The following is a 61,368-nucleotide window of genomic DNA, read 5'->3' as shown; positions in this document are numbered from 1 at the left end:
TTAGAATTTCGATACTGTGATACTTAAGGTATCCGCTAGAAAGAGAGTTCACGTAGACACCAAGTGGGTCGAGTAATGATGACCTCGCTTACTCGACGCTGACTCGACCTGGTGCTGTCGAGTTCATGTATACAGAGCTATTGTGAAGTCAACAGTGCTCTTTATGCTTCAGAGTCCTTCAATCCCTCTCCTGGAATAAAACTGCAGGCTGTTTACAATGCTCATACTAAATGCCTGAGTAGCCAGCTTTATTCGCATCTTTTCTGTGGTACAGTCGAACCCGGTTATATCGAACCCGGATATATCGAATTTTGGTTATATCGAACTCACGGAATATCCCCTTGAAAATCCCATGTAAAAGTATAGGAAAGCCGCGTCATATATCGAACTCAATTTCACTGGTCGTTCGATATATCGAACTCCGCACCACGCACTGGAAAGTGTGCCTTCCCCAAAGACGATCGCATCACCCTTGGCCGTTTGCCGCGTGACGTTTTCAAGCCACGCGCGGAAGGAATGAGAGGGGACAGTTCTAGACAGCGCCGCGCCCATTCCCCAAAGGCGCGAGCATCTGCAGGTCTGCCCATTCTTTTGCCGAGCTATCTCTCTCCTTCAGCACGCGCTACGCATGCGCCAAGCCAGCTCAGCCCGTTTTCAGACAGACGTCGGACGCTTTCTCCAGCGTGTGTTGCGAACCCTCCGCCCGCGGCGGCTGATGTGGCTATGGCGCCTCCGAACGTTAAGAAGCGGCAGCTCTCTCTGTTCTTTTTTTTTTTTTTTGCGAGAACCATCTTTTCTTATCGTTGTGCTGTACGCGCGACGTAGCGTAAGATATGGCGGCTGCGGACGTTAAGAAGCGGCAGGCTTTTTTTTTTTTTTGGCGGGAGCCGTTTATCTTTGCATGTATGAATCAACGGAAGCACGCGGTCTGCTGTTGCGATCATAACGCCCGCTCCAAGCGCGGCGTGATATATAGAACCAGGCTTGTGCAATCAAGCCTTCACGGGCACTCTGCCAAGTTCGCTCCCCACCACCGGAGGAGCTATCAAAAGATAAACGCGCCCTGACGTTATCGCTGCGCAGCATCTTGGCACGCTGCCAAGAAATGAGCTGTGGATGAGACGACCGGAACGGAGTGACGCGCGCCATCCACATGCAAGCGAAAACGCTTGCGATTTCTGCCGCAGCGACACAGAAACCTTGTATTGAGCTGTCGTGGTGGCTCGAGCGGCAAGAGGGACGCAGTTCTAAGAAGTTTGAAATTTTTCGCTCTGTCGCTGCCGCTCGTCGCTGAGATCGCTCAATCGCTTGCATGTCAGCGAGCTGGTCTTAACGCATTTCTTTTTTTTTTCAAATTCTCGGGTGCAAAAGTGGAGGGTGGGTTCATTATGCGAGTGAGTTGATTACGCGACATATGCGGTATCGTTTTTTGGCATCGTAAGTGCCGTCACAAGCCGATTTTTGTATATCGAATTATCGATATATCGAACTATTTCGCGATCCCCTTCGAGTTGACTGTACATGGGTTCGAATGAGAAGATAACAGTTCTGGACATACTCCAAGTTGCCTCTGAACTTTTGCATCGGCAACAAAGGGCTTGTCATAATGTGACCACAACATCCGGCTCCCTTTAATGCAAAATATTTTGTGTTGCAACATGCAATTCACACACATTTGGTGAGCTGTGGTGCATTAAAAAAAAAACGAAAACATTGCGGTCATCACATGCAGGGTCCAAAACGCTATTTCTTGCACAGTCTAGAGCTCCTGTTACACCAAAGTGTTTTCATATTGACCGTTTGGTTGTAGCACCATCACATACAATTACATCAATAAGTGCACCGGCATCTTCAAGTAGAAGGATAGCTTTAATCATAAGTTGTGTCAATACTGTCCCTTTTGTTGGTCCATGGCTTGCAAAGATTGCAATAGGTTGGAAATAATTTTCACCAAAACAGTCGAACATGAGGCTAGTCCATGGTCTGACAATTGGTTGGGTAATTGTACCTCGTTTCGAAAGTCTGGGTGGCCAACGTAGATCATTGTTCTCACATTCAATCTCATTTCTTTGCGGTCATGGATTTTAGCAAAAAATCAGAGTTGCATGCGAACACGAGGCTAGTCCATGGTCTGACAATTGGTTGGGTAATTGTACCTCGTTTCCAAAGTCTGGGTGGCCAACGTAGATCATTGTTATCACATTAAATCTCATTTCTTTGCGGTCATGGATTTTAGCAAAAATCAGAGTTGCATGTTGCTTAAAACTCTCTTTTGTCACCAGCTTTGTTTTGAAGACAGCGAAAAAAAAGGGTGCCGAAACTGCATTTACCACGCACCACAGATAAATATTTTATAGTTGACATGCAATGAAGTGGCAAGATGTTATTATCTCTAGGGGGAGAGCATTTTTTAGCTTTCCAGAGTTTCTCATCTTTTGGTGCAGCAAGCAACGACACCTTCTCAGAGCATGTCTTATAACCAGAGTTACATCAAGAAATGAAGCACTTTCTCCTCATGCGGTCTGTTTTTCATTGCGCGACCATCGGTGGTAATCATTTCTCCATTTAATGATTCTCATGAAGAAGATGACAGCAACTGTGAACGCCAACCACCAAAAAGTGTTACATTCCGAGATGCTGTTGGCGTATGGACCCACAAACTCCAGGTATTGTTTGTGCTGCGAGCGCATCAGCCGACCCGCTGCGTCACATAGTGAAAGCCTCGTCAAGAACATGGTGCTCTTCTTAACAGAAAATGCACCTTGCTCGGACACTTTGTATGAAGGTCACGAAGACTGCCTGTTGCCTTCCGCTCTCCCAGCAATGGAACTCTGAGGTGACCCCGGCTCGGCCCCCTAAGGACACTCTTCCTGGAACTCATGGCTGGGTCAAGTGCCTGCAGTGTTCGAAATGCGGCCAGCAATGGTTAACGGGAGTCTTATTCCGGCAATGGAAGGAAAGAGCTGCTCGGGGAGCATCTTGAAGGTCTGCAGCCCTCTTTATTCTTTTGGGCCGTACAGCCAAAATAAAAATATATTTTAAACAACGTTCACTGAACCCACAGCCCATACCTCGCAACAACCGCTGGCTAGCTATTAACATGCGGAGATTTAGTGTGGTGGCTGCTCTCGGCTTGCTGGCAGGTTCATGCCAATGTTCTCAGCGGCGGCAGCACGGCAGAGGCGCGCTGTCACAGGGGCATTGCACTACCAGTCACGTGGTGGTGCGCGCCACAGGGGAAATGTGGGAAGCAGCTGTTATGACAGCGCATGGCGCATGCTAGCTTTCGCCTTCATATACACAGGCGGTCCTATGTTCTTCTGCTGAATTTCACTCTCTCTCTCTCTCTCTTTTCTTTTTCTTTTTTTTTTGCGTGTCAAATTTTGACCTTAATCACCTTACACGTGGGAGCTGCAGTGTTTGGACCCCAGTGCCACTCAGTATCCTACAGACTTTCCAATGGGTCCAATCCCTCCCCTGGCCTCCTGCTGTGCATGCCTTCTTGCCAGGAGGAAATAAGCAAGTGATCCCATCTTGCTCAGATGATAAACACTTTACAGCACGATGCTCTTTGGCAAAGCTGATTTTGCACCGTTAAAAGCAAGCCAGCGCCATCAGACCTCTGATGTAGCCTCTGTGCAAAAAAGGGAAATTTGCTAACTCCCTGACGTTAGCATTTTGCAGAGCGCATGTACAGTAAAACCTCGTTGATACGTAAACAAAAAAAAAAGTGCCGGAAAAGACGTGTTATCCAGGAAAACGTATGATCCGAACTGCCTAAAACTAAAAACATGAACGGAAGAATGAGGTACAAAGACATTTAGAATTGAGCCTTTCACTGCACGAAAATGTAGATTAGCATTTACAGACACGAAGTATGCACAACTCTTTTTTTTATCTTTCGCAGAATTCAGTTCGTATTTGCATTGTCTTAAGAGATGTAGCAACAGATCTGGTTTGCAGAAGGAATTACGAGCCAGGATTGCTTCCTTAATTGTGTCAGGATACTTTGCCCCCTTACAAGTTCACTTTAAATATGGCAAAAAAAAAAAAAAAAGAGAGAAAAGCTTTTGCCGCTTAATGATTTCGTTTTCTATTTGAAAACCCGTAGCGCTCGTCTGACGTCATATAGCCTTTCATGGGCAGTAGCTGGGATCGCGCCAACCAAAATACTTATCCGTTTTCCGAATTAACGGGGGTCGAATTATGCGCATTTAGTTGCAAGCTTCGGAGGTTGCGCGGAAGAGGAGAGCAGACAGCGGCCGCCGCCAACCCCAACCCTCCGGCGGCACCGCCGCCGCGCAGGTCATGGCACTATTTCGAATTAACGAGCTTTCACTGCAGTTCTAGTTATCAAATGGTTCATCCCTATACCGCTAAGGCACCGCAAAAGAAGCCACCACGTTCCTCCTCAAGAAGTCATGTTTTTGCGGGAACGGACGCCTTATATGCCGGCTCGTTGGCTTTATTTGATGCTTTGCCCCGTTGCATTTCGGCACTGCAGGAAAGCAACTGCAGCGGGTGATCACTGCTTATCACTTTTTCACGTCGCGAGTGCTCGTTAGCAAACGTCCGGTTGACTGCAAAACGTATGATGCGACCACATTTTGTCGAAATTTCGATCGTATTAACCAGGAAATCGTGTTATGCGGGAACATATTAAACGAAAGAGAAATAGTGTAACTCTATGGGAGATGTTTTACTGCTTGTGATTGTGAACATATGAAACTGGAAGTCGCACGAACCGGGAACTTATCAAGGAGGTTCTACTGTATAGGAGAAGTTGTGGGGATACACGTATATCCCACTGTCCTTTCTAACCAGCGACGAGCGCGGCTGAGTCACGAGACAATGCGCACCCGCCAGGAGAGGGTGGGGGAGAAGGCACTTAGCGTTTCCCTCGCTTCCCATACAATGCTGCGACACCACAGCATCGCGCTGGTAACCTAGGGAAAGGTAACATTCCAAAACGCGAGGAGGAACGACTTGCTTTTCTCATCTGGTGCCGAGAAGCAACCGATTACTTCTCGGTATGCAATACCGAGGGATAAAACCGCGGTGCCCGAGAGAGGAAAGCCTTCTTGCCTTGCCTGCACCCGGAGATCCTGGGCGGATAACCTTGACCCTCCCTACCGGTGGACGACTACGAAGACCTGGTGAGCCACCCGAACTCTTATGTTATCGGATAGAACATTCTTCCGCAGTGTGTGTTGTTGATTTACGTTAGGGTTAATAAACTGTTACCTAGCGTGCCCAGTTCATTGCCTATTTCGTTCGGACCTGCCGTGGCTGCGACTTTGCACCACGGGTTGGGGACACGTGTCGCGTACGAGTAATGCTTGCGTGCAGTTGGTACGGGAGCTTGCCTACCCCGCCGGCTGTGCGTAGTTGTGACCCCATAAAGTGCAGCGAAACTGTTTGACTGTGACAGCTTCAACTTTGCTATTAAAAGGAAAACGAGGACAAATGTGGTGTCTGTGGCTTAATGAACCCTAATGACAGAGATGCTAGCACTCTCAGCGAGAGGAGCTCTTAGAAGAAAGTTAAATTGATCATGGAGTCCCACCACTTCGCTTATGACAACGCCAGTATAAATAGAGTAGACGTAAAAAAGGCCCAATTTCTAAACTCAGTGCCCTCGGCAACAAATGTATTTTTGGTGCCTAACAAAGACCAACCGAGCCTGAAAAGGCCACTGAATAGATTTTAATATTGTTACGGACAAGCAAGGAAGAAGTGGGCAGTGGCGCAGGCAGGAGCGCTCGCGCTAGGCCCACTAACATTTTATTAAACGTCATCTTACGACCATCGAGCATCATCATCTCTGTTCTCTGTTCTCCTGTGTTCACTGGCTTGCCACGTTGTAACATTTGGTGGAGGTGTGGGGTACTTCATTATCACCCCCTAATTCTGGCCCGACGATTCGGTGCCCTGCGACTTCTTACGGCGTCGGCAAAAGTTAGGAGGTATCGCATGGCTGTTCCCCAGCCTGCCGTTCCTCCGCCCCGACCACAAGACACGACGAAGGAGGGACTGACCCGAGACGCCACACATGACCACAAGACACAAGGAGAGACCCGAACGACCATATGGGATCCCACTGACCAAATGTGCCGATCAAAGACCCCATGACCCAAGACACCGCTACACTTGAAGACAACCTCCCCTGCCTATGCCATGCGTGCGTGCCTTGGCCTCTGCAATCGAGTCGTGGCAATGTGTGGCCCGAGAGTGTGCTGGGTCAAGGTTCATCGGAAATAATCGTGCCGGCAAGCCGTTCTATGCTTCCTCCTTCCTCTTCAAGCATCCAGACTTGCCCATCATCATGCCATGGAATCATCAACATCGGTAAACTTCCACGTCCACGATCAGGACGATCACTCGGTGGCCCCGGGATGTTACAGACGAGCAAGGAAGAAGAAGCGGGCAGTGGCGCAGGCAGGAGCGCTCGCGCTAGGCCCACTAACATTTCATTAAACGCCATCTCATGACCATCGAGCATCATCTCTCTGTTCTCTGTTCTCACCAGCTTACCGCATCGTAACAATATGATACACGGATGTGTTGTTTTCAATGTCCCTTCACGACAGTCTTGGCAGAAATATTTTTAGTGAAAGCATTCTCAAAATAATGCCCAATAAACTAGTACTGCAGTGTGGCAAACCTTAGGTTAGGCAATGGTCAAAGGGGGCTTTTGAGGCAAGTACTGCTGTTTTGCAGTTTTCTGCAACCCCTTCCAATCGCACAGCTTGGACGAGTTCACTCTTTGTTGAACATAACAGATAAATACGCAAACCAGACATTTAGCACACTGTGCTGCAGTTGGTGAAAACAAATTTATGTCCACCGAGGCGTGATGGTTGTACAAAAAGAGCACTGTGGTAAAAACAAGTGCACCAGTAGGAAAGAACACACAGCTAAAATAACACCTCAAGGGAAAATATAAAGGCATACACAGAGTGCACCATAAAAAAGATAGTGGTACTCTCAACTACGGAATAAAAGTGGCAGCTACTGTCATTACATGTCTGAAACCAAACCACTGATCTAATCATAAATCAAAATGCAGCATGAAGTCAGAAGGCCATTACCAAGAGCTATGAAGGTAGAAATTAAAGCAATCTTAAGTGCCGTTATGATTCATCCAAGAAATGGGCATACTCATTGTTAAAAAATTTATACATATTCTTGTTTTGATAACAACGAAGTTGCTTGTGCTCCATTTTCGGATGCTAGCAATACCTTTGATTGTGGTCGACATTATCTATTCCTAAAAAAATTTAGCTGTGGTTTAGCATGGGGTTAAACCTGGAGTTAGGCAAGAGCAGTCTGCATGGCTACACTTAGGTTCGGCTTGAAAGTAAAGACATTGCCTTTGCACATAGTAGTTCCGTCTATGGCTTCAGCTTTATTTATGCCATAGGGGAACCACTTCACGTATGAGCACTCTTTGCTTCTCGTCGTTGACCATTCTCGTTCGGGTGTAGAAGACTTCTAGTGGTATGGCATCGTCTCTACGTCAAACTCAGGGGCACACTGCCGTCACGTTCGAACGAACCTCCTGTCCTAGCAACTCACTGTTGTCGTTCGCCTCTACCAACTCCCGAGTTACGTTTTTTTTTTTTCTTCCGACAGGCACAGCAAAATGGCGAGGCTATGGCCAATGTAGCTCTCACCACTAATAATATTTAAAGGACTGTTTAATGATTTAGAATACTTAACTAAGTGGGCTCAAGTAGCGCAAACAGGTGAACATTTGCGTTCTGATGCCTTGTTTTCTGCGGGTGTACCTTAGAGTTCAGTTTTGTCGCCTTTGCTTTTCAATTTTACTACCATATATGCGCTGTACAATGCTAAATTTTTATTGCCTTGCCAAGCTTCCAAGTTAATCACATTTTCTCATGGTGTTCTTAGTTATGGAGTCACTATTTAACCACAGCTCATTGACACAGTAGATGAAAGTAAGCTAAATCCTTAAGTATATATATATTTTGTTCAGTGGCTTAAGATTTAGATGTTCTGACAGACAGGAACATTTTCTTATGGCTGCCCACATTTGATGTGTTCTTTCTTCAAAATGTCATTTGCACTCGTTATTGGCAAAGCCAGTTTTTAGTAAATTGCATACCTTTGCTTCCTTTTCATCAAAATTCTCATTACATGTCCATTGCTGCTACATCCACCGTGGCAGTTTCTTTTAAGATCACTATGCAGCCTCAATGTTTAACTGATTAATGATGACATTTACAAAGTGGAAAAATAGCCAGTTAATGTGCTACTTAAGAGTTACTACGTGTTGCTTGAAATGCTTTTGTACTTGCTCGCTTTTCCAAAAAGCACATTTTTTTTCCTGTCACATTTGTTTGTAAACTCATGTTTACTAGCTTCATTGACCAACTGCCAGGTATGGCCCGGCAAAACCACACTTGGTATTTGCTCCCTTTATTAAAAGTACCATTATTAGAGACAGAAAAAAAAAAAAGAAAAAGAAAGGATTACTTAAAAAAAAGTGCACCTCCGCAGTGGTGAAATAAAATTGTACGCTGCAGGCTGCCTGTACAATCGTCCCATTCACACACACACCATACTCTTCACAGAGTCTTGCACTCCACAGTCGTGTCTGCATTGTTGACTATCCAGGGGTGAAGCAGGACCTCATCAAGGGAGATGCGGTCAGCAGGCCGCCTCCTCACGAGCTGTCGCAAGAAAGAGGATGAAAACGCTCAGTACAGCCACTCTCATATGCTCAAATAAATGTGATCCATTATTTACAAGAAAAAAAAAAGAAAAAAAAAAGCTTGCTGATAATGAAACTTTCAAAATCGTGCAAATTCCTGTCAACATGGCCATGCAGCTGAGAATTCACCTTTTCTCACATGTGGCGACCTCTCTGAGGTGGGAAAAAATTTAGTTCAGTGGAGTTTAATGGCACATAGGCTACTAAGGCCATCATGCACCAAGCGCGAGGTTTAGTTTGCTATGCGTGAGATGGGTCTGAAAAGTTGGTTAAAAAACCTATAACTCATTTAAAAACCTTGCTTCTTTTAGGAATGAAACAACACATGATGTATTTGCAAGTGAGTCATCTCCTAGAAGTAGGCGAGGATGGAAAGGAATGTGTTCGTTGAAGAATTGTGGGAAGTGTTTTTTTTTTCTCATCATGGGAGGGGGGGGGGGGGGGGGGGGGGCTAGTTTTTTACATGAGCATAAAATGTGTATTACTATTATCATCTCTCTTCCACATAGTCCACATGTCGGTCTTTCTGTTTTGTGAGAATAAAGCTGTGTGTAAGGTATGTGTGTCCGATGCGCAGGTGACATACGATGACTTCAATGAAATTTGCTATCGTGGGAACTGGCTCAAAGCGTGTGTAGGCACTACTGCGCATGCTGCTGCTGGCATAATCTATTTAAGCAAGGCAGCAACTGTATGCCCGCAGTGGCTGACGTGCACGTATGGCCATCGCTTGAGTCCGTCATCAAAATGCGTGCTGCAAGGTCACGGTTTGTTTTCAACCAGACTATGCACAGGAGAAAATTGGGGGACATTCAGGCTCTGCTTTTAAAATTACCACGCAGCAATGTTAATGACTACAGTCAGCGGCTCCTTATTCATGTACACTCAACCCCCTCTCTGGCATGCACTCATGCCTCGCTTTCCCCGAAGTGCCAGCGATAATTTAAGCTGTTGATTCAAATCTCCCGCCATTTAATATCTTTCTGCATGTTATAATATTTTTCTGCAGCACCCAAGCAATATGTAATGTTCTTGGTTCAAAATCACCTGAAATTAGTGTTGCGAGAGATGGAGTTTAATCCCTCGATTGTTGCCTCTTCAATTTCACACACAATTAGCATAATTTAAAGCAAAATGAATACCAATTATGAAACCACTTGCCACCATTTAGCTTCAAAAAGAAGATTCCCAATACCCATCCATCATTCAGCCATCAATCAATGCCAGCTGCACTGGCAGTATAATTCATTAACAATGTCAAACTATTATGTCAGTGGCTATTAAAATCAAATTGCCAAATTATGTGAAAAACCACTTAACGCATGTAAAAAAACATCGCTTTAACCAAACCATACAAAGAGATTAATTCCCATCTCACCTTCTATAAATTTCTCAGAGCAGCTACTTTACATTTCTATCCTGCTGCTCCACATGAGACATCAAACCCATTCTATCATTCTAGATTTTTTCGGTACGCTGCTGTCGCCAGGTTTCCAGCTGAAGAGAGCCTTAATTTTGGCACGTCAAAAGGAATGCATTTGCTTAATGGCCATGTGAAATAGCACAATTCCCTTTACGATTCCAGCTTCCACTGATGTCCAACAAAAAGTAAGGTAAATTTCTATCTGGGTGGCTGAACCAGTCATTATTACAGTAGAATCTCAATTATGTCAACACAGATGATACCAATTCATAATAAACTGGCCAGAGTCAATGTGCGCAGCATGCAGAATTTCGAATGCTCCAAGCATTGTCCCGTGCCACAAGGCTGATACCAGTGTGCCTGCCACGATCGCATACTTGATCACCGCGCTACCTGTACATCACTGCTGTAGGCATCACTAGCCACGCTGTACACAAGGAGCAGGGAGCAAAGATGTACGGCTCGCTCAATGCAGACTCCACAATCACTAGTAATGGTGCCCCCCGCATGGGATCAATGAACGGCAGCAAGTGTTCCGCACAGTGCCAAAGTTGTGCTGTACACAACTCCACAACTGTACACAAGAATACTTTCATTTTGGACGATATGGAATTGCGGATAACACAAATTTTTCTGCGAAGATGTTCATCGGAGAGATTCCGGTACTGTATTTTGCCAACAACAACGCGTTGGCTGTGCTGTCCGATAAACTCCACATAGCTACACTCCAGAAGGGAAAATGTTTGGGCGTGTTGGTTCATCGTCAATACAGCGAAGCGCTCAAAATCACAAAGGACGAGGAGCTATTGTCCTGTTCCCTCCCTGTCCTTTGTGATTTTGAGCGCTTCGCTGTATTAGCTACACTCGTTTCTTTGCCGGGCTCAACTTAAAGTATACTTGAGAGAGGGCACGAGGACTGCACTTTTGGTTACAAGAATGATGGTTGGTTGGTTTGTGGGGTTTAACGTCCCAAAGCAACTCAGGCTATGAGAGACGCCGTAGTGGAGGACCCCGGAAATTTCGACCACCTGGGGTTCTTTAACGTGCACTGACATCGCACAGCACACGGGCGCCTTGCTTTTCGCCTCCATCGAAAAGCGGCCGCCGAGGCCGGGATTCGATCCCGCGTCCTTGGGAACAGTAGTCGAGCGCCGTAACCACTGCGCCACCCCGTCGGGGCTGGTTACAAGAATGAAGTGAAATCTTTGCGTTGCTTTGGGCATTTCTGAGTGCGGGTCTACTTTTTGTTCCTGTAAACTGCTCATTCTCACCTGCTTTTTCAAACCCAAGGCATTGTGGTGCCATTATTTGTGGCTTGTCACAGAAAACAATAAAGTTAGTGTCATCCAAATGATTAGGTCAGGAGTTTGAAAGCAATTTTTCTGGCACTGTATTTTTTTTTAGGCAGATAGGCAGATTTTCCATTGGAAGAGGGTGCATGGGAAAAAAAAAATATTCGGCTATTGTAGCAAAAGCCACATTGGCCACAAGCTAGCGATTTCGCTGTGGCGGTGCTAGGATGCACAGAAAGACCTTGAGCCCTTGCCTAACAACCTACGTAGCTGGCGGATACCGTGCGGTCGCCATGGAGCCACCGCCGCCGCTTAGTATGATGTCACACCGCTTGCCTCATCGTTGCGCTCGCCTTCGCCAGCTGTGTTGCATGCCTGATAGCATGTCGGAGGATTGAAAAGGAGAGCTCAAATGCGCCACAACCACAGCTGTGGCAGCAGTATATATGGCAACCAGTCTGCTAAGCAGGAGGAGGCCTGGAATCGACATCAGATTGAGATAAAGAGGAAATGAATCGCCCAGGAAACAGAGGAACAGCACGGCGAACGACTGGCTAAATGTCGTGAATATGGCGCCGCGAGATGGGCACGTTTAATGTCTGATGTCTCAACTGCTAGGAGCAGCGACAACAGCCGGAGGAGAGACCCGAGTCCTGCTTCACTGAAGACGGCCTGTGATGAACGATGAAATGCGACCAAGACACTTCAGCGGGCTCAAGAAATCGAAGAACAACGTGCCGTTCACCTAGAGATAGGCATAAGAGTGACACAGCCTGAAAAACACGTCAGGCTGCCAGTGGTTATGCCTTTAAGCTGTTCCGACAGGTAATCAGCTTCAGACTCTGACAAAGTCAAATTCATTGCAGCCATGCCTCTGCCGTCAAACAAGTAGGACTGCAAAGATCGTTAGGAATAATAACCTATTTGATTAAGTATCTCTTTTATGGAAACTATGAGCGCTGTGTGTGAGCACCTCAACCTAGATGTAGAGTGGCAATGAACAAGCCAGCATACAGAGACTTTGAGACTCACCAAACCAAAGCTCACAACAGCATCTGTACTGTGTTACTTTGACCACTCTATGCTGATCACAACTTGGACAGATGCCAGCTTGTAAAGCTGACCAATCCTCTGACCACAGTGCCACCCCACAACCAACGAGTTGTTGATGAGCTTCCTAGGAAATTATCACAAAGCTCAAAACTATACTACTCCAATGAAGCATCAGAAACTTCTCAAAGGCAGACAGACAGCACAGCACAAGTATGCAGATAGCTGCATTCACGCGTTTTAGAGTCTTGAGAAGCATCAATCTGTTTGGGCGAAACATAGGAATACCTGGAAAAAAGCAGGGTGTCATTCGAGTTGGTCCCCAACCGACCCATTACACAATGTTCATCTTAAGCCACATGCTCAGCAGATGACTACATAGTGGATGGACTTGGGCCAATCACATGTGCTGATGATGCTACAGATCACAGCAATCCAGAAGAATCAAGACACGCTTTGGCAAATACGACATGTGATGGAAGAAGCATCCATCCACATGCCAGGCACCAGCAATGTACTCCATCAGAAGGGGTTTTGTGCTTGCCATGACTACATTCATTACCTAAAATGGTGGCGTGTCACATATTGTTATTAGTGTTCCCTACACATCCTCTCAAAAATAAAGGCTAAGCCAGTCGAGGCTGGCAGAGCCTTTTTTTGCACAATGTGCATCTCTCGTGAATTAAGCAGCACATAATGGCCACAAATAACACAAACACTGCAACACCTGTCACTCTGGGCCTTGCTTTGACCTACATATTTTACTACTAGGCGCGTTCCCACTGGCATGCCATTGGGATATTCTGCCCGGTTAGATGTGGTTATGTGCTAGCTTGGTTTTACCAAAAGGCCCTGTCATGATGTCTGTGCACTACCAGTTCTTTGCATAACTAGCCATCTGGCAGAGTGGAATCGTTCCTCACCTTTCCAATGACGTCGCGGGCATCGGCGCTGACATATGGTGGAAACTGGACATTGCAGTCACGAATGCGCCGGTATGTTTCCTGGGTGGTGGGTGACTCAAAGGGTGGCTTGCCTACCAGGAACTCATAGATGAGAATGCCCAGGGCCCAATGGTCGACCTTCTCGTCGTACACTGTGCCCTCGATCATTTCTGGTGGCAGGTAGTCCAGTGTGCCACACATGGTCGTTCGCCTGCAGACGCAGGAACTCACACTTGAGCACAGGTATACCACACAAGGTTACACTGGGGCAGACGGCTTGCTATCAGATTCAGAAGACGCGCTTTTTGACAGGAAGCCAGGTTAAACATGAAGGAAAATGTAGCCGAGAGAGTGAACAGAAACTGACAGCCTAGTTAGCATAATGAAAATGCTAAAAAAAAAAAGAAAAGAAAAGAAAAGCACTAGGCATCTGGATGGCTGACACAGACATATAACATCTTGTGAAAAAAAAAAAACATCACAGGAGGAGCCTTTTGTAAATGCTGTTTACAACAGTTAAAAGTGTAATTCTTTGATTCCAAATCGAACAGTGCCACTGAAAATATTTTAAAGATGCAATAAAGTGTGTTCCGAGCTTGTCCTTTTATCTCGGAAAGTCTGTCTACGTGCTCAGAGAATTCTTGTTAGCTTCAAATAAATTGTCCTGAGTGACCGATTTCCTTATTCAAACTGAATTTGCATTTGGAGTGCGAGCAGTCCTCGATAGTTTTTCAGGCTCATTTGGCAAATTTGAACTTTCATGTACTAGTTCAAACACTTTTCCCGGTCTCCTGAAGTTTGAATTAACAAGCTTTTACATCAATGACTCTCTCAATCTTTAGGCACCTCATGCCATTAGGGGACGTGTGCAAATGAGCTACCACAGTACACTGAAAATTAAAGCAATGAATTGTGCGCCTCACCAATCGGGCAAGGCACGAAAATTGATTCACGACTTTTTACTCTGACGTGCAAAACAAATGTTACAGGCTTGTGAGGTTCTTTTCTTTAGATCTACTTGCCACCTTCTTCTGGGGCTTCTTCAGAGGCAGCAATCGAAATACATAACTAGACCGACCAAGTTAGCGACGAATACTTTTATCTAAACACATGGACAGGACGTGAGTATGACGAGCAAGTAGGACGAAGACTAAACACAGATTGTCAAAAGTCACCAGGTCGTTGGGTGGGAGAAGCCAGTATAGATGCTCCGGGTGGTCAGAGTTTTGCAGGGTTGGTGAAGTAGGGCCTCGGTAAGCCCAGCGGAAGACTAGGCCACCGGACAGGGTCCAGTAGAGGCACGAGGCCTCGGGATTGCCGCTCCATGGCCGATGCGTCAGGTCTCCCTGATGTGCCTGGGTCCAGCACGGTGCCGAACGCCCGTGCCAGTGATGAGCCGCAGTTACAGCAGTGATGATGACCTGCAGCTGTAGTACTCCCAGGTCTGATCACCCAGGACAGGAGGAAGGCCAGGACAGGATGCAGCAGCCAGGCTCCAGGTCTTGATACCCAGTTCAGGCCTGGCGGAACACGAACCACCCGAGCTCCGTGGACGACCGAACAACAGCCCCGCTGCTTGCCCCTTCTCCTTTCCTCGTGCCTCGCGCTCCTCCAGCTACCCTCCCATGTTCTCCTCTTCTTTCTTCTTTTTCCAAACGTGGTTTTCTTTTCCTCTTCGTCTTTCCTCAGTTTCTTGGTTTTTCTCCAATCACACACAGGTTCTTCACAGGCTATCACAAAGGCCACACGGGAGGCCTCCAGACTTATTTCAACCACCTCGATTTCCACTAGGAACCGTGGAGGTATGCAATCTTCCATTTTGCATCATCAAAATGCAGCAGCCACGAATGTGGATAAACCCACGAGTTAATGTGGTCAGGTGCACAACAGCTTGACCACTGAGCTGCTGTGACAGGTGCACAACAGAGAAAGCCAATATTTACACAAAACAAGGCTGGAATGCATTTCCTTCTACATTCACTGCTCCTGTAGGTACAAAGAAAGACTGGCGGGACAAAAAGCAGTTGGCCCACTTGCCTGGATGAAGGTGCATGCACAGACCAACCAAAGTCCGCAATCTTGACGTCGCCATTGAATCCCAGGAGCAAGTTCTCAGGCTTGATGTCCCTATGGATGACCTTCTTGGCATGGCAGACCTTCAGGGCATTGCACAGCTGGTACACATACTGCAAAGGAGGGGAACAGGTCCATAGGCACAGAGTTATAAATAAGAGCAAGGCAAGCACCGTAGAAGTTGGAGTCAAAGAGAAAAATGCACAAGCACTAATGATAACAGTCTGGATTACTAGAATGCATTTTGTAATGACTAAGTAAAAGAAACATTGGCAGTAGTTTAGCTCTGGTTAAACCTGGTAAGTTGCACAAGCAATACTGCAATGGTTGCGCATAAGGTTCGACATGTAGTGTGGCTGCGGGTGTAGCTTGATGTGTTTAGCCACGATTAAAGACACGATGCACAATGAATGACTAGTGTTCTTGTTTGGCTTTATTTTCACCAATAAAAACCCATCGGTGGGCAGTAAAGAAGTGAGACTTGGTCTCCACTCGACTGACCACGTATCCGTCTTCGTTCATCTAACAGAATCTTGAGCTCGCAGTTTTGCTAGCCGTTGTTCACGTTCTTCAGCAGTCTCTTGAGCCCGTTGCCGTTTTCTGGCTTCGGCGCATCGCTGATGCTTCTCCTTGTAAGACTGCATAGCAACTGATTTACCCCGACGCGAACTCCTATTTTCTCTTTCCACTTTCACTCCTGTTAGCGATTACTGCGCGATTCCATACCCTGGGCAGAGGCCGTCCGCCCCCTGGACCCTCAGTGGTTCGCCCCGACCACCGCTTTGGCGCAAGTGTCTCGATTTCGACCCGCGCATGCAACATCAACCTTGCTCGCATCGCATGTGGTGAGAGAGTGCGAAATGTGTGAAGACAGAAGTGAGCGGTGCGTCAGCACGGAGAGCGGACGCTTGAAAACTGTGTGTGAACGTGCGTGTGCGAAACAAGGAAGTGTAATTGTAATCCAGTTGTTTTGCCGTATTTTATTTGTGTGTCCAGTCTTTTCTTTCACATCTCTTTTTTTTTTCGTTCTAAAGCTAACACTGCCCCCTTCCTCCCTTCCCTTACGGCGCGGTTCAGGTGTCGACGCAGCTGCGGCTCAAGGTGAAGTGTAGCGTCCACCGCGGATACTCAACGGCTCGAAACCTGGCGCAGTATTGCTTACGCAATAAAAAAACATTTATTGACAGTCCCTTAATCCATTTCCCATCCTGGTCATGTGAGCTTGGTCAGTGTAAACTCTGGAACTAAACTTTCTTTCTCACCCTTACTTATCCTCTTGCGTTGAATATTTCCCCAGCTCTAATTTTAAACAAAAGTGTTTGCACTCAACTACACATGGCTTATGAACCACAAACAAGAAGCAGCAAGTGAATTGACATGACTTCAAATATAACCACATTTATGACTCCAACACCTCGGTGGACCTATGGTGCGCAGTAAGGGTGCTTTCACGCAAGAATGGGATCACTGGCATCAAAAGGCTATGCAAAGTTGCCATATACTTAAAAATATCATTATGGAAAAAAAAAAAAAAAATTGGTTGTGACCGCTGTCACAGCTGCACAAACACTTTATATTGTCACTCCATTCAATCTCCACTTAATACTTTGTGCCTGGTCCAACCAAAGTACAGCTGCAAAATTAGGCCCAGTGCCTTTTGATGTGGCTGACTTCTCACACTAATTCATCACTATATTCACCCAAGTAACTTCTTTACAAATGTTGTTATGATGATACTGTGAGAAACCAAAGTAGTTCTTTGGGAATTGAAATTTAATTTTATCCTCACACTAGCACTAAATTTCACTATACTTAATGTACGAAAACCAGTACACACAGCTACATTCCCACACCACATCCCAACTACTCTAAAAGCATTAATGTCTGTTCCCGGCCCGAACACAACACACGGCGGCAATACACAGCATTGCATGTGGATAGTCACTGCCATTCACTGCACGTGCAGTCATCACCATTCAGACTCAACTGCAGCAGAAAGGCCTCATCGAATATCTCTCCAATCATACCTGTCCAGTGTGCCAGCTGCGACTAACTTACCCGCACAACTTACCCCTCTCAGTTAATTCTCTGCCATCCTTGCTACGCTTGTCTTCCTTTTGAAAACAGTCCATTACCCTCAAAGTCACCTATCTTACAGCTGCATTACATGCCCTTCCCAAGCCCACTTTCCAATTTCGACCAGATTATTAACATCCCGACCCCATGATGCTTTCCTCCTGTTTCTTAATGCGATCCCCATCATTTTCCATATAGTAGCTCACAGAGTCGGTCTCAATTTATCAAGTTTAATCCTTTTAGTTGGCTTCCGCATTCCGCCCTATAGGCAAGTACTGGTAACATACAGTTGTTATGCACTAGTGCAGTTGTAAGCATAGTACACAGTTCCACAATAGAGAGGGCATTGCACACCCAGCTGAGTTAGGCTGTGATCCAGCAAATAAGAACCCCCCTCCGCGAGTCTAGAACGAGGCGGCTGGACAGACAAACAGACAGTGCCGAGAATGCATCTGGGCAAAAATTGTAGATTGTTATTTTAAATAAACCAGCTTCGTTTATAATAGAATGGTGCCTCAGTGGGACCGCTGTTGTGGCTTGTAGATTCAGATCCCACCGCTGCCACCAGTTGTCGTGACGCTGGGGCTATGTCGACCCGGCCTTCACTTGGTAGCGTGCAGAGACTCGGGGTTGATGAAGGATTGAAGCTTCGAAGTTGGTAAAATATATACAAGCAGGTTTAATGGCACTTTGAGAAAACTTATTTACATGATTATTTACATGAAAATGAAGGGTACATCAGCAAAATGGCAAGCGTTAAGAATTCATAGCGAGAAGCGTCTGGATGAGCCGTTTACCCAGGGCTCAGAGCGTCTTTTCGTGCTCTGCAATGTCCTTAAAACCCCCTATGTCCAGCCCCCCTCTGAAGACGCTGACCAACCAGTTCCAGGGGACGCCCCTCAGATATCGGCATCCAATCGAACACATCACTGCACTGATGGTCTGAAGCACTGACTGGCCCGGCATTGTTTCGTTGGGCCTGGTCACTTGTTGGCGGGAAAAGCTTGGGAACGGCGAGGAGGTACATTTCTATTCTTCAGCCAAGAATCGATAGGCTGGTTCCGGCAAGTGGATTTACTTCTCAGAAACCCAAGTGCACGTGCGCGCCGCATACGGCTCCCAGCATTGTCCCTTTCCAACAATTGCAAATCTTTCCTGCATTCCCAGGAAATCCTCCAATGGCCGTAATCACCTTGCTCCTTTCTTGTCCTGTACGTCAGCGGACGTGTCACTCTGTCGTCTCCTTTGGACAGTAGGCATTCCTCACTGGACGATAGCACTTCTCGACGGGAAGGGTGAACAATTGAACGAAAGCACTTCCGGCTATTTCCCGCAGGGGGACATCTCTTTGTGTTTTTCTAGACGTTCTCTTGACAGGGTCAATTTGGCATTTGCAGGGTGTCCACAAAGCAAAACAGGCTTACAAAACAGGATTCCTGGAAACAGGCTCACTTAGAGCCATTGTACCAACACCACATATCCACAGCACTTATCCAGGCCCACGGGCGAACAATAGAGCGCGCAAGTGCGGATGATGCACGGTCGTAACAGCCTCCTCCCCCGCCAGAAGAGTCTCGGAGGGCAGCAGTCGCAGCTGCTGCATGAAGAGACGACTTAATGGCCTGCACATGAATGCTTGAAGCTCGCTGTTGCTTGTCGCGTTGTCTTGATTGTCGTAGGCCAAATTGCTCGAGCTGTCTGAAACTCAACCACATGTCGAAGCAAGCACTCGGCTCCCGTCTGAAGAGACCAGGTTAAAAGAAAACTGCCATTGTTGTTCGAGAAAAGCCCACTCTCAAGACGTTCAGGACCCACGTATTCCTAGAAAACCAAACGTGCTGCTTTACATAGTCACACATATACAAGCGCACGAAAAAAAAAAACTAAAAAAAAACCTGATTATCAATTTGGATACATTGTGAGGAACATCTCGGACCGCTTAGAAAGACCGGCTAAGCGCGTCCGCATTCCCATTTAACTTCCCCTTTTTGTATCTTATTTCAAAATTGTACTGCTGTAAAATCAAGCTCCACCTAAGAAGGCGACTGTTCTTCGATGTCGCAGTTTGCAGCCAAGCCAGGGGACAATGGTCCGTCTCTACAGTGAATTTGGCCCCTCCAAGATAGCACTGCAATTTTTGAATGGCCCATACAATGCAAGCGCACTCTTTCTCTGACGCGCAATAAGCCCTCTCTCTAGAACTCAGTTTTCTGCTCAGGTAGAGCACGGGGTGCTCATTACCGTCGTCATCTCTCTGGCAGAGAACAGCACCTAGCCCTCGATCACTGGCATCACACTGGACCGTGAATTCTCGGTCATAGTCTGGAGCTCGCAATACCGGACGGCTAATCAGCACAGCCTTCAGGTTTACGAAGGAGGCTTCCTTTTGTTCGTCCCAGACTACATTTGTCGGTTCTGTCTTGCGGAGAGCATCGGTCAGAGGGCTGGCCAAAGCTGAATAGTTAGGGATGTAGTGATTGTAGTATCCCGTCAGCCCCAGGAATGCCCGAATTTCCGTCTTCGTGCTCGGCCGCGGGTAGTCTGCTACCGCAGAAATCTTAATCTCGCTGGGTTTCCTGAAACCTTGACCTACATTGTGACCCAAGTAGTCCACGGTCGCACTTGCCAGGCAACATTTCTCGGCCTTTACGGTTAGTCCAGCTTGACGCAAAAGGCTCAGTACAGCTCTTAGATGTACCATATGGTCCGCCCATGAGTCGGAAAAAACCGCAATGTCATCTAAATAAGGCACCGCGAATGTTTCACACCCCTTTAAAACACTATCCATGAGTCGGGAAAAACAAAATGGAGCATTTTTGAGCCCGAAACTCATCATTGTTGGCTGGTAGCTGCCCGTCGGAGTGACGAAAGCGGCGTATCTGCTGGCGCGTTCAGTGAGCGGTACTTGCCAGTATCCTCGAGTAAGGTCCAGCGTAGTCACACATGCCGCTCTACTGACCTTTTCTACTCTCTCCTCAATATTCGGAATAGGATACACTTGATCCCTGGTGAGAGAATTTAGCTTTCGGTAGTCTACCACAGGCCTAGGGTCTTTACCTGGAGCTTCTACTAAGATCATAGGCGAAGCATAATCGCTTTCCGAGGGTTTTATTACTCCCAATTCCAGCATGCGAGTTACTTCCCTATCCAGAATTTCTCTTTGCCTTGGAGAAAATCGGTAGCACCCTGATCGTACTGGCACGTCTGAAGTCAACTCAATATCGTGCTCAGTCAAATCAGTTCTGCCTGGCTTGTCCACGAAGCAGGCCTTAAACTCTGTTATTATCTCGCCCAGATCGGACAGCTGAGATTTCTTTAGTTCTCCTATCTGCTCCGTCTTTTTGAGAAGCTCATGTATCTTGGGATCATTGGCTTGCTCCATAGCTAAGTCCTCTCGGGTTCCACTTAGAAGTCTCGTGAAATTACTAGACACTGGCGGCAAGAGGTTACTCTCAAGAACGTCCTCATTCCGTGTCTTATCAAGCTCACTTTCATGTTGACTTATCTGAAATGCCTCGCTCTCAAAGTTTCCTGACCCGCTATCTTCCACATAGACCACTGTTTTAACTGCCGTTTCCTCCGCTGTGGATTTTTCTGGAATGAGCAGTGTAGCTAGTTCCCGCGCCTTTGAACGTGTTAAGGCTTGCACAACTCTGTCTCCGAAAAGGATGCCCCTCTTTTGCAGTAGCATGTCCGATTTGTTGGAGAACAAATACGGATAGCACTTAGGAAGCTTTCCTGAAACGGCAGCCTCGGTTGTTAACTTGCCGAAAGGGCCCTCGATGACCACGTTCGCGATTGGCAAGCACACACTCTGTTCCTCCACTACCTGGCGGATCCATGCACACTGACCTGTATAGTCGGAAGGCGACACATACGCCGGATGGGCAACATCCATCGTTGCGGCCGAATCGCGCAGTACCTTGCAAGGCTTCCCGTTGACTACTAGGTCATGCAGGTAGGGTTCCAAAAGCTGCATATTTTCATCGCAGTCACTGACATACGAGAAAGCCATCTTTTCTTTCCGGCAATTGACGGCAATGTGACCCTGCTCAATACACCTAAAGCATGTGAGCGGCTTCCTAGCCTCAGTCTTATTCTTAGTGTTCTGCGCGTTGGTCACTTCCCCACTTTTCTCACTGCCGTCCTTTCTAGGGCGTTTGCCTGAAGAAGCCTTCCTTTCTTCGTTTGCAAATCTAGCAAAGTGCCTTTTCTGATGGTTATTCACACTCAACTTGGGATTGCGGGGCCTATCCACTGCTGGGTTGCTGAATTGTCGGCGCGAAGCGTACTCCTCAATGAGTTCGGCAACTTCAGTTGCCGACTTAATGTCGCCTCGGTCCTGTAACCAATTTCTTTCTTTTTCTGGGAGGCAGTTATAAAACTGCTCCAAAAGAATTCGCTCGACTACAGCGTCCCTATCACTGTAGGAATCAGTGCTCTTTAGCCACTTGCCCAAATTGACTCTTAAATTATACAGGAATTCAGGGTAACTCTCGTCTCTGGACTTAGTAGCTTTCCGAAAACGTTGTCTGAACGCCTCGGCGCTAAGCCTATACTTTCTCAGAAGGCAAGCTTTGACCTTCTCGTAGTTGTCCGCGTCCTCCTTGCTTAGCCGCGCGACAACCTCCGCTGCCTCGCAGGGCAGAACCGTCAATAATCTCTGAGACCAAGTGTCTCGCTGGAAGGACAGTTTTTCGCAGGTTCGCTCAAAGTTAGCCAGATACAGACCGATATCCCCTGATATCACATATGGCTGCATGTACTTTGACATCTTGAAATCTGCCTCCTTGTTGAGAAGAGGTACCGCTAGCTGGGGACAATTGCCCGACCTCTTGCTCAACTCTAGTTCTAATTTCCGGAGCTCAATTTCTAGCTCCAGCTTTTTTCCTTCTCTTTCAATTTCACGCTTCTTTTCCTCTTTTTCCCTCTCAAGTTCACGCGCCTTTTCCTCTTTTTCCCGCTCTTTCTGCTGTCTGAGCTGTTCCTTTTTTTGACCGATGAGGTTCCATGCTTCACTGAGCTCCTCATCATCGGTTCCCAGATCAGTGATTGCCTTTATAATCAAGGGTTTTCGTGCCAAACCACTTGTATCAATTCTCAATTCCTCACACAATTGCAACAGTTCCGGTTTCTGCAGCTTTTGTAGGTCCATGATCGTGTTGTGTGTTGTGTTGTGTTGGGTTTAGTGGCGCATAAGCAACTTAGGCTATCATGCGCCAATTTCATGGTTAAGGGTGTTGTATTTATGTAATTTAATCTTACATTCTGTTTAGGACGTTTGCTTCTATTAAAAACCTGAAAACACAGGGCAAATCAACAAGCGCATTTTCACCTAAAAGCAAAGCTGGATGAAGAGGAATGTGTTGTTTGTAAAACTGTGTAAAATGTTTTTTCCTCAGTTGTTCAAGTTGTCTGCATGAGATTAAAATGTGGATGACTGTTAGCTCCTGTCCGCATGAATCACACAGGGGCTTATCCTGTTTAGTTAAAATGAAACTATGTGTTAAATGTGTGTGTCCTATGCGAAGACGGCATAGAGCCACTTCTTTGGAACGTTCAAGATGGGTGCTCGATTTCCACTCTTCTATTACAGGCTTTATGAGGTGTAGCTTGTTATTTGTTTCAGTGTTCCAAGTGGACTGCCATTTTTGTATCAGTCTACTCTGTACCAATTTCATGCAGTCTTGAGATGGTATCTGCACTTGTTTTATTTTCTTGTCTCGAGCTTTGGCAGCGCACATATCTGCTTTTTCATTACCTCGGATTCCTACATGACTGGGTACCCAGCAAATTTTTATGCTTCGTCCTTCATCTGTAAGTGTTGCTATGCTGTGTATGATGTTTCCAAGTATTGGTATAACTGCATTTCTTGTGTGAAGGGCTGTGACTACACTTAGGGAATCTGTGTAAATAATACTTCTCCTGAGGTTTCCTTTCATTATTTTCTCTATGGCAACAGAGACAGCATAGCATTCAGCAGTAAAGATGGACGCGCACTGTGGAAGTCTCATTATTTCCTCCCATTCGCCTTGAACAACTGCGCTTCCGACATAATGATCTGTTTTCGAGCCATCCGTGTAAAAGTCTGTGAAGTTACTGTATTTTTCTTTCAGCTGAAGGAATTCTTGTATGAAGTGCTCTTGTGGGGTTATTGTTTTTTGGAACTGTGTAAGAGAGAGGTCGCAAACTTCAGGGACCAGGTACCAAGGAGGCAGAGGGTTAGGTCTTTTGGCAATGCTAGGTAAACAATCCGGTAGCTCAACCTCTTGACACATTTGCTCAAATCTTAGGAGCAGTGGTCTCACTGCATTGGGTTTGTTGGTGAATAGTGTTCTAGAAGGGCATTTAGTTACTAGAGAATAGCAGATATGCTTTGGCAGAGATCTGATTTTAAATATATAGGCACATGTAAGTGAAGTTCTTCTGATTTCAAGAGGAGGTTCATTTGTTTCCACAAGCAGACTGGATATAGGAGAAGTTCGGTATGCTCCACATGAGAGTCGAAGTCCTGTGTTATGTACCGGGTCTAGTTTTTTTAAATATGATGGTCTAGCTGACCCATACACTATGCAGCCATAGTCTAAGGTGGAGCGTACGACAGATCTGTAAATGTGTTTAAGGCATGTCCTGTCAGCGCCCCAGTGTTTACGGGAAAGAACTTTTAGTATGTTTAGAGATTTGGAAGCCTTTTTCTTCAGGACATTTATATGAGGAAGAAAGGTGAGTTTTTTGTCAAAAGTTACGCCTAGAAATTTGTGTTCGTTTTTCACCGGTAATTTCGTTTTGTTCAGGTGTAGTGTAGGATCTGTTTGTAAGCCTCGTTTGAGAGAGAATAGGAGAGCCACTGTTTTTTGAGGAGAAAACTGAAATCCGTTTGTGTCTGCCCATGCTGCTAGTTTATTTATGGTCAACTGCACCTGTCTCTCACATGTAGATACGTTAGAGGATGTGTATGCAATCTGTAGATCGTCAACATAAGCTGAATACATTACGGATTTCGGGATAACTGTGCTTATGGAATTCATTTTTACTATAAAGAGAGTTGTGCTTAAGACGCATCCCTGTGGTACGCCATTCTCCTGTACAAAGTTCTTTGAAAAAGTTGAGCCCAAACGCACACGGAATGAGCGATTTGACAAGAAGTCCTTTAGACAGTTTAACATCCTACCACGTATGCCTAAATATGCTAGGTCACGGAGGATGCCAAACCTCCATGTAGTATCATACGCCTTTTCCATATCAAAGAAGACGGCAAGGCAGTGCTGTTTGTGAATAAATGCTTCACGAACAGTGTTTTCAAGGCGGACTAGATGGTCCGTGGTAGAACATGCTGTTTTGAACCCACATTGGTGTATGTCTAGAAGTTCTTGGGAATGAAGGACAAAGGCTAATCTGGTATTAAGAACACTTTCAAAAGACTTTGCTAGGCAACTTGTGAGAGCTATGGGTCTATAACTGCTGGGGGCCGTTGGTGGCTTTCCTGGTTTCAGGAAAGGCACAATAATAGCTTTTTTCCAGGCCTCAGGAATACTCCCGGATACCCATACTTTGTTGAAAAATTTCAGAAGTGCTTCTAATGCAGGTGTAGAAAGATGTGCTAGCATCTGATAGTGAATTTGATCTGGGCCAGGTGCAGTCTTCTTGCCGGCAGATAGAACAGTGTTTATTTCTTGTAGTGTTATTAACTTGTTATATGTTTCATTCGTACTTCCACTTGTTGGCAGTTTTTGTTTTTCGGCCTTGTTTTTGTATGTTATAAAAGATTTTGGGTAGTGTAGTGAGCTTGAAATTGCAGAAAAATGATCGCCTAGAATATCTGCCTGTTCCTGTAAGTTTGTTTGGGTGCCAGGAGATGTTAGAAAGGGGACTGTGTACGGGGAGAAGTTGCCATCCAGTTTGTGAACAAGCTCCCACATTTTTTTTGATGTGATTGAGCTATTTATTGATGATATGTATTTTTGCCAAGAAGCCTTCTCAGCGTTTCGGCGGATGTACCGTGCCCTAGCTTTCGCCTGTTTGAATTTTACGAGGTTTTCGTTTGTAGGGTACCTGCGAAAGGTTCCCCAAGCTTTGTTTTGTTTCTTCTTTGCATCTCTGCACTCCTGAGAATACCAGACTTTGCGATTTTTCAGTACCACTCCTGAAGACTGTGGTATAGCTACAAGTGCTGCGTCAATGATGCAGGCCGTAAATTTTTCATTTATCTCGTCAACACTGAGTTTTTCGGAAAAGACCTTTTCCAGGCTGGCTTCAGACTGGAATAGAGCCCAGTTCGCAAGGTGCAGCTTCCACCGCTTGGGTTTGTTTAGAGTGATGGAGGGTGAGGGTGTTAGGCTGATAATGACAGGCAAATGATCACTTCCTAGAGGATTGTCAAAGACGTCCCATTTAAAATCAGTAAAAATTGATGGGGAGCTAAATGATAAATCTAAAATGCTCATTTTCCCCGTGCTTGGGGAGCAGTATGTATGCTTTCCTGTATTTAGCAGGCAGACATCATTGTATAATATAAAATCCTCTAATATACGACCTCTAGTGTCTGTCTGATCGCTTCTCCAAAAAGTGGAGTGCGCATTAAAATCTCCAACAACCAGATATGGTTCTGGCAGTTGTTCTAAAAGCTCTTCCAGATCATGAAGGGTTACAGTTAGGTGCGGTTGGAGATACAGTGAGCATATAGTTATTGTTTTATAATGAATGATAGAGACAGCAACAGCTTCGAACTTGGTTTTGAGGCTAATTTCACGTGTTGCTACTCCATTCTGCACTACAATAGCGACACCTCCAGATAACCTATTTGCTTCTTTTCGGTCGCAGCGAAAAACGTTGTGTCCTTTTAAAATGTTTTGGTGTGGTCCTAAGTTAGTTTCCTGTAGGCAAAGGGCTACAGGAGAAAATGAATGTAAAATGTCTTTTATATCGTTGTAGTTGTTTATGAGACCTCGGCAGTTCCAGTGTATGAGGAACGCCATTTTTTTTTTTTTTTGAATGTACCTGAATTTAGGTTTCAGGTTTTTCTGGTCCTGTTATACGAGGTTTTTCTCTCCGTTTTCTTTCTAGAGAGTTATGCCGCCGCTGCAGCGTGGACGAGGAAGGGGTTGTGTCCATTGCCTCAGGGGCTTTGGACGTTTGGGGAGAGTTAGGAGTGTTGGTTGCAGGCTTCCCTTCTGGGGGAGAAGCCTTTTGGGCTGTTGGCTCTGGGGCCAGTGTGCCCTGTTTCTGCGATGGCAGGGCAGCTTTCGCTGCTTCTGCCTGGGGCAAGGATGGCCCTGCCTGAGGCTTACCCTCGGCGGAGACCAAATCCTGTTGTGGTGTGCTGCCCCCATGCTCCACCACATTGGAATAGTTCGGTTTGGCTGTGAACAAAAAAGTGCCCTGTTTAACAAGATATCGCTGTCGTGCCTCTTTAAACGTTATGTTTTCCTTGACTTTTATGGTAATGATGTCCTTCTCCTTCTTCCAAGAAGGACATGACCGTGAGTACGCGGCGTGTTCACCTGCACAGTTTGCGCAGTGTGGCGCAGCTTCACACTCGTCAGATTTGTGTTCATTTGAGGCACATTTTGCACATGTTTGTCGGCCACGGCAGCTCTGGGAGCCATGACCGAATCTTTGGCAGTTGAAACAACGTCTAGGGTTTGGAATGTAGGGCCGGATGTCTACTTTGATGTAACCGACTTCAATGGATTCAGGGAGTTTGCTGGAGTTGAAAGTCAGAACTATGTGCTTTGTTGGTATTTCTTGGTTGTTCTTCCGGATTTTGATCCTGTGTACACCGATCACATTTTGCTCAGAAAGACCTTCAAGAAGTTCTTCTTCGGTGAGTGACAGGAAGTCATTCTCTGATATCACGCCTTGGACTGTGTTCAAGGATCTGTGAGCACTGACCGTTATTGGGATATCCCCAAATGTTGTAAGTTGCTGAAGGTTGCTGTACTGGAGTTTGCTTTGCAGCTCAAGCAGGAGATCCCCGCTAGCCAGTTTACTAACTTTGTATCCTGGGCCTAGTATGGTTGTGAGAGACCTAGATACTGCAAAGGGGGATATTAGCCGAGCTTGTTTGGCAGGGCTTTCACTGTGGATCACATGATATTTAGGGAAAGTGTCATGCTTTGCTGAAAAGAACTGGGCTGATACATCGGTCCGCCTTTTCTTGGAAAGGCGATCAGTTTGTTTGGAGGAAGAAGCCATAAATAATGTATGATGTTCGGCCGCGGCGCCAGCCACCCACCATGGAGCCCAACGAGGGGACGGGGCAGGAATTGGCAGGCAAGTCCTGTCCACGTCAGCTGTACACCGTAACTATAACCTAATATGGCGTAACTCAGGGTAGTCAGCCACACAAGGTTAACCCTCGCCACCTGGAAGTAAGGAAAAACCGGAAGAGAGTAGAGGACAGGAGAGTTGTAGGGTAGAAGATAGGAACGTGAAAGATGAAGGGGAGGATAGGAAAAGGCGACTGCCGATTTCCCCCGGGTGGGTCAGCCCGAAGGTGCCGTCTGTGGGAAGCGTGGGCCAAAGTGGTGTGTTGCCTCCGCCGAGGGGCCTTAAAGGTCCAAACACTCGGCATCGGCTCAACCACCAGGATCCCCTTTTCCCCAGACACGGCGATGCCACGCACGGCTAAGCGTGGGTGCTCGGGGTCCGTGGTGTCGCACAGTACACGCAAACATCTGCTTTAGCAGATGCCCCCTGCGGGGGGTCCATGATCGCTCCGAGTGTCGGCTACTTCCAAAACAACAGTGCAAACTACCAAACCTAAAGGCGTTTCAACACTTTTTACCAGTTCTAAAACCTAACCCTGTTCTAGAACCTGGTCCACATCAGAAGAAAAGCCAAGCACTCACCCACACATGCGATCGATGTTCCGAGCTGCTCTCTTGTTGGCCGATTGTTGCTCCTGCTTGTTGCTTGAGATGCCACCTCCGATCACACGATGTTGTGGCTTGTAGATTCAGATCCCAACGCTGGTCACCAGTTGTTGTGGCTTGTAGATTCAGATCCCACCGCTGCCACCAGTTGTCGTGACGCTGGGGCTATGTCGACCCGGCCTTCACTTGGTAGCGTGCAGAGACTCGGGGTTGATGAAGGATTGAATATTCGAAGTTGGTAAAATATATACAAGCAGGTTTAATGGCACTTTGAGAAAACTTATTTACATGATTATTTACATGAAAATGAAGGGTACATCAGCAAAATGGCAAGCGTTAAGAATTCATAGCGAGAAGCGTCTGGATGAGCCGTTTACCCAGGGCTCAGAGCGTCTTTTCGTGCTCTGCAATGTCCTTAAAACCCCCTATGTCCAGCCCCCCTCTGAAGACTCTGACCAACCAGTTCCAGGGGACGCCCCTCAGATATCGGCATCCAATCGAACACATCACTGCACTGATGGTCTGAAGCACTGACTGGCCCGGCATTGTTTCGTTGGGCCTGGTCACTTGTTGGCGGGAAAAGCTTGGGAACGGCGAGGAGGTACATTTCTATTCTTCAGCCAAGAATCGATAGGCTGGTTCCGGCAAGCGGATTTACTTCTCAGAAACCCAAGTGCACGTGCGCGCCGCATATGGCTCCCAGCATTGTCCCTTTCCAACAATTGCAAATCTTTCCTGCATTCCCAGGAAATCCTCCAATGGCCGTAATCACCTTGCTCCTTTCTTGTCCTGTACGTCAGCGGACGTGTCACTCTGTCGTCTCCTTTGGACAGTAGGCATTCCTCACTGGACGATAGCACTTCTCGACGGGAAGGGTGAACAATTGAACGAAAGCACTTCCGGCTATTTCCCGCAGGGGGACATTTCTTTGTGTTTTTCTAGACGTTCTCTTGACAAGGTCAATTTGGCATTTGCAGGGTGTCCACAAAGCAAAACAGGCTTACAAAACAGGATTCCTGGAAACAGGCTCACTTAGAGCCATTGTACCAACACCACATATCCACAGCACTTATCCATGCCCACGGGTGAACAATAGAGTGCGCAAGTGCGGATGATGCACGGTCGTAACACCGCCTTGAAGACATCACAATGGGAAGGAGTGCAGGGTAGGCAGGACGCTCACCGTGGCAGCCCTCCGGTCAGTGAACCTTCTTGCTTTTGTAAGGTGGCGGTACAGCTCCCCCTGGGGCGCATACTCCAGGATGAGGTAAACCCGAGTTTCATCGTGGAACCAGTTATACAAGCACAAGATGTTGGGATGCCTGCATCAAGGACACAATGGGCACTAAGGAAATGCACTACTTTGCAAAAACTCATCATCATAATGATCAGCCTGACTATACCCACTGCAGGGAGAAGGCCTCTCCCATATTCCTCCAATTAACCGGGCTCTGTGCTAGCTGCATCCACTTGACCCCTGCATACTTCTTAACCTCATCCACCCACCTAACTTTCTGCTGCTCACTGTTACGCTTTCCTTCCCTTGGAATCCAGTTTGTTACCCTAAGCGACCATCGGTTATCCTCTCCTCGCACTACATGTCCTACCCATGCCCATTTCTTTTTCTTGATTTCCAATAGAATGTTAGTAACTAGAGCTATTTCTCTGACAAATCCTGCACGCTTTCTATCTCTTAAAAAATTTTCTTGCAAAACTATCACATGCATAATCGCCTAGCCTACAGCTAGAAAACCTCAGTACAGGCCCAGCCTTGGCACTGGAACCGTGTTCAGCTGCAGCAGCAATGCTATTCCCCAGAAAAACTAATTGATAGCACCGTGTGGCAGGGTTAATGCAACTGGCGTGGAAAAAACAGTGCACACTTAAGACAGAGAAAGGTAGGACGATGGCGCTGTGTTGTCCTATCTTTCTCTGTCCATGTCTTAAGGGTTAGCAGTCTTTTCCAAATATGAATTACCAACTAGCCCATTCTACGACCCTTGCAAGTTAATGGAACAGTAGAGTTAAGCATAAACAGCACTACCATCACTGGAGAAGGCAATAAAAGACTTTAGGGTGCCGTCCATAAAGAGTTAACCATGATGTTAGACTCAAACTTCAAGAGCCAAACATTTTCCCCGTGATAAATATTGATAATTTCCACCTTGTAGAAATAGTGACAACACCTGGGCCAAGGTTGCACAATATAGGTTGCCATATGGCGACTGTATTGATAAGCAAAGCACTTGTAAAGGGATTCGTGGAACTAAATGAAACAAAAGCACCAGGCATGTCTGCTCTGAACCCTGCCAAACCGAGCTTGAATGTGCTGCACACACGGCAGCAGTTAGATGTACAAAGTTCTGCAACACCAAGCTACTATTATAAATCCTTAAGAATTTTTTGTCTCAAGAGCAATAAAAATACAGTAGCGAAACCACTATGTAAACACCAGTATAATGTACCTGCCTGAGTGCTAGTTCTAATGCATGCTTCCACTTTTAATTATGTTCTAATGCTACAGCTGCGGCATACGTACACAAACTTAACAGTGAGACAGAAAAACTGCCAAAAAATGCACAACTGCAGAAAGGATGAGAACAAAATAGAAATTATCAAGCCGTAAGTATATACAGCTCAGACAAAAAAAAATTGGCAAACGATTAGGGTATTCGGTAATGCAAAGTTTTAACGCTGCTCTTGGTATTTTGGTTTGGTTTTTGTATTTTGTATTTTGGTTTTTCGGTATGCTTAGATAAAGAATTTCAAGGAGGCTCGCATACATATTGTTACGATGTGGGATAGCATTCAGGATCCTCCTGCAAATCGCAGATATGATCCCAGGAAAAACTCATAGTCTGCCGTCTCCATGTTCCTCCCTACGGAGAGGGGTGCCTGCTCTTGTAATGCATGCGGCGGTGCCACTGCACAACGTCATCACGCTGCTCCGCGCTAGCAATGCTGGGGGTGGTCGACGTTACCGGTACTGTGCACCTTTTACTTGTCACGACGGCACCGCTCTGAACCACGCTTGCTATGTGCAGTTTTATCAAGCTGTGTGACCAATAACAAGGTGAATGTTGAATGCATAGCCCTTTCCGCAGCCAGCCCAGCAGAGAAAAAATCCGGTTCATTCATGTACAAACCGTGCAGACTGCACTACGTCACACTTGACAACACGAACGGTGCACGATATGGCTTGAAGCAGACACAAAATAAATGAATGAAAAACGGTCGGCACATGTATGTTGCAGTGAAAACAGGAAGGTTGAACAAGTGGGAACTAGGAGACCGAGGAAGAAGCCTGTCAGCAGGTATAAAAAAAAAGCAGAGGAGGGGGGGCTTAACTAGAGCTTTCAGCCTTTATAAAAACTGCTGCAAAGTTGAACAAAACGGTTATCAGACTAGGAAAAGAAAGTGGTGCAGGGACCTTCATACATCATGTGCCATGCAGTACGGTATGAAATTCTGATATCCATCCCTTATTCAACTCCTTCTGCAGATGATGCACATAGGAAGTGCAGCAGCCTCACCTGAGGTGAGACTGAATCTCTATCTCCCTCCGCAGCTGGTGCTCCACACCGTTCTTCTGCAGCTGAGACTTAAACATCACCTGCACAGACATTTTAACGAGTAAGCACTGAAACCAACATGTGGCAAAAATCGCTCCGAAGCCTTGGTTGGCAGGTGAGCAAAGAGGGAAAACCTCCTCACCACTTTAAACAGAGGGAAAGTGGGAGAGGGAAAATGGATGAAAGAGAGGGTGAGAGGTAAAAGGTGGCAGGTAGCAAAGTGGAGATTGATTGATTGATTGAAAACTTTATTGAGTGCATGGGAATTCTTGGAGTTGTGGGTGGAATTTAGGGTATTTGATGGACATAGATGTTCTTGCGGATTGATAGAGGAAGTTCTGTCCTTTGGTCCACTGTGTAGGGTACATTGAGATGTATCTTCTTCAGAAAGGTTTGGCCTGTTCGAGTGATGGCCAGGCGGTTGAGCTGTGACAGTCTTTGGTGGATGCTGAGAGACATGAGGCGCAATGTTGATGTTTGGCAAACCCAGTGCCGTTTATAGGCTGCCCGTATTAGAGACTCCAGCTTTGCGATTTCTGATGAGGTGAGGTGGAGGTAAGCAGTCCCGTACATTATTCGTGAGACAACAAAAGCTTGTACAAGGCGAATTGCTTCCCTTTCTTTTAAGCCGTGGTGATTGTTGCAAATGCGGTTGAGCATCCTGCTTATCTGCTGCGTTGTTGTTGAGAGTTTTTTGACGGTCGTGGTGTTTTGGCGGCCTTGTGGTATGTACTGGCCAAGGATTTCAATTTCGGATGGCTTGGGGATTTTGTGTCGATTGATGCGGATTGAGATGTTTTGGGCATTGTAGACCTAGAGTTTTGAGAGTGTGCATAGCTTGTCACACTGCGATTGACCAATTGGATCATGTTACCTGGTCATATGGTCTGAACCTTTCAGCGGCAGTGGCTGCCCCATCCTGTGAGAACACTAATACCAACACATGCTCTACCACACCAATAACATTCGTCATCTGCACTTTTTTCGCACAGTATATTTGTTTCATGGAGACTCTCCTCTGTGGGCAAAAGGCATCAATAAAGTGCACCATAAATGAGAGGCTTAAGTCATTAGTGGCTGCCAGCAATGTTAACGTTGCATTGATAAATGCTCTACTATAGTGACTGGAAAAGCTCACGCAGTCTCTCCCACAGGAAAAAGCAGCTTTCGACCACCAGACTTCAGGCACAAGAAAAACATAGGCCAGAGAGTGCTAATAACACCATCCGAGTTGATAACTTACACAATTTTAAGCTACTGCAAAGAATTGACTTTTCACCGGCTTCCGTCGAGTTTTATTCCACTTTCACATCTCTGGACACATGTCATACTAACATAAACACAAGATGTTCTAATACATGGGATATACCACAGTTTCCGCACTAATTATAAACTACAAATGCTTTCCTACAATCCACCCAATATTTTAAACATGCATAAAAACACAGCAGAATATAAGAAAGCTGAGCTTCGGATATATTTTGTTGAAATGTGATTGTTTTTACTGTAATCCTCATCTGGCTTTCAATAATATTTCTGCTAAGGATCTATATATCACCCTATTTATGTTCATTTCCCAATTCTATGTAAAATGCTATATATTTGTTTTGTCACATTCTATATGTATTTTTGTAAGTGTGATTGACACGCACATTTCCTTTTCAATTTGCATTTATGTGTGTCTATTGTACATGTGATTGATGTTCACATTTCCTTACTCGTATATAGGAGTTGGACTTTTTGGCTGAAACCGAAAAACACCGATAAAGGTAAGTCGAAAGCATTTTAAAAGGTTTGGTTTAAACCGAAAAAGGTCAGTACCTTTTTGTCCACTCTGCCCACTCTTAATTGCGGGAGAAAATAACACTGTTCAATCCAGGGGCATGATGTGAGACAGTAGGATTGTTGGTTTCAAGCACAGCGTTTGAGGGTTTTTAGGCATTGTTCATGGCCTCACGAATTAGGAAAGAATGGCAGCCGTGTTTCCCAACCCTCATAAACATATCAAGCGTTTGAGGAAGGGCGCCTGCGGCAAGGCAGGCACTGCGAGGGGCGAAAGTCAACTAGAGCATTTGCAACTCATGTGCTTCCAGGAAATCGCGAAGACCAAAGCCCGCCAGTTCCTTACCACGTGACACTTCTCATACACAAGCCGAGAGAAGCGCACTTGGTTTTTAAGTGAATTGGTTGATGCAAAAATTTGATCGTAATAAATAATATTACAGTTACTCCTTTGTCTAATGTGTGAATTTCTTTTACATATGCGTTTTGTCATAATGTTACTTTTCTTCATAGCAATATCATTTTCCTCCAGGAGCTTAGCTTTTATATGACTAACTCTACATTAAATTAAAGTGCATAAAACAATCAGAGAAAAAAAAGCCAAAATGAACCCTACGTCACTTTTAACTGTCAACTGATGCCTCTCGTCTCACCGAAAAAAGCCGATATTACTTCTGCAGAAAATAATATTAACCGAAAAAAGAAAACGGAAGTTGTGTCAGCATATAAACACCGAAAAAAGTTTCAGCCGTATTCTCTGAAAATAAAAACCAAAAACTCAAACCCCTACTCGTATACTACTTCATGCAAAGGGGCCAGGGCCCCGTCAAGTGGTTTTCCACAGCTTTTAGTTCCGGCTCCTCCTTTCCCTATGGGAAAGAAATAAAACCTGAATGAATGGGTAAACTGCTAGTACCCTTCGCTACTTGAATTTGATATGTTCTTACAGCAACATCCACTGGATGTTCTCATGTTGCACACACACTTGAAACATGTAAAGTCGCTTGATACCTGTCCAGCTCACCTTAAGAGCCACAACGAACTTTGTCTGCTTCTCTCGGGCAAGGTATACATTGCCGAACTTGCCCTTGCCCAGCGGACGGCCAATCTCAAAGTTTTTGAGAGACCACTCCTTGACATCCCTGCAAGTTAGAAACGAATACAGACAATATGAAACAGTGTGGAGCCGAAGACAAAGACAAAAGGAATTTACTAACACACAGCACTAACTTTCAACTAAATTTTATTAATGAAAAAATCCAGTTCTTATAGCAGCCATTTTATCAACAAATGCCATCACATTCAACACTGGATATCATTTAACAACTCCCAGGCATCTAGGTTCCTGGCCTAACCATCCCCCGAAAGTCCCAGTTCCTACATGCTGCATTAAAGCACCCGAGTATTTACTCTTGATTACACTGGGCTAGACGTACAGCAGTACGATTATCTTGTCATTAGGTCATACAGGCAACTAACGATGCAACCTCACAATTTCAAAGGCAGTGTTGGACTGAATTTGCAAAGGACACATTCGAGCTCACTTCACTGTGACGCAGATTCTGTAGATTGTATCCAAAGTTTGTAGCAAGTGAACTTTTCCTATTTCAGCCAAAAAATGCGAAGTTCTACAAAAATAGTATTCTTTTTTTTTAAATGTCACTTGTGAACGTCTGTTTCCTTAAAGCACACTATCACGCCACTTTCCAAGCTCTGTAGCATGATCAGATGCACCTAGACAAAATATTTCCCTGGGACCAGCCACTTCATGAACACTGGTAGTCATCCAAATTACCACAGCGCACGCATGCACAGAATGTAATACATGTCTACTGCATCCGGGTGACAGCAGCTCGGAAGGTGGAAATCTGATGAAGGCATGCCTTATTACTAGTATTATGCCCTAATATCAGTGGTGGCGTTTGATAATTGGCTGTGTGCAGCAATTTCCCTTTTCAATGCTGCTTCTTTCTTGTGCTTATCACTCTTTTCATTTCATAGGAGATGCTTCACCCAACTGGGGTACATGCATGCACCGGTTAACCTTGTGGCCTGTTTATCGAAGGGTCGACAGACACTTTCTTTGGGGGAACAGGAGGGGTCTGGGAGATGCTGTTTGGTCTTCGCATTGGCTGGAAACGTGTTTTTTGACTGTGGTGGTGAGACTCTGCGTGTCTCAGGTGGTCATAAATGAGAGGCATTGCTACGGTTGTTCAATTGCATCAGAGATGGAGTGCCATTGCCCTAATACATATCGTGATTGTAGCTACACTGATAAGCGAGTGTTTGTTATACAAACTGTGGCCATTATAAATGGGCTCAACTGTATGTCTTCTATTACATGGCCACATTACACGTTTATTGAGTAGTCAGTTACAGCTCTGAAAAGGAATGGCTGGCTACACAGCACTAAAATATGGGTAGCCCACTGTAGCACATCCCAGTGCGCAAAGAGCTTGCCTTGGAGCCCTAGCATGCTGCCACAACCCTGAATGCTGCACAAGCACCAGTATATTGACACACATTTCAGGCGAGGGCACATTTGTCACTTTCATAAAGAAAGCAGCACAAGAGCACAACTACAACACATTGTGGCAAATTTGTTTGCCCATTACATTTTGCAAATCCGCTTTGTACTTGTTTAGACCGAGTAGCAGCTGCATGAGTGTACCTTCAAATACATTTGGTCGCGAGCACAGCGCTTACAGCGCATTCTTGATTCTGTCCTCGTCTGTGTGCATTGGCTGCCATGTTTCCAAACAATAGAACTGAACTCAAGTGGTTGTTATTCCACCGGCAGCCAGGATTTAGGCTGAAATTCTTGCACTAATGTCTGACTGGCTCCTTGGGCTGGAAGGAGGACGATTCGCTTTTTGAGATACCCCCTTCTGTTGCCACTGCTTATTTTGGCTGAAACCAAAATACTAGTCAACATTTAGAAGATCGAAGTGTCTAAAGGTACGTCCGACGTATCCATTCGATTCTCGTAAAGATACGGCGGACGTCGATATACAGGCTCATGGCTATATGCACGTCGAACGCGGCCACATTCCGCTTGCTACGCGTGAATTAATCTTATCCTCTACGATATCAGCTAGCCGCGACTGTCGATGAGGTGTTACGAAGAGTGCATCCGTTCTAACATAGATCACGGTCTTCACTTAGGGTTGTGTACGGCAAGCATCGCTGTCACGCACATAGCTGCAGGCGATGCTACGTACTGCACCAGCTCCACCAGCTGGCATCGAGATACGCACATTCACGAGCAGCTTTCGCTTCGCACTAAACTATCACCTCGATCTGCCCGTAATGCGAGCGAGCTATTCCTAGCATCTACGCTGTCTTAGGTCCTGCATCGACCTCCGAAGATCTAGCGCCGGCACAACACACACACACCTCGCCGTGCAGAACATTCGGCAGTCCAAAGTATGTATGTGAAATGGCATTATGCTCGTTCCTCTTAGCAGACCGAGGAAAAAGGATGTTTCTAGCTAAATTATTCGTTTAAATTCTACCTCAGAGCCGTGGCAGAAGACATGCCGAATCTACTAGAGGCCTGCGCTGCTACTGCGGCGAGCTGCACATCGACTCGTCGAGGCGAAGACCTACTGCACCGCACCGCAAGAGTGCACAACCGGAAAGCCGGAAGCGCGAATGATCCGAATTCCCTGTGAACAGCAATGGTCTTTGGTATTTAGGGGAAGACTAGACTAAAGTGCTTAGCCTGTATCTTTTTCTTGTCGTTGAATTTTGCGTACATGTAGTTTAAACCCCCGCATGCTCGAAGTTAGCCTGACCCGACTGAACGGCCGCGCAGCTTTGAAACGATCGGGATCGATATGCATGCATCGCCGGACTTAGGTACGCGGTAGAAAATGTGCGCTGCACATTTCGTTGCCGAAGTTGACTCTTGGAATTTTGCAGAGTGCGCCATGCAAGTGATCGTTGCTACAACCACGCATCCATGTTCCAAAGGCTGGCCTACCCCGAGGCGCATAAATGTTCAACCGTGGACGTATCAATGATCGAAGAGAGGACAGATTTTCACAATATTGGGCGCGAAATCGATAGCTACCAGTGCTCAGTGTTAGAGAAATTCTGCCTTGATCATGCGCAATTCAGTGTTTCAGGTGTGGTCAGTAGCTATAAGTTTGAACAGTTCGCCTGTCAAGTCAGCGGCGCCAGCGATGGACCGACGGAGCGATTTTCCACGCTACACCGCTGTCTTGCTAGAAAGCCTACCTAGGCGGCGTTTGACATTCAGCTGCTTTTTGTGGGCCCCGTAATTGAAAGCAACGCCTTCAGAAATGCGTTAAATGCTCAAAAATGTATTCTCTTCAACAGTTTCACTCCAGGCTGTCAAAGCAGGCGGACGTTGATAAAACAGTTGAGCACTCCAGTCTTTAGAAATCTGTAGAATCGCCTTCAGTTTGTAAAAGTATTAGAATAGGTCACTTTCCGATCGCTGGGACATAGACCCTCATGACAGCGCTTTCACGTGAATAAGGACCACACCAGACCGAAAGCTTGTCTCATATAACATAGCTAACTAAGGTATACCTTACAGCATTGTGTTGATTTTTATGGTGCATAAGCGACTAATGCTGTCATGCACCAAGAACAAGGTTTAATGTATTTATTTTGTGTGTAATGACTAAAATGTTTTTTAGGATGTAGCTTGTTTAGGAACATTTTAGGAAACCAAAAATGCAGGAAATTTGCACGTCTCTCCTAGGATCATGCTGGGATGGAAAGGGATCTGTTGCAAAATTGTACAAAATGTTTCCTCTTATTTTCTCGACTCTGGCGCACGTGTAAGATATGGTTTATTGTTAGTTCATCTCCACACTCCTTGCATATTGGTTTGTCCTCGTTCATAAGTATGAAGCTGTGTGTGAGGTGTGGGTATGTGTTTTGTGAAGATGACCTAAAATGGCCTCCATGTTGTGTTTTTGATTACTGCATGATTTCCATTCCTTAATGACACGTTTGACAAGTATAGTTTGTAGTTTATTTCAATGTTTCAAAAATCCTGCCATTTCACTTTCACTTTTCTTTGTACAAGCTTCTTGGTATCTTCATGCAGCATATTCACCCTCTGTAATTTAGCATTATGTCAAGGTAACCTGGTTATTTCTTTTCATCACCTTTTAATCCTTCGAAGTCATAGAAATAAATGAGATCCACAATCATGAGCTATCTAGGGTATGCATATGTCCATCGCTCAGTGGAATGGTGTCAGTACACTGTTAGAACAGGTCTTGTGGTAACAACAACCATTGTCTGAGGTGGTCCTTTAATGGGCATTGAAATGCTATGTAACTACAGGTACTGATAAAACTCTTGATCATGTTATGTGATGATGCGATCCTTGCATGCATATGGGTATACATTTCAGAATCTGCAGTGCACCACTTGACCATTTGCCACCAGTTTGTGTGAAAATGTATTTTTCATGCATGTTAACCAGTATTTAACAGATGACCCCTGTGCACAAGCCAAAAGTGCCACGAGCCAAATCTCACGAGGCCATACGACATGGCAGGAACTGTTAAGTCAAGCTTACAAAGTTATATTTGAAATATGTTCTGGGATGTTTCAGCTCCAATTAAGAAAGGTTGAGGCTTACAGAGGTCTATGCCAGGTTGTCTATCACCTTACAAGGCAGCCTACGACCGTATGCTAATGAGTATATCTGAGATAACAGAGACATGAATTAAGGAATTAGTAATTATGTTTGTAGCAAAGGGCATGTAAATTAACGGGAATCCACAGTGGGATCTGCACACAAAAACCATTAACGCTGGCACACCATACCCTTACAGGTGGAGATTAGGAGTCTCCCTAATTTTTTTTCTGCTCAAAGCTTGTCATTTCCTTCATTCTTCCAGATGAGGAAGATGTGAAAATGATAGCATCGAAAATTCTAGAGACCATCGTTAACAAAGATGCTGATCCCAACAGCGTAAAAAGGAATTTCAGAAAAGATGGGTGACTAGTAATGCTGGCAACAGTTGAAGCTAAGTGGAAAGGCACGAAATTGAAATGCAACATATGCAGACATATGTTGCGAGACGACCAGTCTGTGGTGTGCGACATCTGTCTCCGTTAGTTTCATCAAGTGATTGGCCGAAGCAGATGGGGCTTGTGGTTTTGTGATAAGTGCAGTGTAGTAGCATAGGTGCAACCTTGCCCATTAATAATTGGAGTGGAGTAAGTGCATTGTTTTGTTTTTGTAAGATGTTCATGGTTTCCATGCAAACATTATGAGAATTTTTTTCCTAGAGAATATTTGCTGAAATGTGAATATAATGTGCAATAAAACTAGTGTTTTCTTGCTATTTACTTTTCCTTGTATACATTAGTTCTGTGAAGAAAACCACAGGCTAGAAGGAAATGTAATGGCATGCATTTTGATACTTGGCCCCGTTGTGCTGGCTCAGTAAGAGTGCTTGGCTGCTGAACCCAAAGATGCAGATTTGGTTCCAGCCAGAGCAGGAGCATTTCAATAGAGGCGAAACAATAGGCCGTCATGCACCGTGCGGTGTCAGTGCATGTGAAAGAACCCCAGGTGGTCGAAATTATACCAGAGCCCTCAACTATCGTGTTCCTCACAGCCGTAGTTATTTTGGGATGCTAAACCAGATATATATCACATCATACTCTGAGTAAGATGCTATTCAAGGTCAGTTAATCATACACTAAATGATCAATTTTTTTCTGCATGGTACAACAGCTGTTGTACAATTTTACTTTAGCCTTCATGAAGAATATCACACTGGCTCCACATGGCCTTCTGTTGACCCTTGATATGCGTCACAATCACACACCCGAGTATGTATTTGTCTAAGGGCACCTATGCATGCAAGGAGGGGACCGTTACTTTCCATTTGTCAGAACTGAAATGCACGATCCACATCATTTCTGTAATTCAACTGCCTGCTATTTGAACTGTCCAGCATTGATGCAAGTTTCAAAGAACTGCAATTAGCAAATTAATCCAAGCAGGAAACCATGCCAAGAACTGCTTCGGTTTCATCTTTAACAACTGTTTGAGAACTAAAATTAGCCAAATGTTGCAAAACATAGATGAGAGGTAACAAAATCTAAAAAACAATGCAGCCTACCTGTGGCATGTAGAGTTTCACATCCTAAAGTGACATATGTAGCTATGAAAAATACCGTAGTGGAGAGCTCCAGACTAATTTGACTGCCCGGGCTTTGTACTTTGCGTTGACATCTTGCAGGAAACAGAAGCATTTGCATTTCACCTGCACCAAAGTGCGACTGCCATCACTGGCATTAAACATCACGACCTTGGGGCAAGTAGCCGAACGTGCCACTAAGATGTCGCAGCGTCTACGTACATATGCTATACACGTCAACCTTTCTAGCATTAAAGCTGTCACATGCATGGCAGATATTCATGTTCAGCTTTGGACTGACAAGTTTAAAAGTGTACTATTTGTTTTTGTCTAGCATGAAAAACAAAGGAAACTAAGGAAAAACGAAAAAAAAAAATGAACATATGTTGAAAAAGCACTAGTCATTAACACATAAAGCATATTCGTTCCTTTATTAATGATAAATTGGCCTTCAACAATAGTACAAAGCCTGAACATTTAGGAAGGTGCTGTGCCAGGCAGCTATTTTACAGAAACCTGAACCATTTCACCTGTAGTATTGCGCATCCCGGCGGTGTGGGCCGGGCACTTATTTTTCGGTCCACTCCAACATGCGAAAACTGCATCATGTGCATTCCCATTTTCCGAGTTTTGAGCTCTGTAGTGCAGGCTAACAAATTGCCGATGACTTATTTTCGTCTGATTCTTGCACAGCGCGTGTAAATAAATTACCGCTGCACCTAATAAACACTGACATGCACGTGCAACATCGCCGATCATAAATGGACACACTGACGTCCGTCCGTCCATCGGCGCACTCATCACAGCACTCTTCGTAGTCTCACACAGCCACTTTAGTAGGACGTAATCCGTACATCACAGCATCTCACGGTAAGCACAAACCACACCTCCAACAAACACGAATGACTGGATGCTTGGGCTAGAGACACACCGGCGGCACCTAGGTTTTTCAGCGCCGCTTGTATATGTACTACGTGGAACTTGCAGCACCAAACTTCAATGCGAGCAGAAAGCGATGCGTTACGTGACGCATCTCATCACAGATGAAAGTGAGCAAACTTTGAAGAATCAAAACTACATAACTACATAACGACCGTCGTAGACGTTAATCCACATGATAACGAGGACCAAATGAGCGGGCCGCGGGCTGGCCGTCAACACTGCGATTACATGCGCTTGCGCTCTGGTCGTGCTTGCCACCCTGCCGCGGTCCAACTCACGTAAACCTATCATCATGCCATCACGTAGTATATCACCCATTCTAGGCACTATTCTTGCCACTGTACTACTCTTTGTAATTTCACGCATGCAGTATGTAGTACATACTTCTTGCACGTCGCACGTAATACAAACTTCGATTTGGCTACATATGGCTACCATGTTGTTGCTACAACCACACCTGGGGATCTCGGATCCGTCCGGCTTTCCCGACGGATCCCAAGGCCCATATCGGAGAAAAATGCGTTGGGTCCGTCGGAAGAACCCTACCGATCGGGTCCGTCCGCCGTACCTCTGAAAAATATTTCCCGGATCCGTCCGTCGTACCCCGAAGAAAAACGCACCGGGTCCGTCGGACGTACCTTTTAAGACCATTGATCGGGTCCGTCCGACGTACCTTTAGCCACAGCCTTAGAAGATATCAATCCATGCAGGTTGGCAAGATCAAAAATCGGAACGAATGAATGATAGTTCGCGCCAGGTGAGTCAAAAGGTTCACTTAAGCAGTGGCCCACAGGACAAGCATGAGCGCTTTAGATGAAACCGCTTGCGTCGCCAATTTTACCAACTTCGCGCGCAGGAGCGCCAAAACCTCCGCAGAAAAGGCATGCCTATGAAATTGGCAGGCGCAAAAGTCCGGGGTCTAGTGCCGTTTGCCAAGTACAGACACCGTTTTCTTGAACGCGGGCTCGCGCTAAATCAGTGGAACAATACTCACATGACGATGTTTAGGGACACCGAAAAACGTTGAGAGCCGTGGATCGGGCCAGCGCCTCCTCTATCGGGCCTCAAGTTACACGTTGGCTGAGGTATCGTAGCACAGCACAACAAACTGTCAATGACAAACCTAGAAGGCTCTGCAGTCTTTTGTCACTGAATGCCCACCCGGTCACCCGGTGCTGCGAACGAATGACTGACTGACCACAAAGCGATGCTCACCGATTTGAATTCGGCATGGAATTCGCGCACGTGCGGCTGCGGAAATGCACCGCTTGGGAACGCGCTCATCGGACCGATCGGATCGGACCATCAGACCAATGGAACTTGCTTTTGTCTTAACAATAAATACAAAAAAACGAATGCCATTAAATTCTTCTGGTTTTTAGATTGAAATCAACGAAAAAGATAATTTTGGCTATGTTGAGTTGTTCTTGAAAAATAAAATATTTTTTTATTTATTGAGTAAAGCAATGTTGGTTCCAGTTTCCTTCTTCGCGCTAGCTTGCAATGCTTCATTATTCGGTCAGCAACCGATTTGAAAGTCGGCGTTTCGAACCTTTTCGATTAAAAAATGATTTTCGTTTTCGTGTCTGCTTTGAAAGAACGGATGAAAGAGAATGGAATTCCTTCTACCAAAGGGTTGCCGTGGGTTTTGCATTGGGCGCTTCCAAGCGATTTGCAGCCGCTGCGGCCGCGATTGTACTACAGCGGGTTGCACAATTAGATGCGTGTGGTAGAATGCTCCTCCCAGTTAAACCGCTGAATCCTTGTAGCTAAAATTTCACAAAGAAAAGACATTTGGTCGTCAGTATTTTTTTATATCAACTTGTTTGAGTACGTATTGCTTCATTCGATCAGAAAAAAAGCAGGTAAAGGGTTTTAAAAGTAGGGTTGAAAGTATGGTTTTAAAAGTGAAGCGACTGGGGTGGCGGTGAATCTAAGCAGGCATCAACTAATGTCATGAGTCATGATTATAACTATGACTCATAATTACAAGTAATAATTACACAAACACTTTGTAAAGTGCTGAGTCATGTAATGTTGCACTACGAGTAATAAGTCACTTTGACTTTAAGTTATGGCTTATGTTTGTACATGCATAACACCTAAAGTAGGCTAAATTGTGTAGTGCTGAGGCATATATCAAGGAAGGAAGCTTGGCTAGTTGATGTGTCATGCATAATTAATTAAAAAGACTAGCGCATCTAGGACACAGTCGACAGCGCTCGTCCTGTCTTCTATGTCTGTGTCCATATGAGCTAGTCTATTGAATTATTGAGGTATAGGGAACCAAAGCTGGAGTTTGCTCCGCGACGCTAGCGCTCGGTTTCCAGCGGAGCGGAGAGGAACTACAAAACCTACGCGCATCCGCGCCCGCACTGCGCGCGGCTGTCTGCGGAGTCTGCGCAGCCCGCTCGCTCGGGAGCGCGTGCTACAGGCAGCCGCACGTGCAAGCGGAGCGGGAGAAGGAGAGTGAGGTCGAGGGGGGATGGTCGTGCGTCTGTGCGCGCAAAGCCGGCGCTCTTTGCCAGCGGTGTTTCTTATTTTTGCTTTTTTCTGTGCCCCGGCTGACATAGAGGCTGGCTGGAGGCACGCTTTTTATCGGTGCTTTCGAAAGTAAGAAATTATGATTAATTGATCGCCGCGGACATTGTTTTCAAAGAGCGCTTGTTAGGAGGCTCAGACAAAAAAAAAAACATGAACGCGAATTCGGTACTCGAAGGCAGAGGCAAGCGACAGGTATTTTAAAGGACTTGAGGCAGCACCTCTTGATGTCTCTTCCATGTTGTTCAGAGAATGAAGGGTCCAGCCTTCTCGTTGAGAACTGATACGCGTGTACACAGCGACGAGTGCTCCGGGCGCTGGTTGGGGAGCTTCCTTTCCATTTGTGACTGCTCACTTGAAAGGGGCCTATTCAACTGTTTGGGGACAGACGTTCTAGGCGATACTGCCGGTGCCTGCTTTCGGCGCGTTTAGGACGCGTTCCCTACAAAGGCACAAAAGCATGCCGCCTTACCCTCTGGTTCCTGCTGACAGCGGTCAGGGGGAGTTCGCTGCTGTGGCGCTGCCATCCGAAATTAATCACTTATCTACCTTTAACGATGAGAGGTTTCTTAACGACCTGGATCACTGACGAGAAGCCGAGACATGCCATTCTTTCGGCAGTTTCCTCTCTCCGCGAGACGAAGAGCGAGGAAATGCCTGACGACTTTTCATGCAGGAGGGGACATCTCTCCAAGTAAAACTTTGTCTTCTTAATTCCACTGCTACGCTGTGCAATCCCTGGTTCAGTTATCTCCTCTATCGAATGCGCAGTTTTGAGTTCCCGAAGCAGGATCGCGTATGAGGATAGGACGATTAACGTACGTGTTTTCCCTTTATAAGCGCCGAGTGATGGCATTAATGACATATATCTGTTTCTTGAGGCCGACTTGGTTCTGCGATGGCTGCTGCGGCACCGCCAGTTACATACAGAGGTGCGAGATACGAGCGGTACGAGATACCTAAAAAAAAACCGACAACCATCGTTTCAACACGAAAGAGAGAAAAACACTTTCACGAGTTTTGCGAAAAAGCGCGCCGTCGCTTTTTCATTCCAGTTTTTTTTCTTGCCCCCTTTGTTGAAGCGCGACGGCGGCCAGAATGCGGCCGGAGGAGGAGAGAAACAACCGAGCGCGCGCGCGCAAACACGTGCTAGAGAGCAGCGCGGAACAGACAACAGCATGCTTTTTTTATAGGGAACCAAAGCTGGAGCACGGCCGGTCTCGAGGGAGAGCGCGTTTCTCTCTTCTGCGCGCTCTCTCCCTCGAGACCGGCCGTGGCTGGAGTTTGCTCCGCGACGCCAGCGCTCGGTTTCCAGCGGAGCGGAGAGGAACTACAAAACCTACGCGCATCCGCGCCCGCGCTGCGCGTGGCTGTCTGCGGAGTATAGTGAACTAGAATACTTTCTAGTGGCGCGAACGACGCCGCTGGGGCACGCCGTTTCTCATTGACGCCGCCAGGTGGCGCAACTGCAACATCTTCTAGTCAACTTTTCAATGCTTTCTTGCAATAGTGCGACATAGTATCGATACTTTTGCGCGTATATATAGTAATAAGTGCTTATTTTTCCCTGTGCTGATGTATGTAGACCTCCACCTATGTCAGAAGTTTGGCTTTTCATTCGAAATTAGTTTTTTTCACGGCTGCACTAGTGCGAAAGCGCTCTTATTTCGCTGGCGTCTGCTACGGCTCATGCGGGATGAGTTCTGTACTTATGTAACTTTCTGAGCCCCGCAGAGCCCGCTTTATTAAAGAGAAAACTCAACTGTCAGCAGCAGACTGGTAGCAGAGTGGCCAGGCACTGTGCGCATGCACGGATTCTCACATCTCTGTTCAGCCTCGCGCGTCGCAGTAACTTTCCTTTAGCCAAATAAGGATGGATAGTAAACTGCGCTGTTCGGTATGTACTGGTAACCAGGAAATACTGAATTTAGCGTGAGATCTGCGTAGCATTAGGAAATTTACCAAATGAAAAAGTGAGGAGCAGTTTCAGGATGTTGTTTAATGACAGAAAGTGGTCACGAAAAAAAAAAAAAACTACGTTTTTTAAACGAGCTCTCCGGAGATATTCTGTGGTGTTACCATTATTCTCTGTTCACAGCAGCAATATCTACTATAAACCATCGCTGTAAGCCAGGTGCTAATTAAAATCCTTTCATCATCTCATATGCATAACATATATGCCAAAAATACATACATGAGGAGGGCAGAGCAGTTTTATTTAGGTACTTCACAAGGCTTCTCCACTGCTGTTTTATTTTATTTGCATGGGACACAAGCCATCAACAATGAGTTGTTTTGTGAAATTATTGACTACGCAAACAGTCCTAAGAGCATCCATCTGCTCATCTTCAGGTGCTTTGAAGCTTGATATTGCGCTGGTTAATGCATTTTGTGAAAAAGTGCATGCGGGTACTTAAGCAGTGATTTCAGCTGCACCAATTTGACAGTGGTCAGAGCCCCCAAGTTAGCAGGTTTGCTTGGCCAGTAGCATATACTGTGTACAAGTTGTCTGCTTGAATTTAGACTGAAGCAGGTTGTAAACACATTCTCAAGGTCAGCCACAAACTGGTATCTCTTGAAGGGTACAAAAGGCCTCTGTTGTCCTTAAAATTAGTAAAATTAGCCAAGTTTAATACATGTGACATCTTTTTCTTTTCAGAAAAAGATCAAAGCCTTCCTCACAGTTAGTTTGAGGTAGGATAGAGAGACCACAATTGTATACAGCTGCCAGCCAACTGGCTCACCCCAGGCAATGTTTTATTTTGAAGTTAAGTAATTAGTAATTATTTTTTTAATTGACTAACTGTTGCCTTTAGACAATAGCTGTGTTTGCAGAATTTGAGAGCGCCTTCTAAAACCTCCATTCCATTTATTTCCGATAAAGAAAGCCTCATCGTTTTTCCAAGTTCTAAAGAAAGCCCGCGAAATACAAAAATTATCAGCCTGTATAGCGCTGAGACTGGGCTGTTGAGTCACGGCCGCAGCTAATTTCTGTCACTCAAACCATGCACGGTTGGGAGCACAACAATATCGTAGCGCATGAATGCGTCAGTCACGTGATTTTTTTTTTTTTTTCGCGGGCTTTCTATAGAGGTGGGAAAAACTATGCAAGTGAGGTTTTCTTTATCGGGAATAAATGAAATGGGGGTTTCAGAAGGTCCTCCCCAACTTTGCAAATCACATTTATTTGAACGCAATACTTAGTAAATTAGAATTGCAAATTGAAAAATTGCCTGCACCGTTTTTTTATCGATATTTATTGTCTTACGGCATCAGTAGGGTATGATATGAAGGATGATTAAATGATTAAATAAATATGCCAGCTAGAGATCCAAGGATATACCGTGACTACGCAGAATTGAATTTAATTTAATCTGAGCTGTCTGCTTTATTGAGCCAGTGGTAGTATCCGAGATCACGCAAACAGTCGAAGCTTTCTTCCCCCGAAGTCTTCCTTTTCTTCAGACCTGATGCGCCAGGTGGCTGTCAGCAAGTGGTTTCTCTGGCCTATCTTAAATGGTTTATTTTTAACCCTTGGCTGAAGTTAACTTGGACACGCGGTATAAAATATGTCGGCTATCGCTTGGTGCCACAGGCTTAATAGCAAGAATCTGCACTGAGCACAACTCTCTGCAAAATCAATATTGCCCACATCCAGCCTTGGCTTTACGGGTTTGACGGTAATATATGCCGGACAACCCGGCAAGAGTGTATAGCTTGCAAAAGAACTGTGAGTTGAGCTAGTTGGTGCTTCATTTTTTAAAAATACACAGCGCAACAAACATAGGACAAGCGAGTAGACTGGAACAGCGCTGACTATCAACTGCATGATTTATTGAAAGAACACGAATATATACAAAAATGTTCTGACAACCAAGTGCGCATGTTCGCAGATAAAACAACATTTCACATTAACCAGTTTCGTCAAGATATGAGATTTCTCGGGGATGAATGATAAGAGATGGGGTGCTTACGCATGTGTCAGAATTCTTGTGAATGAGATAGGCTTCTTTTAATTCTCGTGTTAATTTCTCTCTGTGTTTGTACAACACTAAAGTTTCTTTGAACAGGGGAGTGCAAGGAGGGTGCAAAGGGGGCGTTTGGCTACATTCCTTGTGGTGTAGTGCCAGGTTCGATGACGGGGCTTTTTCTAGGGAGTTTTCATGTCTTAACATGAAAACTCCCTAGAAAAACATGAAAACTCCCTAGAAAAAGCCCCGTCATCGAACCTGGCACTACACCACAAGGAATGTAGCCAAACGCCCCCTTTGCACCCTCCTTGCACTCCCCTGTTCAAAGAAACTTTAGTGTTGTACAAACACAGAGAGAAATTAACACGAGAATTAAAAGAAGCCTATCTTATTCGCAAGAATTCTGACACATGCGTAAGCACCCCATCTGTTATCATTCATCCCCGAGAAATCTCATATCTTGAGGAAACTGGTTAAAGTGAAATGTTGTTTTATCTGCGAACATGCGCATTTGGTTGTCAGAACATTTTTGTATATATTCGTGTTCTTTCAATAAATCATGCAGTTGATAGTCAGCGCTGTTCCCGTCTACTCGCTTGCCCTATGTTTGTTGCGCTGTGTATTTAAAAAAAAAAAGAGTGTATAGGCACCGCATCAGGTGCCAGTGATGGCTTTTCACGCGGTATATCCTCACTTCTGCCGTTGATCATATATATGCGTAGTCACGCAGCAGGATGAGATGCGGCTTGAAATGATGCTCACACACTGCCAATGTTTCTGTGAGAGGCTTTTCCTGCCTTCACAAGCTTCGTTTCCACTTTGTGCGATGTTTATTGTCCCTCGGAGCAGCAAAAAAAGGTGACTGGAGCATCCGGATAGCCGCGCTTCGGCATCTCGGAGCAAAACAGTGCGAGTTGGTCTTTTTCCTGGCCATTTCGAACATCGCATGGTGCTTTTGAAGGGCTGAGATGTCTTAGTTGCTGTGATGGAAGGCAGAACTGAAAGTTCGAGGGCAAAATCGCAAGAATGTGCAGACAGCACGGCGCGCCAAGCCTTGACTTCCCTTTGCGGACGCGCACACGGTCCTAGTAAACGTAACTGCAGCGCCACCAGCGGCGGTCAGTGGCGTCCGGCGTGCAAGAGGCGCCCATTTTCCTTCCGTTCGCGCCACTAGAAAGTATTCTAGTTCACTATACTGCGGAGTCTGCGCAGCCCGCTCGCTCGGGAGCGCGTGCTACGTTCAGCCGCGCGTGCAGGCGGAGCGGGAGAAGGAGAGTGAGCACGAGGGGGGTTGGTGGCGCGTTCTCGCGCGCAAAGCCGGCGCTCTTTGCCAGTGGGATTTCTTAATTTTGCTTTTTTCTGTGCCCCGGCTGACATAGAGGCTGGCTGGAGGCATGTTTTTTATCGGTGCTTTTGAAAGCAAGAAATTATGATTAATTGATCGCCGGACATTGTTTTCAAAGAGCGCTTGTTGGCAGGCTCAGACATATATAAAAAAAAAAATGAACGCGAATTCGCTGCTTGAAGGCGGGAGGCAAACGACAGGTATCTTAAAGGACTTGAAGCGGCACCTCTTGATGCCTCTGTCCATGTTCACAGAATTAAGGGTCCAGCCTTCGAGTGCTCCTTCCTTTCCCTTTTTGACTGGTCACTTGAAAGGGGCCTATTCAGCTCTTTGGGGACAAACGTTTTAGGCAGTGCTGCCGGCGCCGTGGGGCCTGTTTTCGGCGCGTTTAGGATGCGTTCCCTACGAAGGCACAAAGCATGCCGCCTTACCCTTTGGTTCCTGCCGACACCGGCCAGGGGAAGTTCACTGCTGCGGCGCTGCCATCCGAAATCAATGACCTAGCTACCGTTAACGATGAGGGGTTTCTTAACGACCTGGGTCATTCCCCAGAAGCCGAGGCATGCCATTTTTGCGGCAGTTTCCTCTCCACGAGACGAACAGCGAGGAAATGTCTGACGACTTTCCATGCAGACGGGGACATCTCTCCACGGAAATCTTTGTCTTTTAATTCCACTGTTACGCTGCGCAATTCCTAGTTCAGTTATCTCCTATAGCGAACGCGCAGTTTTGAGCTCCCGAAGCAGGATCGCGTATGAGGATAGGATGATTGACGTAAAGTGATCGCATTAATGACGAATATCTGTTTCTTGAGGCCGACCCGGTTCCACGATGGCTGCTTCAGCACCGCCAGTTAGAGAAGTATGACACACGAACGGTACGAGATATTCCCCCCCCCCCAAAAAAAAAAAGAAAAAAAGAAAGGCCCACAACCATCCCGTTACCGTTTCCACACAAGCTTCGCGAAAAAAGTGCGCCGTCATTATTTTCCTTCTAGCTCTTTTCTTTCTTCTTCCCCCCTCATTGTTAGAGCGCGACGGTGGCCACAATGCGGCCGGAGGAGGAGAGAAACAACCGAGCGCGCGCGCACAAACACGTGCTAGAAAGCAGCGCGGAGCAGACGACGACATGCTTTTCTATGCGGCGGCTAGCAGACGACGCGGCCGGGCTGCGCGTAGATTTTGACGGGGTCTCCATGGAGGGCGCTGACGCACAGAGCGGCGCAGCGCCCCCTGGCCCAGGTTTTCTCCCCTATAGGGAACCAAGTTTGCTCCGCGACGCCAGCGCTCGGTTTCCAGCGGAGCGGAGAGGAACTACAAAACCTACGCGCATTCGCGCCCGCGCTGCGCGCGGCTGTCTGCGGAGTCTGCGCAGCCTGCTCGCTCGGGAGCGCGTGCTACGTTCAGCCGCGCGTGCACGCGGAGCGGGAGAAGGAGAGTGATGACGAGGGAGGTTGGTGGCGCGTCTTCGCGCGCAAAGCCGGCGCTCTTTGCCAGTGGGATTTCTTAATTTTGCTTTTTTCTGTGCCCCGGCTGACATAGTGGCTGGCTGGAGGCATGTTTTTTATCGGTGCTTTCGAAAGCAAGAAATTATGATTAATTGATCGCCGGACATTGTTTTCAAAGAGCACTTGCTGGCAGGCTCAGACATAAAAAAAAAAAAAAATGAACACGAATTCGCTACTTGAAGGCGGGAGGCAAACGACAGGTATCTTGAAGGACTTGAGGCGGCACCTCTTGATGCCTCTATCCATGTGCACAGAATGAAGGGTCCAGCCTTCTGGTTGAGAATAACCGATAGGCTTGTACACAGCGACGAGTGCTCCTTCCTTTCCCTTTGTGACTGGTCACTTGAAAGGGGCCTATTCAGCTCTTTGGGGACAAATGTTTTAGGCAGTGCTGCCGGCGCCGTGGGGCCTGTTTTCGGCGCGTTTAGGATGCGTTCCCTACAAAGGCACAAAGCATGCCGCCTTACCCTTTGGTTCCTGCCGACACCGGCCAGGGGAAGTTCGCTGCTGCGGCGCTGCCATTCGAAATCAATGACCTATCTACCTTTAACGATGAGGGGTTCCTAACGACTTGGGTCATTCCCCAGAAGCCGAGGCATGCCATTTTTGCGGCAGTTTCCTCTCCACGAGACGAACAGCGAGGAAATGTCTGACGACTTTCCATGCAGACGAGGACATCTCTCCACGGAAACCTTTGTCTTCTTAATTCCACTGTTACGCTGCGCAATTCCTAGTTCAGATATCTCCTATAGCGAACGCGCAGTTTTGAGCTCCCGAAGAAGGATCGCGTATGAGGATAGGATGATTGACGTAAAGTGATCGCATTAATGACGAATATCTGTTTCTTGAGGCCGACTCGGTTCCACGATGGCTACTTCGGCACCGCCAGTTAGAGAAGTACGACACACGAACGGTACGAAATATCCCCCCCCCCCAAAAAAAAGAAAAAGAAAACAAAGAAAGAAAGAAAGGCCCACTACCATTCCGTTACCGTTTCCACACAAGCTTCGCGAAAAAAGTGCGCCGTCATTTTTTTCATTCTAGCTCTTTTCTTTCTTCTTCCCTCCTCATTGTTAGAGCGCGACGGTGGCCACAATGCGGTCGGAGGAGGAGAGAAACAACCGAGCGCGCGCGCACAAACACGTGCTAGAAAGTAGCGCGGAGCAGACGACAACATGCTTTTCTATGCGGCGGCTAGCAGACGACGCGGCCGGGCTGCGCGTAGATTTTGACGGGGTCTCCATGGAGGGCGCTGACGCACAGAGCGGCGCAGCGCCCCCTGGCCCAGGTTTTCTCCCCTATGCGGCGGGGAGCAGACGACGCGGCAGCACTGCGCGTAGGTTTTGACGGGATCTCCATGGAGGGCGCTGACGCATAGAGCGGCGCAGCGCCCCCTGGCTCAGGTTTTCTCCCCTATATATGCCACGTTTCATTGTGATCACTGGTCAAAAGTCATGATTATGACTGAATCACGACTGGCTGGTATGTAATTGTAGAGGTCTCGCATCGTACAACACGCTGCATTGTCGAGGATTGAATCAGGCTACTTTTGACTACGAGTCATTCCACACCATACAATATATGTCACTTGGTAGTTTGCGCCGTGCTTCTGCGTTTGACTACAAGTCATGATATGGCTATGAGTCATGTCTTATACATGATCATAGGACGTTACCTTTCATTATTCATGGCTATACATACTCTTACATGCGCTATGGCATCGTACACCAGCGCATAGTGACGTCAAGGCATGGACGTTCAACAAATGCGGACAGATTTTCGGCCAACGGGATATATGGTGTTTCGTTTAAAAATTAGAGGTCTCTTTCATGTCTCTTAAGAGGATAGCAACAAAAGCCTGGTCATCGAAAGCATAGTTTCGTAGACATGATGAGTCATGTCTAGTCATTGTAAAGCATTTTTACTCACTTCCAATTAGTTGCAGTCATTTCAAGTCATTGTTTGACATATTGGTCGTTTCGTAGTCATGAGGAGTCATGCCTAATCATTGTTGTCATTACCACTCATAGCTAAGCATTTTTAATTATCTCCAATCAGTTGCGGTCATTTGCAAACTGTATCTTGACATATTGGTCACAACAAGTCATTTTAGTCATTGTTAATCATCATTATTAGTCATTAGCATTAGTCATTTATCTATGCCTATTTATAAATAAATTTTATTCATTACTTATCCCCATAAATCGTTTTCACTTTTACCCCCCTCCTCTCACACGTCCGCTATTTGCGAGTGACACATCAGAGCACAAATGCGACGCACAGATCACGCGCAAAGCTCCCGCGCACAGATTTTCGCTGCATGGTCATAAAAGGCTTCCTCCTTAAAAGAGCGATGTTTTAAACAGAGTCGGAACATTTCGCCAATTAGCATATCACCAGAAATACAAATACTAGTACCAGACTCAGAGGTATATAAGGATACAATTCGTAGCGCTCACTTCAACTTCTTTCTAGCTTCAGGAAGCAAACACGAGAAAAAAAAATATGAAAAACCGCTGCCACGAGAAATTAAAGAAACAAAAAATATGTAAAAAGTAAGAAATTATGATAAAAAGAAAAAATAAAGAATTATACATTAAGGCAAGAAAGATAGAGAACAAAAACACCCGGCATACACGCTGCAAACTAACATCCACGTACCCAAGGCAACAACACTCGTGTGTCCACAACACTGCAAAATGAACACGCATTGAGTTCATATCTTCAATATATCGATCCACATCAGCAGTCCTTAAAAAGTCCAGTTCCATCTGCGACACCACAATAGACCGGCGACTGATGCAGGTATCAAAAAAAAAAAAAGCTCCAATCATACATCAATAAAAAAAATCAGTTAACATGTTCCCGCTTCTAGGGGCTACTTCGCCACGCGCAGTCAAGAAATAGACACATAACAGTTCTAGGGCATACAATAAAGTCTATATTCGCCGAAGTGTACAACAAAAACTCCATCTGGTAAGCAGCGAAAAAAGACAGGTCGCCGCAATGGACGAGCGCCAACACTATCCCGCATACAGAGGGGTCGGCCGCATCGGTTTAGTTGGGCACAAAATGACTCCGTTGTCATAACAACGCTCAACTGGCATCACTATTTTCAGCGGGATGCAGAAAATGTCTCTTAAGGGCTGACGCCTAAGCTGGGCGACGGCGCAACATGTAGGTTAATTCATCATTGGTATTTTATAGTCACAAATTTTGGAGGCATCCAAAAAGAAAATCTGGCCGCCCTGGACCCGCAAAATTTAACCGTATCAGAATCGGACCAAATATAGCATGTCTGACCTAATTCGAATATGGCCGTTTCAGTGGTGACCTGCAAATTTGGATGGGCCACCCCCCAAAATTGGCCCCCTGGACCTCCAAAATTTTATTTCATATCATCATTAGCCTGACTATACCCACTGCAGGGCAAATGCCTTTCCCATATTTCTCCAATTAACCCGGTTCTGTGCTAGCTGCATCCACTTGACCCCTGCGAACTTCTTAACCTCATCCGCCCACCTAACTTTCTGCCGCCCCCTGCTGCGACTTCCTTTTTTGGAATCCAGTTTGTTACCCTAAGCGACCATCGGTTATCCTCTCTTCGCACTACATGTCCTGCCCATGCCCATTTCTTCTTAATTTCCACTAGAATGTCAGTAACTCGAGTTATTTCTCTGACCCACTCTGCACGCTTCCTATCTCTTAATGTACGTTACCTCTACCTTTTTTCGTCCCATAGTCCTCTGGGTTGTCCCCGACTTAAGTAGAACTCTCTTGGTTAGCCTCCACGTTTCAGCCCCATAGGTGAGTAGAGGTAAGATGCACCTGTTGTATACTTTCCTCTTGAGCGATACCGGTAAGCTGCTAGTCATAATCTGCAAGTGCTTGCCAAATGCGCTCCATTTTATTCTTCTTGTTATTTCCTTTTCATGGCCCGGATCTGCGGTTACTACCTGTCCTAAGTAGACATATTCGCCTACTACTTCCAATGCTTCGCTACCTAACGTAAACTGCTGTTCCTTCCCGAGGCTGTTGAAAACTACCTTCAGTTCAGTTCAGTCGTTCAGTCGTGTCCGACTCTTCGTGACCCTATGGACCATGTCACGCCACGACTTCCGGTCTCTCACTATCTTCCTAACATCACATAACTTCATCTGCAATGCCTCGAGGATGCCATCTAACCATCGCGTTCGCTGCCTACCCCTTCTCCGGCGACCCTCAACCTTTCCCAACATCAAATCTTTCTCCAGCGACTCCTCTCTTCTCATCAGATGACCAAAGTAGCTGAGCTTTAACTTTAGAATTTGACCCTCCAACGAGCAGTCAGGGTTTATGGTCGACAATATTGACTGATTTGATCTTCTGGCAGTCCAAGGAACTATCAAGAGTCTTCGCCAGCACCACAATTCAAACGCGTCAATTCTTCGGCGGTCAGCCTTTTTCACAGTCCAACTCTCGCATCCATACATCCCAACTGGAAAGACCATAGCACGAATTATACGGATCTTGGTTGGCAGACTAATGTCTCTGCTCTTTACTAGGCGGTCAAGGCTAACCATTGCTCTCTTTCCCAGAAGCAGGCGTCTCCTAATTTCATGGCTGCAGTCTCCTTCCGAGGTAATCTTGGAGGCCAAGAAGAGAAAACCTGTCACAGCTTCCACTTTTTGTCCCTTGATGCTCCAGGACTTGATAGGGCAAGACGCCATGATCTTTGTCTTTTTAATGTTCAGTTTAAGCCCAAACTTCTCACTCTCTTCTTGTACGCGCATCAGAAGTCTCTTGAGTTCCGCTTCACTTTCTGCCATTAAAGTGGTATCATCCGCATATCTAAGGTTGTTGATACGTATTCCAGCAATCTTCACTCCAGCTGAAGACTCGTCCAGACCGGCCTTCTTCATGATGCACTCTGCATATAGGTTAAATAGGCAGGGCGACAGTATGCAGCCTTGCCTCACTCCTTTCTCAATCGGAAACCAATCAGTCAGACCATGCCCAGTTCTGACTGTGGCCTCTTGCCCTTCATACAGGTTCCTGAGGAGACAGATGAGGTGAATTGGAACTCCCATCTCTTGGAGAGCTTGCCACAATCTGCTGTGATCTACGCAGTCAAATGCTTTCGCATAATCAATAAAGCAGAAGTAGATGGGTTTCTGGAACTCTCTTGCTTTTTCCATGATCCAGCGAAGGTTGGCAACTTGGTCTCTATAGTTCCTCTGCCCTTGCGAAACCCAGCTTCCACGTCCGGAAGCTCCCGATCTACATACTGCTCCAGCCTACCTTGGAGGATTTTCAACATCACCTTGCTAGCATGCGAAATAAGCGCGATCGTGCGGTAGTTGGAACAATCTTTGGCACTGCCTTTCTTTGGAATGGGGATGTAAACTGACCTCCTCCAGTCCTGTGGCCACTGCAGGGTTGTCCAAATCTTCTGACATAATGTATGCAGAATGTTAACGGCGTCATGGTCGAGGTTTTGAAGCAACTCAGCTGGAATGCCATCAATTCCGCTAGCTTTGTTCTAAGCAAGGCTGGCTAAGGCCCATTCAACTTCACTCTTCAGGATGCCCGGCTCGAGATCAGTGATCACAACCGTCTTATGTTGGGTTTGCACATTCGGGTCCTTCTTGTACAGTTCTTCTGTGTATTCCTGCCATCTCTTCTTTATCTCTGCGGCTTCAGTGAGGTCCTTGCCTCGTTTGTCCTTTATCACGCCCATCTTAGCACAAAAGCTTCCTTTGATATCTTTGATTGTCTTATACAGAGCTCTTGTGTTCCTTAATTGGCTGTTGTCCTCAACTGCTTGGCACTGTATGTTTAGGACGGCATTCTTATCTCTCCTTGCTATTTTCTGAAAATCCGCATTGAGAACCTTGTATCTTTTTCTTTCCCCCATAACTTTTGCCATCCTCCTTTCCTGAGCTATTTGCAAAGCCTCTTCAGATAACCAGTTTGCTTTCTTGCATTTCTTTTGCTTTGGAACTACCTTAGTCGCAGCTTCTTGTATTATGTCACGAACATCAGCCCACATCTCTTCGGGCTCTTTGTCTTCTAGATCTAATTCTTGAAATCGATTCCTCACTTCCACAGCATATTCTAATGGAATTTGATCCAGATTATACCTGAAAGGCCTTCTAGTTTTCTGCGTTTTCCTCAATCGAAGCTTAATCTTGGCAACAAGGAGCTGATGATCGGTGCCACAATCGGCCCCAGGCCTTGTTTTTACAGCTTGTATAACGCTTCTCCATCTATGCCGGCAAATAATATAATCGATCTAATTCCTGTACAGACCGTCCGGTGAAGTCCATGTGTACAGGCGCCTCTTGTGCTGTTGAAAATGAGTATTCGCTATGGTCAGGTTGTTTTCTTGACAAAACTCTACTAGCCTCTGCCCAGCTTCATTTGGCTCACCAAGACCAAACTTACCTGTAATTCCGGATATTTCTTCACTCCCTACCTTAGCATTCCAGTCTCCTATGAGAAAAACGACGTCTTATGATGGGGTACGGTCTAAAAGGCATTGTAGGTCCGCATAAAATCTCTCAACGCCAGCTTCTTCAGCAGTAGTGGTCGGTGCATAGACTTGGATAACTGTTATGTTGAAAGGGTGACCTTGGATCCGAAGTGAAATCATTCGGTCGTTTTTGGGGTTGTACCCTAGCACTGCTTTGCCCATTCTTCTGTTTACTATGAGAGCGACCCCATTCCTTCTCTTGGATTCGTGTCCACAATAAAAGACATAATGGTTGCCGGAGTTAAATTCTCCCATTCCGGTCCACTTGAGCTCGCTGATACCCAAGATATCAATGTTCAATCTGTCCATTTCCCGCTTGACGATATCCAGTTTACCTTGCGTCATAGATCTTACATTCCATGTTGCTATGTGATACATCTCCTTGCAACATCGGACTTTCCGGTCGCTTCCCGACACATCCACATCTGAGCGGCCTTTTGGCTTTAGCCCAGCCGCTTCATTCGTCCTGGAGCTACTAAGAATCGCCCTTTGTTCATCCCCAGTAACATGTGGGACGCCTTCCAACCTGGGGGACTCATCTTCCGGCGCCATATCATTAATGGTATTGTGACTGGCCATAGGGTTTTCTTGGCAGGAAATACTGGAGTGGGTTGCCATTACCTTCTCCAGTGAATCACATTTTGTCAGAACTCTCCGCCGTGACCTGTCTATCTTGGGTGGCCCTACACAGCAGAGCTCACGACTTCGTCGAGTTTCGCAAGCCCCTCCGCCACGACAAGGCAGTGATCCATGAAGGGGGAAAACTACGTTAGTCTTCTGCATATTGATTTTAAGCCTACCTTTCTACTTTTCCTGTCTAGGTCATCAATCATTATTTGTAGTTAATCCCCCGAGTTGCTTAGCAAGGCAATGTCATCAGCAAATCGCAAATTACTGAGGTATTCTCCATCTACCCTTATCCCTAACTGCTCCAATTCCAAGATTTCATATGAATTTGACCAAATCGATGTCTAATTTAATTCGAGTATAATCAATTCAGTGGTGACCTCCAAACTTAGGCAGGCCACCCCCAAAATTTGGCTTCATCCGAATTCGACCAAAATTTGTGTATCCCTAATCTGAGCATCACCAATGGTTACTTGCAAATTTAGGTGTGTCACCCTTAAATGTGGCACCTCTGGAACACGTAAATATGACATCGTCCGAATCTGACCAAAATTGGTTTTTATCCTCATTCAAGTATGGCCAGCTCAAATGTGACTTCCAGATTTGGGTGGAAAACCTCCAAAATGTGGCTGCTTGACCCCCAAAAAATCACTTTTTCCAAATTTAACCATCAAAACAGCAACTAACTAACGGTATTGAGCTAAGAAACGCAGACCTCATAACGAAACTAGGCTCGGAACTCGCACCGGTTTTGCATTTCTATACGCAAAGCTTACGTGCACTACTGGAAGTTTTCACGGATCGCTTGGTGCTTAACCGAACTATCCGAACGTAACGTAGCTGCCAACAGGTTTTGCTTGTTTTTTTCTTTTTCGTCTTCAGACCATCTAGGGAATTGCTCGCGCCTCCCGTCCCGACAACGCGCGCGATATACCGTTCATCTCGTGCGCGGTAAGTGAGTGCTTACTACCGATGGTGTGTCGGGCCTGCGTAGTGTGCTGGTCAACAACAGCTAGCAAAAATTCCTGTGCAGGTCTCGCCTGCGGCTTCCGAAAGCCGCTGGCGAAAAAGGAGAAACGGAATCATATCACCACGAAAACTAAATATGCAACTTCGTAAAGACGGTGCGATCTGTACCCTGATCGCCGTCTGTACGAACTTGCATATTTAGTTTTGGTGGTGATATGACTCCGTTTCTCATTTTGCGATGGTTGAGCGGATATGATTTCGGAGCTCCGATTTTGCCGCGCAACGGCCTCGACAGAAGTGAAGGCCCGCGCGAAGTCGCCCGCAACGTGAAGATAGAAATTTTATATGTTGCTTAAAGTCGCCTCTTATTTCGCTTCATCTGAAGTGCTGTGCCGCTTCCCACACGGAAAAAGATCCAAATGGCTTTAACTGGTTCAATTTTCCAACTGGGAGTCAACGGTTCCAAGTTGGTGGTCAAGGAAATATATAGTGGTTTCAACTGGCATTCATTTCGGAGTTAGCTAGTACCAGTTAACTGTTGTTGAGAAGTCACTTGTGTATTTTATTAATCGCAGTGCAAGCAGGAGCGAAAGCTGAAATATTCGCAATAAATTAGTAGCTAAAATTGTCTTGTCACGGTTCCGTCCATCAAAGCTACAGCTAGGCCACCCAGAGAGGCCCTATAGTGAGGTTCAGAGGAGTTTCAAAAATTCTCGTGTGTTACTTTTCTATTGCTTCGAATATCGTCAAGTGGACCAGTACTAACAGCGAACAGTTTTTAATTACTACCAACGATAGTGGCATTTCTAGGCATAAGATTGGTAGTCCTCGAGAGCTTCTTACGCGTGTGCCCCGGCCGCCAAAGATTGCCGCCTCCGCGCGGTACGCAACCATTAAAAAAAGCATCGCGGTTGCGGTACCAGATGGAACTATTTATCCACAAGGTAATTTAGAACGCTGACATCAACGTTTTAGACCCTAATCTAAAAACGTTGGCTGACATTGACAACATTAATAATAATAATAATTGGTTCACTGGAAGGGTAAGGCGCTGTAACTGTCTCACTCGTTTTCTGTGGACACCTGAACCGCGCCGTGAGGGAAGGGAGGAAGGTGGGAGTGAAAGTGGAAAGAGAGAAAGAGGAGCCGTAGTGGAGGGCTACGGAGTAATTTCGACCACCAGGGGATCTTTAACGTGCGCTGACTTCGCACAGCACACGGACGCCACTTCGTTTCGCCTCCATCGAAACGCAGCCGCCGGGGTTCGACATTGACAACATTACTCCGCCCGGAGAGGTGTCCCCAGTGGCGGTCGCGTGAACTAACGGCGCTGCAGTCGACTCTTGATCGTATGCTACACGCAGCGCGGAAGCATGGAGCAGGCGGCATACACGTAGCTGTTACTCGCTGCCGTTCACGGCTGCAGTGCAGTTATGACTACATTACAACAGTTTTGGCTTCGAAGGCATGCATTACCTCTGAGAACGCGTTTGTGTGATGCGAAATTTAATGTCGGGAAACAAGTGTGACAGCGTTGTCGACTTGCTCGCCAGAACCAGCGTTCTAAGTAACGTTGTCTGCTCTTTGGTTTCATTTCTTTTCATTCCGCGATATCGTGATGCGCAAGTCATTTCGTATTAAAGGCGAGGAATTTTGCTTGTTGAAGAGACTTTTGTCATTGAGCGGTTAGTTGTCACGGCAATAATATGTTGCGCAAAAAGTTCTCATATCATGGGAATTGAGCGTTGACTACGTATAAGCTCTTCTGAAGCATGTCAATAAAGCGAAACTGCGCACGGGGCTTCCAACTCAGAGCTAATGCGAAGACAGGAGACATCATAAGAACTGCAGATGAAATTCGACAAGCAAGATGATCACAAAAATTAAAATATCTTCAAAATAACTGAGCATGCGGTGTAGAAAACGCAGCGAGCTGCGGCAGCTGGCAAGAAAAAGAAGAAAAAAGAGAATTAATGAATGAAGC

At 46.0% G+C, this 61,368-nt stretch overlaps 1 protein-coding gene across 1 annotated transcript; it reads right to left on the bottom strand.

The window, feature by feature from the left end:
- Positions 1–6,841: 6,841 nt before the first annotated feature.
- LOC146186816 (aurora kinase A-B-like) lies at positions 6,842–43,161 on the bottom strand. The gene is made up of 7 exons (XM_084607449.1): positions 42,905–43,161; positions 34,848–34,965; positions 32,003–32,082; positions 29,653–29,791; positions 15,484–15,632; positions 13,426–13,657; positions 6,842–8,696 (listed from the first exon to the last, which is right to left on the bottom strand). Coding segments are annotated over exons 1-7 (825 nt in total). The 5' UTR covers positions 42,907–43,161; the 3' UTR covers positions 6,842–8,591.
- Positions 43,162–61,368: the final 18,207 nt, after the last annotated feature.

The sequence above is a fragment of the Amblyomma maculatum genome, chromosome 6 (assembly GCF_055883805.1).
Source record: "Amblyomma maculatum isolate TAMU_Amacu chromosome 6, ASM5588380v1, whole genome shotgun sequence".
Classification (NCBI taxonomy): domain Eukaryota; kingdom Metazoa; phylum Arthropoda; class Arachnida; order Ixodida; family Ixodidae; genus Amblyomma; species Amblyomma maculatum.
The sequence above is the reverse complement of the archived record's forward strand: the minus strand, read 5'-3'. Positions and strand labels throughout refer to the sequence as shown.

What these genes read in the sequence shown, in the direction of transcription:
- LOC146186816 (XM_084607449.1), bottom strand. An exon ending in AGTTCGTTGTGGCTCTTAAG is followed by an intron (nt 32,083 to 34,847) that starts GTGAGCTGGACA and finishes ATGTCTGTGCAG; the next exon opens with GTGATGTTTAAGTCTCAGCT. An exon ending in CCCGCGACGTCATTGGAAAG is followed by an intron (nt 8,697 to 13,425) that starts GTGAGGAACGAT and finishes TTCTTGCGACAG; the next exon opens with CTCGTGAGGAGGCGGCCTGC.